At 46.0% G+C, this 72089-nt stretch overlaps 3 protein-coding genes across 3 annotated transcripts; 1 reads left to right on the top strand and 2 right to left on the bottom strand.

Annotated features, from left to right (window-relative positions):
• Positions 1-25431: 25431 nt before the first annotated feature.
• Positions 25432-27521, bottom strand: LOC125530539 (F-box protein KIB4-like). Its single transcript, XM_048694921.2, has 2 exons — positions 27211-27521; positions 25432-27128 (listed from the first exon to the last, which is right to left on the bottom strand). The coding sequence occupies exons 1-2, from the start codon at positions 27369-27371 to the stop codon at positions 25745-25747; spliced, it is 1545 nt and encodes a 514-aa protein (XP_048550878.2). The 5' UTR covers positions 27372-27521; the 3' UTR covers positions 25432-25744.
• Positions 27522-31909: 4388 nt separating this feature from the next.
• Positions 31910-35491, top strand: LOC147967675 (protein SINE1-like). Its single transcript, XM_087525340.1, has 3 exons — positions 31910-32114; positions 33092-34437; positions 34831-35491. Exons 2-3 carry the CDS (start codon positions 33100-33102, stop codon positions 35311-35313), a joined length of 1821 nt encoding a protein of 606 aa, XP_087381466.1. The 5' UTR covers positions 31910-32114; positions 33092-33099; the 3' UTR covers positions 35314-35491.
• An 822-nt stretch (positions 35492-36313) lies between these two features.
• Positions 36314-40840, bottom strand: LOC125555478 (uncharacterized). Its single transcript, XM_048718420.2, has 4 exons — positions 40705-40840; positions 40446-40604; positions 36822-39922; positions 36314-36697 (listed from the first exon to the last, which is right to left on the bottom strand). The coding sequence occupies exons 2-4, from the start codon at positions 40467-40469 to the stop codon at positions 36694-36696; spliced, it is 3129 nt and encodes a 1042-aa protein (XP_048574377.2). The 5' UTR covers positions 40470-40604; positions 40705-40840; the 3' UTR covers positions 36314-36693.
• Positions 40841-72089: the final 31249 nt, after the last annotated feature.

The following is a 72089-nucleotide window of genomic DNA, read 5'->3' on the forward strand; positions in this document are numbered from 1 at the left end:
AACGGAATGAAACCTTCGGGAGAGTTATTTTTCGAACGGAAGCAATCCAAGAGACTTGGAGTAGATGTCAGGGAAGCTTCGAGGAAGCCACGAGGCAGGGAGGCATGCCCTACCCCCCCTGGGCGCGCCCCCACCCTCGTGGGTCCCTCGTGGCTCCCCTGACCGACTTCTTTCGCCTATATATGTCCATATACCCTAAAAACATTAGACAACAGAATAGATTGGGAGTTCCGCCGCCAGAAGCCTCCGTAGCCACCGAAAACCAATCTAGACCCCTTCTGGCACCCTGCCGGAGGGGGGAATCCCTCTCCGGTGGCCATCTTCATCATCCCGACGCTCTCCATGACGAGGAGGGAGTAGTTCACCCTCGGGGTTGAGGGTATGTACCAGTAGCTATGTGTTTGATCTCTCTCCCTCTCTCTCTCTCTCTCTCTCTCTCTCGTGTTCTTGATTTGGCACAATCTTGATGTATCACGAGCTTTGCTATTATAGTTGGATATTATGATGTTTCTCCCCCTCTACTCTCTTGTAATGGATTGAGTTTTCCCTTTGAAGTTATCTTATCAGATTGAGTCTTTAAGGATTTGAGAACACTTGATGTATGTCTTGCATGTGCTTATCTGTGGTGACAATGGGATATCACGTGATCCACTTGATGTATGTTTTGGTGATCAACTTGCGAGTTCCGTGACCTCGTGAACTTATGCATAGGGGTTGGCACACATTTTCGTCTTGACTCTCCGGTAGAAACTTTGGGGCACTCTTTGAAGTTCTTTGTGTTGGTTGAATAGATGAATCTGAGATTGTGTGATGCATATCGTATAATCATACCCACGGATACTTGAGGTGACATTGGAGTATCTAGGTGACATTAGGGTTTTGGTTGATTTGTGTCTTAAGGTGTTATTCTAGTACGAACTCTATGATAGATTGAACGGAAAGAATAGCTTCGTGTTATTTTACTACAGACTCTTGAATAGATCGATCAGAAAGGATAACTTTGAGGTGGTTTCGTACCCTACAATAATCTCTTCGTTTGTTCTCCGCTATTAGTGACTTTGGAGTGACTCTTTGTTGCATGTTGAGGGATAGTTATATGATCCAATTATGTTATTATTGTTGGGAGAACTTGCACTAGTGAAAGTATGAATCATAGGCCTTGTTTCCTAGCATTGCAATACCGTTTACGCTCACTTTTACCACTTGCTACCTTGCTGTTTTTATATTTTCAGATTACAAAAACATATATCATCTACCATCCGTATTGCACTTGTATCACCATCTCTTCGCCGAACTAGTGCACCTATACAATTTACCATTGTATTGGGTGTGTTGGGGACACAAGAGACTCTTTGTTATTTGCTTGCAGGGTTGTTTGAGAGAGACCATCTTCATCCTACGCCTCCCACGGATTGATAAACCTTAGGTCATCCATTTGAGGGAAATTTTCTACTGTCCTACAAACCTCTGCACTTGGAGGCCCAACAACGTCTACAAGAAGAAGGTTGTGTAGTAGACATCAAGCTCTTTTCTGGCGCCGTTGCCGGGGAGGTGAGTGCTTGAAGGTATATCTTTAGATCTTGCAATCGAATCTTTTAGTTTCTTGTTTTATCACTAGTTTAGTTATAAAAGAAAATTACAAAAAAATGGAATTGAGTTTGCCTCATACGCTTCATCTTTTTAATATTTTTCGTGAGAATGATGGAAAGGAAAATTTTGCTCAAGTGCTAGAAGAAGAAGTCTATAAAATGTTTAGCACTAAATCTTTGAATGATGAGCATGATTGCAATGTTGTTAGTATGAACTCCTTGAATATCCATAGTACTAATGATGATTTCACTAGTCATGATGAAACTGTCTCTTATAAGCATGTCATTTTTTGTGGAGTGCATAGAGTTTGCAAGTACACACCAAATAGGGAAGATAGATTTTGCAAGAGGCATAAGTATTTGGAAACTAAGTGGTTGCAAGAAAGGCTAGATGTTTGTACTGAAAATTTAAACTTTCTTAGCCGTACTTGTGAACTTTGCAATGAACGTGGTCATTTAAGTCTCCAATGCAAATTGTTTCATGATCGAATCGTGTCCAAGAATTCTGATGACTCGATTTCCCTTTCATATCATAATGAACTTAGTTTGCTTTTGGGTTATGAAGAAATGAAACGTATAACTAAGGATCTTCCAGAATTTGTCCTTGATAAAGTTCTTCATTTTTATCTAGAAGAAATTTTTATGTATTGTGCGGTGAATTGCATTGAAAATCCTTATATTGCCAATTACATAAAGACAAGAAAACAAATAGAAGATGAAGAGAATACTAACGAAAGGGAAGAGACTTCCCAATATCCTCCTAATATTTCTTATGATGAATCAGGTAACGAGGAGGAGCCTTCTATTCAACCAATCTCATTAACAAGGAGCTCGAAAAAGAGGGTTAAACCCACACATGATGTGAAGAAGAAGAAAAAAAGACGGATAAGCAAAGGTAATAAGGTAATCCTCCCAAATGATGTTATTCCTATTACTCATTGTGATGATGATAATTGTTATATTATTGGTGCTATCCATACTATTAATGATGAGAGTGATTATGCTTATGATATGGAAAGGCCCAAGCTTGGGGATGCTATGTTTGATGAGAATGACATGTTTGAGAATGTATTTGCTGCAATTAATGTTTGTCCCAAGCTTGGGGATGCTATGATTAATGAAGATGATATTTTTAGTCTCCCAAGTTTTGATATGCAAATTTATTATGATGATAGCATGCCTCCTATTTATGATGGTTATATTGATGAAAGTGTGTTTGGAAGAGTGCCAACTTTAGGAAGTAATGATCCCACTATTTTGGAGGGTGTTGAATCTTATTGTGACAATTATAAAAGTGGATTTGGGGAGGTCATGACTTTATTTAGTAATGATTCCACTATCTTGGAAGAGGTTTCAATCGATTATGATGAGAACAAAGTTGGTACTTATGATAATTATTGTGATGATACGTATGCTATAAAAAGTAGTGATGATTATAATTATAAAACTTTTCATGATTATTATTACCCTTTTTCTGAACATTACTCTTTTAATGTGGAAACAATTTATAGTATTCGAGTCTCTTATGATACTCCCACTATTCTGAACGAGAAGAATTTTGCTTATGTGGAGGGTAATAAAATTTCTATACTTGTATATCATGAAAATAATGCTTTATGTGAGAGTTATATTGTTTAATTCAATCATGATGCTACTGAAAATTATTATGAGGGAGGAACATATGCTTGTAGTAATTGCAATAATATCAAGTTTCCTCTCTATGTGCTTAAAGTTTTAAAGTTATGCTTGTTTTGCCTTCCTATGCTAGTTGATTATTATTCCCATAAATTGTTTTCTCACAAAATCCCTATGCATAGGAAGTGGGTTAGACTTAAATGTGCTAGTCATATTCTTCATGATGCTCTCTTTATGTTTCAATTCTTATCTTTTATGTGAGCATCATTGAAATCATCATGCCTAGCTAGGGGTGTTAAACGATAGCGCTTGATTAGGAGGCAACCCAATTTTATTTTTGTTCTTTGCTTTTTGCTCCTGTTTAGTAATCAATAATTCATCTAGCCTCTGTTTAGATGTGTTTTTATGTTTTAATTAGTGTTTGTGCCAAGTAAAGCCTTTAGGATCTTCTTGGGTGATTGTTATTCGATCTTGCTGTAAAAACAGAAAGTATGCGCTCACGAAAATAATTTTCATTTTTTTACCAGAGAGCGATAAAATACCAATTACAACTGCAGTATATCAATATATAAATTTCCTAGGACTTCCTAATTTATCAGGATTTTTGGAGTTACAGGAGTATTCAAAACCTACAGATTACTACAGACTGTTCTGTTTTGACAGATTCTGTTTTCTATGTGTTGTTTGCTTACTTTGATGAACCTATGAGTAGTATCGGAGGGTATGAACCATAGAGAAGTTGGAATACAGTAGATATTACACAAATATGAATTTAGAATGAGTTCACAACAGTACCTAAGTGGTGATTTATTTTCTTATACTAACGGAGCTTACGAGTTTTCTGTTAAGTTTTGTGTTGTGAAGTTTTCAAGTTTTGGGTAAAGATTCGATGGACTATGGAATAAGGAGTGGCAAGAGCCTAAGCTTGGGGATGCCCAAGGCACCCCAAGGTAATATTCAAGGACAACCAAGAGCCTAAGCTTGGGGATGCCCCGGATGGCATCCCCTCTTTCGTCTTCGTTCATCGGTAACTTTACTTGGAGCTATATTTTTATTCACCACATGATATGTGTTTTGCTTGGAGCGTCATTTTATTTTCTTTTGTTTTGCTTGCTGTTTGAATAAAATACCAAGATCTTAAATTTTTAAATGTTAGAGAGTCTTCACATAGTTGCATAATTATTCAACTACTCATTGATCTTCACTTATATCTTTTGGTGTAGTTTGTCATTTTCTCTAGTGCTTCACTTATATCTTCTTAGAGCACGGCGGTGGTTTTATTTTGAATAAATAGATCAACTCTCATGCTTCACTTATATTATTTTGAGAGTCTTAAACAACATGGTAATTTGCTTAGGTTATGAAACTAGTCCTAATATGATAGGCATCCAGGATGGGTATAATAAAAACTTTCATATTAAGTGTATTGAATACTTTGAGAAGTTTGATACTTGATAATTGTTTTGAGATATGAAGATGGTGATATTAGAGTTATGCTAGTTGAGTAGTTGTGAATTTGAGAAATACTTGTGTTAAAGTTTGTGATTCCCGTAGCATGCACGTATGGTGAACCGTTATGTGATGAAGTCGGAGCATGACTTGTTTATTGATTGTCTTCCTTATGAGTGGCGGTCGGGGACGAGCGATGGTATTTTCCTACCAATCTATCCCCCTAGGAGCATGTGTGTAGTACTTTGTTGCGATGACTAATAGATTTTTGCAATAAGTATGTGAGTTCTTTATGACTAATGTTGAGTCCATGGATTATACGCACTCTCACCCTTCCACCATTGCTAGCCTCTCTAGTACCGTGCAACTTTCGCCGATACCATAAACCCACCATTTACCTTCCTAAAAATAGCCACCATACCTACCTATTATGGCATTTTCATAGCCATTCCGAGATATATTGCCATGCAACTTTCCACCATTCCGTTTATTATGGCACGCTCCATCATTGTCATATTGCTTTGCATGATCATGTAGTTGACATCGTATTTGTGGCAAAGCCACCGTTCATAATTCTTTCATACATGTCACTCATGAGTCATTACACATCCTGGTACACCGCCGGAGGCATTCATATAGAGTCATATTTTGTTCTAAGTATCGAGTTGTAATTCTTGAGTTGTAAGTAAATAAAAGTGTGATGGCCATCATTATTAGAGAATTGTCCCATGTGAGGAAAGGATGATGGAGACTATGATTCCCCCACAAGTCGGGATGAGACTCCGGACGAAAAATAAAATAAAAAGAAAAAAGAGGCCATAAAAAAGAGAGAAGGCCCAAAAAACAAAAAATGAGAGAAAAGGAGAGAAGGGGCAATGCTACTATCCTTTTACCACACTTGTGCTTCAAAGTAGCACCATGATCTTCATGATAGAGAGTCTCCTATGTTGTCACTTTCATATACTAGTGAGAATCTTTCATTATAGAACTTGGCTTGTATATTCCAATGATGGGCTTCCTCAAAATGCCCTAGGTCTTCGTGAGCAAGAGAGTTGGATGCACACCCACTTAGTTTCTTTTTGAGCTTTCATATACTTATAGCTCTAGTGCATCCGTTGCATGGCAATCCCTACTCACTCACATCGATATCTATTGATGGGCATCTCCATAGCCCGTTGATATGCCTAGTTGATGTGAGACTATCTTCTCCTTTTTGTCTTCTCCACAACCACCATTCTATTCCACCTATAGTGCTATGTCCATGGCTCACGCTCATGTATTGCGTGAAGATCGAAAAGTTTGAGAACATCAAAAGTATGAAACAATTGCTTGGCTTGTCATCGGGGTTGTGCATGATTTAAATATTTTGTGTGATGAAGATAGAGCATAGCCAGACTATATGATTTTGTAGGGATAGCTTTCTTTGGCCATGTTATTTTGAGAAGACATGATTGCTTTGTTAGTATGCTTGAAGTATTATTATTTTTATGTCAATATTAAACTTTTATCTTGGATCTTTAGGATCTGAATACACCAGCACGTACAAGCGGCCTCTCAAGCCTCGCCAGCTCTCCTTGTGTGTACAGGGCCCTAGCGAGTCAACCCGCGACTACCTCACGCGCTGGGCCGAGCTTCCCAACTCCTGCAAAGGCGTGCATGAGGTGCAGGCTATCGATTACTTCATCGCAGGATGCCGAGAGGGCACCCTCCTCAAGCACAAGCTTCTCTGTGACGAGCCGGAAACCCTCGACGAGCTGCTGATCATAGCGGACAAGTACGCCACGGCCGACTCCTCCATGAAGACGGAGATTCAAGTCAGCGCGGCCGGCAAAGTGGCTCCTCAGGCTCCCCGAACCCCGGCCGGAGATGCCAGTTGGCGTCAACCACAGAACGACCACAAGCGCAAAGCCCCACCGCCGACTTCCACCAGCCGGCAGGTGGCGACAGTCGAAGATCAGCCGCCAGAAGGGCAGCCCCTGCCCAAGCGCCAGAAGGGCGGCAAGTCCAACTGGCAGCTGGCTTTCTCATATGAGCAGACTCTGGATGGACCCTGCAAGTTCCACAGTGGCGCGAAGCCGTCCAACCACACCACTCGGAAATGCCACTGGCTCACCAGGATAGCCAAGGGAGACGGACTTTTGCCTCCCCCACCTGCGGTGCAGCCGCCTCCTCCGCCCCAGCAGCCGGGGGTCAGACCAGTCGGCGCAGTACAAGACGAGTACCCAGAAGAGCAGAGAGTTTATGTCGTGTTCACCAGTGTGGCCGACGATCGACGCAGCAGGCGACTGCAGCAGCAGAAGGTGAATGCAGTAACGACTGACACCCCAGAGTTCATGCATTGGTCTGAGAAGCCCATCAGCTGGAGTCGAGCTGACCACCCCGAAGCAATGCCCAGACCCGGCTCCTATGCTTTGGTTTTTGACGCCACCTTTGCCACGGACAAGCGAGCTGCCCGCTTCTCCAGAGTCCTGATAGACGGCGGCAGCAGCATCAACATTTTGTACAAAGACACCATGGAGAAGTTAGGAATCAGGCAGAGGCAACTGCAGTCCAGCCGGACGGTGTTCCACGACATAGTTCCTGGCATTTCCTGCTCGCCAATTGGCAAGATCTTGATCGATGTCCTCTTCGGAGACAAAGATCATTTCCCGCCGAGAGTTAATATGGTTCGAGGTGGTGGACCTAGAGAGCCCATACCATGCGCTGCTTGGCCGGCCAGCCCTGGCCAAGTTCATGGCCGTCCCCCACTATGCCTACCTCAAGATGAAGATGCCGAGTTCCAAGGGGATCCTGACCATAAATGGTGACTACAAGAAGTCGTCCGCCTGCACATCAGAGAGCAGTCGGCTGGCCGAGTCCCTCGTTATCGCAGCTGAGAAGCGGCTGCTAGATCGAGTTGTGGCAATGGCAAGCAAGCAGCCAGAGATGTCGCCTGACCCCAGAGAGTCGGAAGCTGAGGACTCGTTCAAGCCGGCCAAGGAAACAAAGAAGATACCTTTGGACCCAGAGCACCCAGAGAGATACGCTGTCGTAGGCGCCCACCTCGACAGCAAATAGGAAGGCGAGCTCGTCGATTTCCTCCGTGAAAATCGAGACATCTTCGCATGGTCCCCCAAGGACATGCCAGGTGTCCCGACAGAATTCGTCGAGCACAAATTACACGTCCGATCTGATGCCAAGCCAGTCAGACAGCCTTTGCGCCGCTGTCAGAAGAGAAGAGGAGAGTTGTTGGAGAAGAGATAGCACGGCTGCTTGCAGCCGGCTTCATCATGGAAGTATTCTTCCCAGAGTGGCTGGCCAACCCGGTCTTGGTACTGAAGAAGAACAAGCAATGGTGAATGTGTATTGACTACACTAGCCTCAACAAAGCATGCCCCAAGGACCCGTTCGCTTTGCCAAGGATCGACCAAGTGATAGACTCCACAGCCGGATGCGAGCTGTTGAGTTTCTTGGATGCATATTCAGGGTATCACCAGATCAAGTTGAACCCGGCCGACAGGCTGAAGACCGCCTTCATCACGCCGTTTGGAGCTTTCTGCTACCTAACCATGACGTTCGGCTTAAGGAACGCCGGCGCCACCTTCCAACGATGCATGCAGAAATGCCTCCTCGAGCAGCTCGGCAGAGATGCTCATGTTTACGTGGACGATGTGGTGGTAAAAACGGAGAAGCATGGAACACTGCTGGAAGACCTCAAAGAGACCTTCGAGAACTTGCGCCGATTTCAGATCAAGCTCAACCCGGAGAAGTGCGTCTTCGGAGTACCAGCCGGCCAGCTCCTTGGCTTCCTGGTCTCCGAACGCGGCATAGAATGCAACCCTATGAAGATCAAGGCAATTGAAAGGATGGAGGTACCCAGCCGACTGCTGGACATGCAAAAATTCACCGGCTGTTTGGCGTCCATCAGCCGATTCATCAGTCGGTTGGGCGAGAAGGCTCTTCCCCTCTACCAACTCATGAAGAAGACCACTTTTTTCGAGTGGAACCACAAGGCGGACGAAGCATTTGTCCAACTAAAGAAGATGCTGACTACTCCACCTGTCCTGGCGGCTCCGACTCCTAAGGAGTCCATGCTCCTCTACATCGCCGCCACCAGCCGAGTGGTCAACACAGTCATTGTAGTAGAACGCAAGGAGGAAGGCAAAGCACTACCAGTTCAGAGACCAGTATATTATTTGAGTGAAGTACTGTCGACCTCCAAGCAAAACTACCCCACTACTAGAAGATGTGCTATGGTGTGCGTTTTTCCGCCAGGAAATTGAAGCCTTACTTCCAAGAACATCCAATCACTATGGTGTGACGCCCGGATAATTAAGCTACAGTAACCCTCTGCTAAGGATGCCACGTCCCCTCGGTTACTGTTGATAAACTCGAGTTAGTTCAAAAACGATTCAAATTCAAATTTAAAATATAGGCAAACAGTAAAAGTTTCCAAACATTAAAACTAAAATGCTCTAGATGTGCCAAATAATGCATAGGTAATTATGGTTAAGAAACCCCATTTTTATAAAATGTTTAAATACCCTTAGGTGAATAAAACAGTAGCAAAAACCAATATACAAATGCTTTTATAATTAACAAAATACTAAACTAAATAGCTTTGGGGTAAAACCTTTTTGTTGTAGGGGATTTTAATGTATTACTAAATTAGGGATTATTTTAATATTAGTTAAAAACTAAATGAAAAAGAAACTAGAAATAAAACAGAAAAGGGAAAAACTAAACTAACAAAAAAAAGAGAAAGCCCCCCCCCCCCCGCTGGGCCAAGTGGCCCAGCTGGCCTCAGCCGCCCGAACGGGCCGCCCCCCCCCCCCCCGGCCCAGCCGGCCCCCCCACACACCCCCATAACCCCCACCCTGGTCAACCGAAACCCTAGCCGCCACCCACTCGTCCCCCACTCCCCTCGCTCCTTCCCCCCCCCCCCACGAACGGATCTGGATCGGGGGGGCAACCGACGCCCCCGACCCCTCCCGCTGCCGTTGCGCGCCATGGCCCCGCCGCCATCGCCGCCTAGACCCCGTCGCTCGCCTCCCCGTCCTCACCCCCTTCCCGATCCAGAACGGGATCGGGGCACGACCCCGCCGCCTCGTCAACACCCGCCCTCGCCTGACGCTCCCCGGATCCCGTCGCCGGAACCACGCCGCTCGCCTCTCCGTCGTCGACGCGACCCCGTCCTCCTCCCTGCCGGCCTGCCTCCCCATCGCGCGCGTCCACGTCTTCCTCCCCGAGCCCCCCACTGCCCGTGCCCTACTCCTCCCGATGTGAGCCCCGCCTTGCTCCCTCCCTCTCCCTCGCGCGCTCGTGCTCGTCGCCGCGGTCCCCGCCGAGCTCGCCCCCAGTTGACGCGCTCCGGCCGCGTCCGATGCGCGCTCACCGCGCCGTGCCCGCGCACCGCACCTGCCGTGGCCCCCAGCCCCCTGCCGCCTCCGATGCGACCACCGAATCCCCCCTGCGCCGGCGACGCCGCTACACCCGCGGCCAACTCCGAGCCCCCTCCACCCCGCGACCACCCCTGCCCGCTCGCGCCATGGCCGTCGCCCCCCGCGGCTGTGTCCGGTGCCCTCGCCCCTGGGTTCCCGCAGTCGCCGCGGCCCGACCTTGCCCCACGCCCCTTCCTGCCTCGCCGCCGGCGGCCGGGCTGGCCCCGTCGCGCCGCTGGTCTCGCCCGAGGCCAGCGCCCGGGTTGGCCCCTATCGGGCGCCCCTGCGCCCGTTACCAGTAGCGCCCGTTCCGGTTTGGCCCCCTGGGGCCTATGACAGATGGGCCCCATGCCCAAAATGTTTTAATAAAAAAAAGAGAGAAGAATTAAAAATAAAAATAAAAATAATTAAATAAATAATAATTATTAAGTTAATTAATTAATTAATTAAAGAATTAATTAAATTAAATTAATTAATCAGGATTAGATTAACCTAATTACTAGTTAACTTAATTAACCCCTGATTAGCCTAATCAGTCAATGACATGCGGGATCCACACATAGTTGACCCAGTCAACTGCACAGTTGACTGCTGACATCACTCTGATGTCATGCCTACGTCATCACACACACTGTTTTGGATAATGTTGGAATTAAATATATAATTAAAATCAGAAAATGATTTAAATCTTTAGAAAATCATATCTTTTAATCCGTAATTCAGATGAAAATACTTTGTACATGAAAGTTGCTCAGAACGACGAGACGAATTCGAATACGCAGCCCGTTCATCCGCCACGCATCCCTAGCATAGCAAACACGCAACTTTCCCCCTCCGGCTCCTCTGCCCGAAAACGCGGAACCCCGGGGATACTTTCCCGGATGTTTCCCCCCTTCGCCGGTATCACCTATCCCTGCGTTAGGTCACCCCTAGCACAAGTATTGCCGCGTCTTGCTTTGTGTTACATTTGATTGCTCTGTTATTTATTTTGTTCCCCCTCCGTTACTTCTTTTCGGTAGACTAAGAGACTGACGCTGCTGCTGGTACCCCGATCGACTACGGTGTTGACGACCCCTCCTTGTCTGAGCAACCAGGCAAGCCCCCCCTTTGATCACCAAATATCGCCTACTCTTCTCTATACTTCTTGCATTAGAGTAGCGTAGCATGTTACTGCTTCCCGTTAATCCTATACTGATGCATAGCCTGTCCTTGCTACTACTGTTGATACCTTTACCTGCAATCCTAACGCTTAGTATAGGATGCTAGTATTTCCATCTGTGGCCCTACATTCTTGTCCGTCTGTTGTGCTATACTATTGGGCCGTGATCACTCGGGAGTTGATCACGGGTATATACTATATACTTTATACATGATACATGTGGTGACTAAAGACGGGTCGGCTTGAGGAGCACCCGCGAGTGGAGTTTTGAGGTGGAGCGGCAGGGCAGGTTCCGACCACCTAGGAGAGAGGTGGGCCTGGCCCTGGTCGGCGTTCACGGATACTTAACACGCTTAACGAGATCTGGGTATTTGATCTAAGTCTGGCCATTTGGTCTATACGCACTAACCATCTACGCGGGAGTAGTTATGGGTATCCCGGCGTCGTGGTATCAGCCGAAGCCTTCGTGACGTCAGCGACTGAGTGGCGCGCGCCGGATTGGACTGGAAGGCCACTAGGCTAGGTCTGCTTTCGGCCGCGTTCGCAACGTGCAGGTGTGCTAAGGGCGATGGGCCCAGACCCCTGTGCGCTTAGGTTTAGACCGGCGTGCTGACTTCTCTGTTGGTCTAGGTGGGGCTGCGACGTGTTGATCTTCCGAGGCCGGGCATGACCCAGGAAAGTGTGTCCGGCCAAATGGGATTGAGCGTGTTGGGGTATGCGGTGCACCCCTGCAGGGAAGTTAATCTATTCGAATAGCCGTGATCTTCGGTAACAGGACGATTTGAAGTTGTACCTTGACCTTATGACAACTAGAACCGGATACTTAATAAAACACACCCTTCCAAGTGCCAGATACAACCGGTGATCGCTCTCTCACAGGGCGACGAGGGGAGGATCATCGGTTAGGATGATGCTATACGATGCTACTTGGATGACTTCAGTCTACTCTCTTCTACATGATGCAAGGCGGAGGCTGCCAGAAGCGTAGTCTTCGAAAGGACTAGCTATCCCCCTCTTATTCCGGCTTTCTGCAGTTCAGTCCACATATGATACCCTTACTCCATTTGATACCCATGCATATGTAGTGTAGCTCCTTGCTTGCGAGTACTTTGGATGAGTACTCACGGTTGCTTTCTCCCCCTTTTCCCCTTTTCCCTTTCATTCTGGTTGTCGCAACCAGATGCTGGAGTCCAGGAGCCAGATGCCACCGTCGACGACGATTCCTACTACACCGGAGGTGCCTACTACTACGTGATGCCCGCTGACGACGACCAGGAGTAGTTAGGAGGATCCCAGGCAGGAGGCCTGCGCCTCTTTCGATCTGTATCCCAGTTTGTGCTAGCCTTCTTAAGGCAAACTTGTTTAACTTATGTCTGTACGCAGATATTGTTGCTTCCGCTGACTCGTCTATGATCGAGCTCTTGTATTCGAGCCCTCGAGGCCCCTGGCTTGTAATATGATGCTTGTATGACTTATTTTATTTGTAGAGTTGTGTTGTGATATCTTCCCGTGATGTCCCTGATCTTGATCGTACACGTTTGCGTGTATGATTAGTGTACGATTAAATCGGGGGCGTCACATATGGTCTGCACGGCTCCTCTAGCCGAGATCATCGGCAACCGAGACGCTTCGGGACGAGTGGCCAAGTGGGCCATAGATTTGGCCCCCTACACCATCTACTACCAACCTCGCACTGTCATCAAGTCACAAGCGCTGGCCGACTTCCTCATCGACTGGGCTGAAATCCAGTATCTACCGCCAGCGCCCGACTCCATCCATTGGCGAATGCATTTCGACGGCTTCAAGATGCGCACCAGCTTGGGAGCCGGCATCATCCTCACCTCTCCCAAGGGCGACAAGCTCAAGTATGTGCTGCAAATCCATTTTGCCGCCTCCAACAATGTCACCGAGTACGAGGCACTCATTCACGGGCTCCGGCTAGCCAAAGAGCTCGGCATTCGCCGGATCCTGTACTATGGTGACTCCGACTTGGTGGTCCAGCAGTCGTCAGGCGATTGGGACGCCAAGGACGCAAACATGGCAAGCTACCGCTTCCTCGTACAATAACTCAGCGGATATTTTGAGGGTGCGAGTTTCTCCATGTACCAAGAAACGACAACGACCAAGCAGATGCCCTGGCGCGAATCGGCTCCACCCGTCAGGCGATACCGTCCGGCGTCGCCCTCCAGCGCCTCCTCAAGCCGTCCGTCAAGCCATCACCGGAGTCAGACTCCATTTTCGTGCCGGCTCTTCCTGAAATAGTCGGATCCGACTCAAGAGCCCCGCAGATGGCATGAGTATTCCGGCAGACGCCACGGGAATCATGGCAGCCGCACCCAACGAGAAAGACCAGCAGCCGCAACCTCAGTCCGCTCTAGTTTACGCCGCCCCAGACGAGGAGTACGAGCAGCATATGGGGTTGATGCTCTGTCGCTCCGTCCTCCACCTGAACGGTCCAGTGGCGGCACCAGGGATGCTCCTCCCTGTGAAGCCGGAGCCAGCACACCCTTTGAGCTCTCTGCCATGCAACCGTGGTGTCCAAATCAGACACCATGTGAAGGAGCAGCGGATCTTAATTACACCTAGTCAAAAGTCAAGATAAGGTAAGCTTTCAGGGAAGTTAATGGATATTTCCATGTGCGTGTATAAAAACTAACCGTGTCAACTCCAAACTTAAATTTCGATGGATCCAAAAAAGCTCGCGGACTAGAAACTACAGAAACATGATACAATTGGCAGCATGTACGCTCTAAACATAAGCCATGAAGTTGTAGATAACAACCTCATTGTACAAACCAAACAATATTGTCCATATCATCTACTCCCTCCAATCCACAATAAGTGCCGCGGTTTTAAACTAAGGTTGAGCTAACCTTAATTCAAAACTGTGATACGTATTTTGAATCGGAGGGAGTAATATTTATAAGGTGGAAGACCATTTTTCTAGAATTAGTATAATAGGCTAAAAAGTAATCAGTACTGTCCATATCAGCCTGACACATCAAAACTAGAAATATACTAAGATAAATAGAGACCTAATCAGCCAGTTTTGCTAGGGAGCGATGGCAGCACCCACATTTCACAAATAAATTGACAGGCTGAACATTGTTAACCAAAAGAAGCATGATCCAAATGGACAACAACTACCCCTTCCGAGAGACTATACGGCCCTGGCGGATTTGGTTTTTCTAGTTGGGCCTAGTGGGCAGTGACATGGTGTTGCCCAGTGAGCAGTAAACATAGTCAAAACTGGTCAGCCTAGTTAAAACTAGGCAAAACCGGGTAGAGGGATGATTTGTGAACCAAATAGCAAGTTAAGGGCGTAGAACAACCGGTTTTGAACTTGAGGGTTGAATCTTATAGTTTAGAGCTGTATTGGGGACCTTTCTCTTAAGCAATTAGGCCCCTACTTTGTGACAATTGAACATGTAGGAAAAAAACTAGTAATATATCTGGATATATTTAGGACAGTATAACCGAGTCTAAAAGGAGCTCTCTCAGTGATTTACGTTTCTGGCTGTCTGTTTCGATGATCTGGATGTTTCTAGCCGTCTGATCTTTTGTCTATATCCATCTTTTCCGCATGTGGCCCAGCTGTCCTAATGGGCTGCTGCTCTGAAGGCCGAAACCAAAAAATCTGATAAACTGGGCCTGTTCGGCCCATAGCAGATAAACCTAATGTTTCGAGCGGATTTTATATAACCACCCATCGCCAACTCGATCGGATTTTATGTAACGCACGTACGTACTTCGTACAGTATAACTATATTTCTACTCTTAATGTCTCAGTTGGTAGGTTGCGTTCCGGGTTTTATTTTTGTCCCACCTCACCCGGTCTTTTTTGGTACTTCTTTGGTACTTTCTCCCACCTCCCTCTCAGCCGCAAAAAACCAAGGAAAACCCCGCAATCGAGTCCCGCACACGCCCAACCTCCCGTCTCACGCTAAGCCGCATAGAACCAAAAAAAAACCTCAAGCCGAGTCCCCCGCCCGCCCCCACGCACTCCAGGCCCTAACATCCCGTCGCACCAAGACAGACGAACCAAAAAAATCTACGAATAGTCTGCCGGTTATTTTTCGCTGGTTTTTATTTCGCCTCACCACTTTCGTTGGTTTTATTTCGCTGGTTTTATTTCGTCTCCCTCCCACCTGTCTTTTCGCTTCACCACCCACATAAACCCATCAGATTAGTTACCATAAAAAAATCGCAATCAATCAAGTATTGATGATCAGATTAGTTACCATATAAAAAATAAATCGCAATCAATCAAGTATTGATGGGATATTTCCTTATATTGATTTGATTTCCCCTTTTTTATCATCAATAGTCTCTACTGCCTAAAAAATGCGTAGCTTTCCTTTTCGCTTCACCACCCACATAAACCCATCAGATTAGTTACCATATAAAAAATAAATCGTAATCAATCAAGTATTGATGATCGGATTAGTTACCGTATAAAAAATAAATCGCAATCAATCAAGTATTGATGGGATATTTCCTTATATTGATGTGATTTTCCTTTTCTTATCATCAATCATCTCTACTAACTAAAAAATGCGTAGCTTTCCTTTTCGCTTCACCACCCACATAAACCCATCAGATTAGTTACCATATAAAAAATAAATCACAATCAATCAAGCTTTGATGATCAGATTAGTTACCATATAAAAAATAAATCGCAATCAATCAAGTATTGATGGGATATTTTCTTATATTGATGTGATTTTGCGTAGCTTTCCTTTTCCTGCCAACCGACCGCGTCCCGTCTCCCTACATCCGCCCTCGTTGCTCTGCCTCCCGCACGAAAAAAACCCTCTCGTTTGACCTCCCCCAAACCCCGCATGATGGAAAAAACCCAGCCGCCTGCTTCCCCTCCTCTCGACCGCTCCATACGTCCAGATCGCGGCCCCATCCCCATCCTCCTCTCACATCACGGCGGCCGATGGACTGCCGCCACCACCCTTCTACTCTCTCGCCGCCGCCGTCCTCCCGCTCGCTCGCCGCCGCCGTCGCCACCAATCCCGGCGAAGGCGCCGTTGCTGCTATGTCGCCTCCTTTCCCCATCCAAGCCTGACCATGGCAACAGCGCCCTCTCATGTGTCCCGCGGTGAGGTTTGGGGAGGCGCGACCACAATCCAGTAGGGATCTCACCGCGGACCCGTCCGCTGGGATGGGTGTTGCCTCCGTTGCGAATGGGATCGAAGGGAGGGACTACTTCGTTGTCAAGGTCGGCGAGGCAGCGGCCGATTGGGAGCCCGGTTGTGAACATGGGAGTTCATCCCCATGGAGGCGGCGGCCGTGGAGGTTGGATGTGAAGCAACCCCACTTGCCGGTGGTGGAGGCTTGCCGTCCATGTGATCCTTTCTTCTCCCGGTATCCCCATTCCTTGCCTCCCATTACAAAAGCGAGCATAAATGAGAGCAGGGGCTGATTTTCATCACTTCATTTCTCATATTTTTAGTTGCTTTTTTGAGATTATACAAGATGCTCCCGATCTGTTTTGTCAAATTACTTGGATCGTCTTATGGAATTGACAGCCATCGCATTTTTCACCTCATGTTATTTCTTAATCCTTGTCCCACTAGGCATCCACTACATGTTTGGTAATGACGTGATGTTGAGGCGGCTAGGAGAAGCTCAGCAGCCAGATCAAGGGCTATCGAGATGGATCTGGGAGCCAAGCAATAGTTCTTCTGTTAAATTTTGGTTATTATCTTTTCTATTGTTACGATTGTGGGATGGTTGATTTTGACTCGGTGTAACATTTGCATTTGTTTCCCCAGCTTGTTGGCGTAGATGCGTGGCACTGTGGCAACTAATCAAGAGCGAGGGCAGTGCACATCAGAGCTACGCTGAATGTAGCGAGCCAACCACGAATTGGGTATGTTCACACGAGGGATGGGAGAGGAGAGGAACATTAACATTTTTCATGATTTGGATGAAAATTTCAGTTCATAGTTTCTCCGTACGTGGCAACACACTAACGGTACTCATGGTCTTAGGATGAAAGTAGCGCCAGCAGAATCAGTAGGTTGGATGGGAAGGCAGTTGTTGCCCTTGTCCCTTGGTGCTAGCCTACCGTGGTGGCCTCACTAACTTGCTCATTGCGAATACGAGTTCGTGGGGTCGCGAGTTGCTGCAGATTTGTTTTTATCATTTTTTACAATATTTATTGATGTATCCCTAACTCATCGAGTCATTTTTAGCTTTGATTTCCAATATACGCCAGCCTAAATATCCCATGGTCAGAATATTTGCATGGTTAGTGGACATTGTCCCTTTCTTTGTAATGTTTAATATTTTATATTGCCGATAGAAATAATTTTATCCGCTTGATTTAGGAAGTGCACATAGGTAGGTCAACATATTTTGTAGCTCTTTCGGATGTAAAAGCATATGTTGCATAAGAAATTATTATCTTCCAAGCATACTCACATTTCACTAACAAATAGGGGGGGTTCAGACTTCAGAGCAATGATAAAAAGGTTTATTCCTCACTCTTTTGTTGGAATTTTAGTTCCAAGTTAACATGATTTCTTATCCGCTTCATAAGTCATGCATCTGCTTAATTAGGTGATAAGTAGGGCTATTGTGGGGTTTGTTTAAACTCCAGCATAAGGAATTCTTGTTTAAGAAAAGACTTTTGGCTTCTTTAATTACAAATTGATTGCAACATCGTGTTAGTATGTGATTTCTCACATCTGGTTGTAATATTTGTGAAGACGTGCATTGCACGTGCACTTGGAAGCGGGCCCGTGACCTGCGCCGGACGGCGCCAACGCTGACCCGGGCCACCTCCTTCACGTATTCTTGGAGCTGTGGCTGGCCGATTTACATGAAATTAATTCCCTCAGTTTTGGTGGCAAATATAATACACATAATCTATATTGTTATGCACTAGCGTGTGTGTGTGAAATAGATGGATTATGGTCCCGTACCCAATAAGATGGATATGTGTGTGTGTTAGAGAGAGGGAGAGGGGGAGAGAGAGGGAGAGGGGGAGAGAGAGTGAGGAAGAGGGAGGGAGTGTGTGTGTGTGAGGATTTGATGGTAAAAAAGGTCGCCAATATCGTAATATTGAACTCTTTAAGTTAACGTGGCCCCGTTGCAACGCACGGGCGTTCTTCTAGTAAGATTAGGTTAGGGCTACCATTGCGCACACAAAACTAAACAGGAGACGAATACGGGAGAGGAACCTAGGGACATGCGGCGGCGCATGCCGGCAGCTGCATGGGCGTAGACACGGAACAACAGCCGACCAGCATCCCCGACGATCTTTCTGGAGCTCATCCTCATCCTCCTGCGCGTCCGCACGCCCGTCACCCTCATCCGCGCCGTGGCGCCGCGTGATCGCCGGCGCGCCGGCTTCCTCCGTCGCTTCCGCCGTCTCAACGGGCTGCACATACTCGGCGCCAGTTCGGTTGGTGCCTGCTCACCTCCTCCCGTCGCGCCGCCGCCCCTCGCCCCTGAGCAATCGCCACTCATCAGCCGCGCGTCGTCCGCTCGCGGCTGCAGATCGCTAAATAATTGAAGGAAATATAGTGTGCTCTCGGTAAGGTCGCCAATTTCTCTGAAACATATCTACATATCTCAATGTTCTCTAATTCTTTACCTAGATTGTATGGCTAGTGTTTTCAAATTCAAGGGTATTACAACCGAGATTTGGATTATGTGATTTGATAATTTTTCCTTAATGATTCGCATCTATTTGGAACTTTGGATTATTTGTCGTCCGCGCCATAACATTAAGACACAATGTCAAATAAGTCTAACTTCACAACCATAAAGTTCGATCAACATGTTTCATTTGTTGTTTCCGTCTACAAACTCAAATAATCCCCAGGCTCGTTGACCCACCCACCGGGCCGAGTCGCGACAGGCCACCGTTAGCCTGTGATATGTAAGTAAGTATATAGCTAGGATCTTGTGAGAATGTGAGGCGATCCGATCGATCATAATAAGAGCCTCCTACTCGATCGATAGGGTTAGGATCATTGTCAACACTATTATCACGTGCACTATCTTATCATCTGACTGATTATAGAGGGACGATTTTTTATAGCGAATTATCCATATCTCCTTTCTGAGACCTAAGTTAAATCCTCGATTTTTTTGTTTCTTCTTAAAATTTTGGTAACCAGATTCATATTTTCTATATGAAAACATGACTTGGATCTTGCAGTACTAGACGCCTAATAGATGAGAAGAATAAACTTAGTTTAAAGATTTTACTAAAACTAAATAGCATGTGGAAATCAGAAATCTCAGTGTCTCCTGTTATGGACGCGACAATACTTAAGAACTAGAAGATCAAGGGGTGGCTTGAACTTTTCTTGCTTTCATATCATGTCTGCCGGTTGTGGGTTACAATTCCTCATTGAGAGCTGATGCAAGTAATCCAGGCCGACGTGTCATACACCGGCGGCACGCACGACGACGTGGAGTTTCAGAAGGTAAGGTGTTGTTTTTGTAATTATTTATGCTATATTTTTCTAGCCACAGCCGTGTTTAAAATAGTACTCCCTCCGTTCCGAATTACTTGTTTTGGATTTGTCTAGATACGGATGTATCTAGACTCATTTTAGTGCTAGATACCTCCGTATCTAGACAAATCCAAGACAAGTAATTCGGAACGGAGGGAGTAACACTTTGTGTAAATATTTCGTTTAGTATGGGCGGGTATGTAGAAATTTATTGTTCTGCTGAGAAGTGGTGCACGTTGGTGAACAAATTGAACTCTAGAAAATGAAAACGGCTGGGTGGCACTAGCTTGCAGAAAATGTTATTAATTCCTAGTGTGCAAATGTGGAAGTGATTGCTAAAATTTGTTAGTAAAACATATGACTTAAGTAAAAAAAAGATTTGTTTTGCGTCTGACATAACATTGCGCACTGATGATGTCTTTCACATATTTGTACTAAAGAACAAGGTGAAATATTGATAGACTAGTTGATCGAAAACATTGTTAACAGTGGCATGTATGACGATGACTTTATGTGTAGAGCTGTATTGGTTCGCATTGGCATAGCTATAGCACCGCACTCCACCAAACATGTTTCTCATATCTTTTACAAGTTGGTGGAGGATGTGGATGTCATAAAGTCATTCAATTGGAACGCATTCACGTTACGCGTGCGCATTGATGGCGTCACAAAGACAGTTAGAGATGTCAAAAAAAATAAATGGCTGGTGGGAAATCCTGCGCTCATCTAGGTAAATCATAATTTATTAAATGAATTAGCAATCTTAAAACTACAAAAATGTAATTATAAAGACACAAATTAAAATTACGATTTACCTGAATGAGCGCAAGGTTTCCCACTGGTCATTTGAATTTTTTGACATCTTTAACCGTCTTTGTGATGCCTTCAATGCACACGTGTAACATGAACGCGTTTCAATTAATTGACTTTTTATGGTGTCCACATTCTCCACCAACTTGTAAGAGCTATGAGGAACATGTTTGGTGGAGCGCGGTGCTATAACTGTGTCAATGAGAACCATTACAGTTCTACGCACAAGATCACTGTTATATGTGCCACTGTTAACAATGTTTTCGATCAACTGGTGTCTATCACTATTTCACCATTTCTCGAATCCAGAAAACGAGAAGGCACCATTTCCTTTGCCTCCTCCCCTACTTTACCTAGTATTTTCATCACATCTTTACCCTTGTTCTCTAGGCCAAATATGTGAAAGACATCATCAGTGCGCAGTGTTATGTCACCATTTTCAGACGCAAAACGAACATTCTTTTACTCAAGTCATATGTTTTACTAGTAAATTTCAGAAAGCACTTTTGCATTTCCACACTAGAAATCAACAAAATTTTCTGCAATCTAGTGCCACAAAGTCGCTTTCGTTTCCTAGAGTTAAATTTGTTCACCAACATGCACCACTTCTCGACAGAACAATAAATTTCTCCATACTCATCCATACTAAACGAAAAAAATTACACTAAGTGTTAGCCATTTTAAACACGGCCGCGGCTATCAAAAAATAGCATAAAAAATTACAATACACCTTACCTTGTGAAACTCCATGCCGTTAAATCCGTATGTTATCAATGTGTATAACTGTATGCATGCATAAATTTTTCCCCTCCTGTTAGGGTTTATCTCCTATCGGCGGTGATTTGCCACCATTCAAATATTTTCCCTATTCCTCCATCCCCTGTGATTATGGCTCGAGCTGACTCAGAGTCGATCACACATGTTGCACGGTCTTGATTGATGAGTTGGGGGAGGCGGAAAGGGTTTAGGGTTGGTTGCCTGATGAATCATTCGTCAGGTGAGGAGAAAAGCAATGGATCAGCGGGAGTTTGGTTCAGAGAAGGTATATGCCAGCTAGACGGGAGCCATGATGAGAGAATTGGGGTTGCATGACGAGGATATAGATAAGGTGGATCTAGATCATATCAATTTCTTTTAGTTTACACGCATATCTCTACAAGGGAGTCTACGGTCGTGATGGTACGCCGTGATTTGCTTTGATTTAGTACGTTTTTTGGTTTCATGATAATTATGGTGAGTATCATTCTCTGAATGGGAGGACCATATTAATTATGAAAATTATCATCGAGCATTGGATGGGAGGATTACATTAATTATGAAGAGAATCATCAATTGGAAGGGAGGATCATGTTAATTATGAAGAATATCATATTTTGAACCGAAGTATCATGTTAATTATGAAAAGTATCACCGAGCATTATTTAAACTTCACAATGAGGCAGAAAACATCCCTACGTACATGTGTTCTTTTTTCAGATTTATTTAAACGTCAAAAACCTAGATCTTGAAATTTTCAAAATCAGAGCCAAGAGCATTTTGCGAAACAACACCTCTTTCTTTTTGAGCGGGCGAAACAACAACACCTAACGTGCTCTTATCACGGGCTGGGCCGAAACGAGGCCCACTTAACACTACCCACACCCACCCAGTCGGACCCAATAAATTTTGGTTCCAGCTCCCCCTCTTCGTCGGCCGGTCTGTTTCTCACAAAGTTACCGGAAAGAGAGAAAAAAATAAACATCTGCATTGCAAACACAAACCTTTTTTAAAAAATATTTTACTACGGGCTAACGGATGAGCATGTAAATACGTTTTGTGTGTGTGGATACTAGCAAATGATATACAATTGCATTAAGAACAGGGACACCACAAACACACACTCCACAATCGATCATGAACAATCCATACCTATCAATCGACTCACCCCAAGCCAAAACCTGCTTATCGAGCAAGCCAACCTACCTACTTTTCTTAAAGCACTAATGGAGAAATTATTTGCATAACGTCCCTCCATCTATCTAGCCGTGGTGTCCCTATACAAAATAGAAAAAAAACTATCTAGCCGTGGTGTCACTTGGCTTTTGGGTCGGCAACATGACAAAACACACCAGCTCCCTCGTCCGTCCGTCCCTGCATGCCTCCCGCGTAGGCATGACCCAACGACCAAAACCATATATATAACCTAAACAACACTGAAGAAACTAAGGGTCCAGGCACGACTGACGACCTATACAAAATACTAAAAATCCTAGCAAGTACTCCCTCCGTCCCAAAATAAGTGTCTCAAAACGGAGAGAGTACAAGTTAGGACAACAACGAAGCATGAAAGCGATGACCACACGCCGAAGGAGCTTGAAACATCCGAGAGCAGCGACCACGACAACAGAAGTCCTTCAGGTAGCATGGCCACAACCACCAGCCTGAAATGATCCAACTTGCACAAGTGAGATCATCGATTGGTAGTTCAGGGTGTTAAACACATATATAGGGCATGATGGATCAGCAATCTTTGATGGCACAACAGAATACCTCCTCACTGACACAACTCGCAATTTACACCATTCAATGATTGCAGCAAGCCGATGCACATCGCAGACCAACTCCTTGTGATCGTCCTTGCAACAAGCTAGCAAGAGCGCCGCAATCACTACAAGAGCAGGCCATGAGATCTATCTCAGTAGCCATTTCCTTTGCTCGATTTCACCATCTGTTCAATATCCCTTTCTGAACCGCTGCAGAAATTGCAAGACTGATATCTCAAATGAGTTCACGAAAAGGAAAAAATGTGTGAACCTATTTGTATCAGCGAAGGACAGGTCTGGAATTTCACTCTGTCCTTAAAGGCCAAAATCATGTACAAACTACAAACTAATACCATTTGAAACACAAATCTTTGTACAACAATGGAGCATCATAGGCATTCTGTTTTGCAGATGAAATTTCTCAGGATCAAATGTGATACAGTGCAAACCTAGAAAATAATAGTATGAGGGGAACTCACTCTCACCAATGAAGATTAAATACCTCACTCAATGGAGACGTCACTGACACAAGAAGGTCCTCTTGTCGAACCCATGGTCGGTGCCGTTCGATCGAGTGCTGGTCTTCATGTGGATTTGTGCATAGTTAGCATTCAAATTCTCGGTTTAGCTTAATTCTCCTCTTTGTCAATTTGCCCGTAGGCCTGCCTAGGCTCATCTTTTTAGGAAAAGGATGGGTTGGCACATGACCCCATGTTTACTGCAGATCACAGCCCAAGCCTGAGAATTAAAAAATAAATATTCTGTTCACACTCTTCATCGCATCTAGCAGCACTCGTAAGCTTATTGTTAAAAGAATAAAATTAAAATCCTCTGGATTATTAATGTAGTTCTTATCATGTCAGGGATATGATTCTTATAATGTCAGAACTACCAATTGTTTTTTTTAATTCGCAAAAGAAAGTACCAACTGTTTTACATGAGAATATTCTTCCACGAGCAGTTTATTGTTCAGTTTTAGAATCTAATGTATATAATCACAGAATTCTTTGAAGAATTCTTTCAATTAAATTGGAGACATAGCAAACAACAATACCAGACCTATAGCAATTGGTTGGACCTGTTTTTTCACGTTATTCAACAGAACAGCTCATGATAAAACTTTTGTTACACAGGGATGTCAATTAGGCAAATTTAGAAGAATAGCAAACAGCAATGCCGTTCCTTTCAAACAACAAATAGGCAACGTTAGAAGAAAAAACATAATTCATTTGACACAGGGATATGTTTCATTTCAAACAAATATTAGTACTGCTGGTGCAAAGGCAAGACGTGGGGCAGACCAGAGTTGAATAAACATTGTCAGGTGACCTAGGTTCATATTTTATAGCCTGTGCCATCAGCAAGTACTAGGCTTTGTTAGCAATTGTAGCATGGTAAACAGTAATTGATCTCTCCCGCCAAACTTATTGATGGGCGCCATGCACATATCTCCATAAATGGTGTCAGATGATGTACAGCTTTGAGCGTGGGTTCGGCTGAACCATGGCTCCATACAATATTTTCGGTACCTACACACAAAATAACAGAAGGAAACATAATCACTTCTCAAGCAAGAAACGGAGAAGGAAGAGGATGGGGAGCACCACCTCCCAGTCATGACATCTCACCTGTGGTCACCTCTTTGCGCGGCAGCACGCGAATTTGCTTTGCCTCAAGCCGGATTTTCTTCATCTCTACCTGATTGGTCCATCCCAACCTCGCTATGACACCATCTGCAAGAGCCGCGCCATCTCCCCATGTGGCCAGACACGAGATCAGACATGACAACATTTCTTTCTATGAATAAGCTAGGACTCAAGGACACACTAATGTGTTTACTGTAGTGCAGACCATTAGAAAGCTGGTATATGTTTAGCATATATCAAAAAAAGTAAAATGAACCAACAAGTATGCCTTTCAACAAAACAATATAATTATCAAGCCACGGATTAATGAATTCCCAAATTAGTCGATTTACCACATATGCAACTATGTTTTCTAATAGCTTGCAAGTGGAGCTATCAGAAGAAATTGATGTGAGCATGGCTTATAAAATACAAAGAAGAATATATCAGCTAAGTATCCATCGACGGAACTAAAAAGAGCAGCAGATTAGACTCATACCTGCTCTAAAATACTGACTTCTTTTCATTGGCTTCTTGATGTCTTGCATACAGCAGCGCCGTCACATACATCAGAGATGGTGACTAACAGAATAAATGAACAACAGTAAGAGAAGACTAGACTCGTAAGAACAGCTGCACATCAGCTCCAAACAGCAACACGGCTGGTCAAAACAGCAGCTTGACAACGTTTCAGTAATCATCAGAAGTTCACAAATGACAAATCGCAACAAAGCAAACATAACAATTAACAAAGTTCTTATTTCTCCGGCCGCTCTCACAAGTCATAAAAGAAACACAAGCACGCACACATCACACATAAGACATAATAAAGTTTCAGAGTCCCACACATAACAAAGAGACAAGTTCATGAAACTTAAAATACTTGATACAGATCATAACTTGACAGCCTGATGCCATCATGCGGGCCTCCTGAATCATCAGCCCTTCGATGCCACCATTTCATATTCTGCTGCACATGGTCTTCTACAGCTTAATTAGAGCCTAGGCAACGAGCTCGCCCTCCAGCACGTGTAGGTGAGCGCCTAGGTGACCTACTTCTTCAAACACTGGAGCATCCCAGTTGGACCAATGCTGATTGGGATCCCAAGGTTGGCAAAGAGACCCCTCAAGGTGCCCTCTTCTATCTTTGGGAGTCCACACAATGGTCCACTGAGCCAACGGTCATTTGGCAGCAGTTTCATCAGAGTAAGACTGGGTGTAATCCACACGGGAGAAGGCCAGTTGGACCAAAGCTGAGGAGACACAAGGTCCTCCTTGCTATTATAATTGCCAAAGCCAACTACTCCAATGTCACGACGACTACTCTTACGAGCCTGATTGTACTGTTGATCGTCAGTAAAGTAGGCATGATTCCCCTTGAGAGCAGGGTAATCTTTGGCACTGAGACAAAGTGAATCATTAAGCCCAAGAAACAGCACATGCTCAGGCAAGCAATCAACTTCCACAAGCCTCTCAGCAGCATCATCAACTTTGTGTAATTTAATTTCCCTGGTATTCGGAACTGGTATTTTAGGGTCGACGTCTTCATCAGGATCATCAAACTCCTTTAATCTTGAAACAAGCAGCAGACCACCCCATGGAGCCTGAACAATGTGTACAGCATCGGGATCAAAGCCCTCGTCTCCCCCCTTGATAATCTTCATTGTAACATCAGGACCACTAAGATCGAAGGCATGAATTTCTCCCGTCGTACTCGCTGCATACAGCAACCCATCCTTGTAGGTGCAGTCCTGGTAGTCACAGTGTGGTTCCAGCAAGGTCCACTTGTCATCCCCAACCCTTGCAAAGGATAGGTGAGTGTATGGCCTGTGGATGAGCACCGCGATGTAGCTTCCTGCCGATGTGTCATGGAACACAAACGCCTTGAACTGGAAGCATTCCCGCAGCTCACAACGAGGCATGATCGACGGCGTGAAGAAAGCCCGTCTTGCAGAGTGACTTGGGTATTCATACTCGTGGACCGAACCCGTGTCATCAAAGATGGGCTTCACGTACTCAATGGTGGTCACTGAAGGGAGAGCAATCTGCTGGCCAGTAATAGGATTGACGAGGTGCATTTCTGATCTATCGTCGACGGTGACCAGGAAGCCCAACGAGGACCCGATGATGAACCGGTGGCGGAGAGGCGGCTCCGGGAGGGTCAGCCTGTAGACCCTCTTCTCCACGAGGCTGTAGAGGCACGCAACATGCTCACCAGCAGATTCAGAGGTGTAGAGCAGGCACGGCGTCTGGGCCTGCTTGTGCTTGTCGAGGCTGCGCAGTGCGGTGTACGCAGAGCGCCACGAGGCGCAGACGCAGCCGGCGCGCATGAGGTCGGGGATCTCGAGTGTGGCGAGGACCATCATCAGGATGTCCTCCGGAAGCTCCGGCGATGCCGCCGGCGTAGCCTCAGACGCCGGTGGAGAGACAGGTCCTCTGTAGAAATTTTTTCAGTAAAACTCTGAATAAATTGAAAAACTCTAAAACCAGAGATCGACGAGAAGGCAAAAGCACTCACCGGCGGCGGTCGACTCGAGCGGACTGGCTGGGGATTGCGGAGGAGGATCCCGCCCGCCGAACGCCGCCGGCGCATCCCGCGAGCAGAGGGTCCCGCGGCGGCAGGTCGATTTGGCTATGGCCCGGGCGGCGGAAGGGGGGCGACGGAGCCGCTGGCGCCATCTGGACACTTCGAGATGCGGCGGTGGAGGTGGCGGCGGCGGAGGGCTGGATGAGGCGGCAGCAGCGGACGGAGGTCAGGGATCTCGAGTGTGGCGGCGGCGGCTGCGGCGACGGTGGGGAGTTGGAGAACTTTTTTTCCTCGGTTTTACTTTTTTTAGGAAGATTTCCTCGGTTTTACTCATAGTTTTAAATAGTCGGCTATAGCCCCGCTATAGTTTCGCTATAGCTGTTTGAGGGTGCTGCCGCTAAATGATTTCATGTACAATTTGCCGCTATAGCTCCGCTATAGCCCAGCTATAGCTGTTTTTAAGGGTCGCCACTAAATGCCATAGCCCGCTATTTAAAACATTGTTTTACTTGACGTTCGGTACGACACATAGGCCGCTTCAATGGGCCTCCAACGGTTCACACGAAAATTGTCATTACTTAAACCTTTTTTTTGCCTACACTACAGAAAAAAATCACAAAAAATTGACATGTACCATAGGTAGTACCGTGAATTGTACAAAAAGAATCAATTGCCAAACTTATATACAAAACATTTGCCAAGGTTTACTACATTTCAAAAAGAAAACATGCATATTTAAAATTGCCATGTAGGAAAAATGTACCCCCTCCGTTCCTAAATATAAGTCTTTTTAGAGATTCCAATATGCACTACATACGAAGCAAAATGAGTGAATATACACTCTAAAGTATGTCTATATACATCCGTATGTAGTCCTAATTGAAATGTCTAAAAAGACTTATAATTAGGAAGAGAGGGAATACATAGACAAAAACTTGTTGAAAAATTGCCATCACGAATATCAAAACAACAAAAAAGGACAAAATTGCAATAATAGTGGGGGCTTATGAAAGCAAAAAAAAACCGTGTACAATAGTAGATTTGCCATATTATAACTAAATTTGTATTTGACATGTTATATATCAACCTGTTCTTAAACAAATTGAGGCATGATACATATTTGTCATCATAAAGTTTCCACTTACCACATGGAAAAATAATTTATTTTTTTTGCGAACCATGGAAACTTGTACAAAAAATGTGAGGATAAGATCACAAAACTAAGCATGTTGTTATATAAAAATCATGGCAAACATTGTGGATAAAAAAAATCATCACAAGGGAAAATGTAGGTAAACTTGGGATTCTAGTGACATATGGAAATGTTAAAAATTGCCGTGGCAAAATATAGGAATTTTTACAATGACAAATAAATGGAAAAATTGCCATGGCAAATTAAGAAGTAAAAAAATGTAGGAAAAAAGGGTGAAAAGAATTTGCAATGCGTTATAGGTAAATTTTCTATGTAAAAGAAGGTATAATTGCCATGGCAAATATAGAAGTGAAATTTTTCATTGCCAAAAAAGGTTAAAAAAAAGAATTTGACGGGGCGTTTTAGGTAAAATTGCCATGGAAAACAGAAAGTAAATTTGGCATCTTTTTTCTTGTGTTTTTTATAATTTTAGAAAGGAAAAAAATTCCATGGCAAATTATTCTAAAAAGTATAATTTTCCATGGCAACTTATTCTTAAAAAGAATAATTTGTCATGGCAATTCTGACGGCGTTCTTCATTATAATTTGACACTTTGTCATCATAATTTGCCATGGCAAAACATGGCAACAAATAATTTGCCAATAGCCATCTGGTGATACTTTTTAGAACATTAATAAAATGAAAAAATGGACAAAATTGCCATGATATGTTAAAAGCATGGCAGAAGTAGCTCCATAGATCATGGCATCGGTGCATATACAAAAGTGCCATGTTATATGAAGTATGATTCTGCCATGGGTTGCTAAACAATTTTGCCATGATTCATGTGATATATTTTGTCATGGTCCATGTGATATATTTGCCATTGGCTATGGCAAACAACACAAATTGAAAAAAAGGTATAAAAAAATCTTTGTAGATCATGGCAACTAAATAGAAAAGAAGTCATGGGTACTAAAAAAATACCTAATTAACCCATGGCAAATGAAGAAAAAACTATTTAAAAACAGTAAATTCATGGGGAAAATGGCTCTGTATATCATGGAAACTGTCGCATATGTGAAGTTGCCAAGCTAGATGAGTAAAAAGAATTTGGCATGGGATGTTTAAACAAAAAAGTTGCCATGATCTATGTAATAGATTTGCCATGGACACACGAAAGGAAAAAGAGTTGCCCGCTAGTTTGGTCATTTATGTTTGTGTCTATAACCAACAAAACTTTACCATGCCAAAACAAAACTATAGAAAAGCTATTATGTGTAAAAACAAAAGATGGCTTCCTATGATGTACACATGTTTAAACTTGGATTAAACTTTGCCATTGTTAAAAACAGTAAATTTGCCATGGCAACTTTGGCCATGGAGTATGAATTTGCCATGGGCAAGCAATAAAAAATGCCATGGTCAGAAAGTAAACATTGTCGTGGTTAAAATAGTAAATTTTGCCATGCCCAAATAAAATTCATATTAAAAAAACTCATGTAGAAGATGGAAATCTAAAAGTTGCCATGGTAAAACCACTTGAGATGTTAAAAAGTTGTCATGGTAGATGCATGTTAAAAATTATCATGGCAGTTATGATTCTCATGTTTTGTATAATTTTTGTTGCCATGAATGCAAATAAAGTTGCCATGGTCGCACAAAAGAAAGTAATTTGTTGCCATTTTTTAAGATGATGACTATAAAGGATTGTAAATTTGCCAGGTCAATTAATGATAATCTGCCATGGCGAAATGGTATCTAAATTCATAGTGGTTTCCCATGGTATATGAAACAAAATGACGCTAATTCATGAGAAATGTATGAAAAAGTTGGTATGAACTATACATAATTTGTCATGGCAAATTTACATATCTCTAAAAAACATGGCAAAAATAGACAAGATAGTGGATTGACAAAGGCCAAAGGTGATCTGTCAAACACTGAATACAATTTGTCGTGGCAAAAAAAAGTAGTAGACTATCATGGCAGCTTTGTCAAACAAATCGCCAGGGTATATCAAAAATCATAGCAAAAAGTCATACCAATTCTGTTCATGGCAACTACTCCACAAATATGCCATGGCAACTACTCCCAAATTTTGCCATGGAAACTACTCATAACAATTATGTCAATTGCAACTACTCATAGCGATTCTACCGTGGCAAGTACCTACAAAATTTTGCCATGAAAACTACTCATAGCAATTATCTGTTGTGCATTCTCCTGGGACTGGTACATCACATGGCAATCTTCAGATAAATGAAACAAAAATGCCATGTCAAACACATGATTCCAAAAACATATCAGATGTAAAACGAAAAATGTAGGATTTGGACAGAGTCCTGCACATAGAAAAGGAGTGTATGCCATGGGGATCTGGGTAGAGTCAAGACGCAGCAAAAATGAGGAGCGACTCCACTGAACGGATTCAACAAGTATAGTTGAGGAACCGAACGAACTAAAAAAAGCACCAGATCGATGGACGAACTCAGTGGCAACAACGGGGAGGAGGGGCTGCTTCGACTGCAGGAACAACGCATCCCCGTACTCTCCCCCGCCGCACAGTTCCAGCGAGAAGGGTTGCGGCGGCGGCATAAGAAAAGCCTGGCCCCGATGCCCTTCCATCGTGGAAGGAGCCGGCGCGCTGGCCCTCCTATTCGTACCACCTATCAGGAGCATAGATGAGAGTACCAAGGTGGTCTAGAATCGCTAGCCCCATCTCGCATGCTCATTCAGTTCCGAGAACAAGGCATCGATGTTCATCTTTAGCACACGACATCGCCGATGTAGTGTAGTCAATCGTCCTGGTGAGATGGTGTCGGTGAAGACGTTGTGGTGGTCGGCACTGAGCCTCCGTCATCTTCGTTGTTGTGTATCGTATCTCAATAGTATTTTCGTGATGACGTGTTTTTTTTATAGATCCTGATATTGATAAGCCGGTTCTTTCGTTATTGTTTAGACCTCAGGAATTATTTTTGCTGGAGAGATCTCTAAGAGATTACATGTGTATAATTATGTAGCCATTACATGTGCAATAATCCTACACCCACACACGAGTTACACATGTTCTACTCCCCTCCTCCCCCTGGTTTTCATTTGGGTGGGCCTCTCCATCCCTGTTTCCCAATTATACATCTCACATTTGCCCATCCGTTAAATCCATAGGTTATCTTCCATAGGTCTAGCATTACTCTTAGATGTGTATAATTGTATGCATGTATACATTTTCCCCTTCTGTTAGCGTGTATCTCCTATCGATGAAGATTTTGAAAACTTTTCCCTATTCCTCGATCCCCGTGATTATGGTCCAGACTAACTCAAAGGTGATCACACATTGTTGCACGGTCTTGATTGAGGAGTTGGGAAAGGCAGAAGGGTTTAGGGTTGCTTACTTTTTTTGAGACAATTTTTTTTGAGACAATCATAGGTTCTATCTATCAACGTGCCCTTGGCACGGGCTGGGCCGAAACGAGGCCCACTTACCACTACCCACACCCAACCGTCGGACCCAATAAAATTTGGTTCCCGCTCCCCCTCTTCGTCCGCCGGTCCGTTTCGGTTTCCCCACAAAGTCAGCGGAAAGAGAAAAAAAGGAAAGAAACAAGAAACCCCCACCGCCGCCGCCGCCCCCGCCCGCAACTGCTCCCCGTCCCCCGCCGGAGCAAGCCTGCCACGTCGAGCGGAGGGAGCCCTCCCTCGTCGGCGTTCCCCTCCTCCTCCTCCACGCCTCCACCGGACTCGGGAGGATTCCCCTCGCTGGTGAGCAAGCCCTAGCTTTCTTGGATTGCTCCCCAATCTCTGCCGCGCCGCGGACAGCCGCGTGTTCCTTCCGCGATTTCGAACCTAGTTTCCGCCGGTAGGGCTCGGCTCTCCCCGTAATCCCCTAGTCAACTGTTAGCGCGGATTGCGGTATGTTTTGGGGGGAAGATTTGGTCGCTCCGTGTGATTAAAATTTCCCCTGTTCTCGAACCGTAGGTGCGGGAAATCCGGGCATCCGGTGGAGAGTAGTAAGAAGACCACGGGGTCTTTTGACCCAAGACCTCCGGCTTGCATCGGGTGGTTTGATTGAAAACTAGGGATTTTCTTTTTTAGGAAGTATGTACATACTGAAAAAAATGGGGGATTTGCTGGGCAGCATGTTCAAAACTGGGGATTCTCTATTTTGGGAAGTAGTACCTACTACTAACGAATCGGGGATTTTACAAGAAGGTACCACACAAGGGTATCAGTAGTTGCTGCAAATTTGCTGCTATAATCTACAGTAGCACTCACACAGGTGTTCTCTGAATTTTGTGGGGTGTTAATAATATGATGGAGATTTATTTTTCATGTATAGGATGCCTCTCATGATCTACTTGAACATTATCTCGGAAGTTTGTTTAGAAATAAAAGAGCGCATCTTGTCGGTTTATCGCTCTACATTTCTGCGCTATGTCAGGAACATTTAACAAGGACATGTAGGGATCCTGTTTTCAGTTTGGTAGTTAGTTGTGCATTTCCTTTTATGGACTGTGGAGTCTGTACTCTCTTTTGCGTTGTATATGCTTTTTGGTAGAATGTGGGTGGTGGCAAATCAAGTGAACAATTTTCAATAAATGGTGCTGTATTTGGTACTTTCAGATTGGATAGACCATCCTTTGTTGATCAGCTAAGGTTATTTACCTACTTCCACAACTGGCTCTGGTTTTTTAATTTTGTATTCATGGATTTTTCTTCTATTTCTTGAACATATCCAGTGTATGCAATGGGGAGGAGTTTAAGAGAGGGACGCCATGCAGAATTGGAAGACTCTGTGGCAGATCCTGTCAGCGAAAAGCAAGCCTTCAGAGGGTGGAAGCAGTATGTGAAAGAACTCAACTCGAACACACGTCCACCATTTCTCACCCGCCTTTGTGACCCTGACAAGCCATGCTCATACTCTGAGGAGGAGCTCTTATGCGTGTTTGAGACTGCTGCGGAAGTCCATGGCTGCAACATTGTGCCACATATCAGCCAGATCGTTTCAGCCATCATTAGAATCATGTCTTCAGCCACAGGGTCCTTGCATGGTGTTGGATGCTCCAAGGTGATACGCACATTATCACGCTATGTCATTGATCCCCTGGGAACAGAAGAAGAGAAAAGTGGGATCATTAGCTCTCTCTGCAGTCCCTTTTCTGGTTGCTTGATGAGCACGAAGGAGTGTGTATCTTCTGGTTCTGCTCTCTGCGTCACTGCACTTATCCAGTCCAACAATTGGCAATTTGCATCTCACGAGTTAGTTAACGACATCTGCTTAAAAGTCTCAGGGGCCTTAGGGGAGGTACGCTGCCAGACCATTTCACACTTAGGCTTAGTGGTTGCTCTATTAGAACAGAATTGGTTGACACTTGAGCCTTACGGGCGGTCTTTGATAAGATCAGGCTTAAGTATATTGGACAAGAGTACTAAAGCAAGCAATTCTCAGATGATCATATCATCCATTCAAATGATACACTCCATCATGAAGACTTTGGAATTGAGCATCATATTTTCTGAGATCAGTAGCATTATCCAAGCTATGGAGCAACTGAGGGATCATTGCATGCCAGAGATCAGCACTCCAGCTTTTCAGGCAGCTGAGACTGCTAATACACTGTACAAGCAGGAAGAGTGTGGACATGGCAAAAGAATTAGTCCATTGGCAAAAATTCATGATGGAAGACATAGGAGGCGGGGATCATATTCACATTCTGTTATGGATGATGCGGAAATAAGAAACTGCGGTTCAAATGAATCTCTGTATGATGATACACAATCTGTTAATCGGTTCAGAGACCATGATTCCCAGCCTTCAGTGGGTCAATACTCAGGTGTACCTGTAAGTGCACGGGTAAGGAGGCGACTGTTGAGTAATGGTTCTGACAGACAACATCAAATGTCCAGTGATGAGTTTCCTCGCACTATTGTATCTGATTATCGTGATGGTGTCGGTGTGATAGCACAATGTGGTTCTGCTGGTCTGCTAGATAAGTCAATGAGGAGGTATTCAGATGTATCAACAAGGATTGCTGATCCATGCCCTATGTGTTTAACACCGCGAACTACTAAACGATGCTCTCAGGTATACAGTACATCTTAATTGATTGATGACTTGATTGCCTTATCATATGTACGAGCAATTATAGTAACTTTGGGGCTTCTCATGTCAAGATATGGTGTCTGAGTTAGCGTTTGTACTCTGTTCTGGAATGGTATCTTTCAAATGATAGGAATAACAAACTTTTTGATGTATGGTAGGAAAGGAACTTACTAACTTCATGCGCAAAACAGATATCCTCCACGTATGCAAAACAGATCCTCCACATATATGTTTGTAGATTGCTTATGGTATTTCCATTGATGCATTGAAGAACTGTTTCTTAGTGGTTTGAAGAACGAAATTGCAGAAGCCTGACCTTTTTTGGTACAAATAAATTTACAGCTCTTTCTCTTTTCTTTCATGGACTTGTTTCAGATATCAAGGCGAGGAACTTTCTCAGAAGACGTTTGGATGCAGTCAACCCCAAGGAAGCAGCTCCAGTTTCATAGCTCTAGCAGTGAATCAAAAAGAGATACTCACAGATTACCCGACAGCCCATCTCTGAGACGGATACGGCACTGTTCAGGACAATGTACAAATGGTGAAGTTGAGGAAAGGAACGGCTACTGTGATTCTGTTCAGCATGACAGCCAGTGTCATGTACAGAGCAATGATACCTCGATAGAAGATCTGAAGCTACCACCAACCAACAGTGAGCGTTCTGATAGTGCAGGCGAATCTCGAAGCGGAGAATGTCGAGCTGAGAATGAGAAGATGACAAGAGTCAGGAAAGGGAGCAGAAACTGCTCTGGCACCCTACTTTTTCTCCTTGTATGTGCTCTAGTGATACTGGTCATTGCGCTCTTGCTAGCTTGGTGGAAGGAGGATCAGAGGGAGCCGTATGTTGTACCCACATAGTAGCGTCTTTCTGCCTGTATGCAGGTTGTTCTGCGATGTGCGTTGGCTTTGGTGTAGATTGCGAGTTAAAGTGGGGTAAAGGTTGAGAAGTTGTGTTGATTTAGTCGAACGATAGTGATAGTTTGCTGGATTGTACATTCTGATTGTTGGCATGAATACCATGATAGTTTTGTGTTCAGTGGGAAGCTGAAGCGTAGCACATAATTCCTTGCTGCATTTCCGAATTTCTCTACTTTATAGCATTTGTTTTACAGAGTATATGCAGCTAGTGTAGCAGATACATGAGTGGCATGTAGTATACTACTGGTCTTGATGGTATTGTTCACCGAATTTCATTATCATCTGGATAGAAGTATCCAATGTAGTAGAAGCTAGATTGACAAGGCAATACCAATGTTTCCGCAAACTAGTTTTGTTACAACTGCTTCGGGATAAATTTTGGTCCAAACTTCTCACTGTTTTGTTCATACTCCGCGTGTTCATTGGTTTGTTGTTGCTCCATGAATGAGAGGATAAATATTTTTGTTCTGTGCGGTTATTTTTCCCAGTAACTCGTAGTTGCTGCAAAAAGGTTCATAAAACCACCATTTTTGTTTCACCAGTAATCCATATGTGTACATATATATAGGATCAAGTATTTTGTTCAGGTGGTTATTTTTTTATTTGCTTTTGGTATTTTGACAAGGAATGATTTCAATTTTAAAGGAATTTAACCGAAGTTATATAGCTGCAGAAGGAAGTTTTAAGAAGAAATCAAGCTGCTAGCCCATAGAGCAAAAAAGAAGAAATTCTGTGGTTTTCCAAGTTGGGTAGATGCATTTCACTAGCTCAGTGGTTTTGTTGCACACCATTCTTTCTTTTCTTTTCTTTTCTTGCTAGATCTTTGGTTAGCTTGTACTTCCTCTGTACGGAATTAGTTAACGCTCAAACGGATGTATCTAGACGTATTATTATTATTCCAAAAAAATATTATGCAACAGGAGAAATCCTGCTGTTTTTGAGGAAAAAAATAACCAAATATAACATTTCTTTGTTTTTATTACAAACCAAGACAAGCCGTCCAGCTTGATCGTGAACAAAACACCAAGCTAGAGGAACCAAGCAAGCAATCCAGTGCTACTTGCTTCACACACCAATCCAAACCAATCCAATCCAATCCAATTCAGTCAAGCATACTCACACCATGCATAGCTTGGTGAAGAAAGCACACCATTTATTCCTCCATCAAAAGTACGTAGCAACACCCTCACCATGCCGCAGATGGAGCATGTAAACCACACTTAAAAGCCAAACACCGACAAACTAGGGGAAACAATCCAGAGAGTTGTGAGTGAGATCACAACTCAATTGTAAGCCGCTTGACCTCTTTTTGCATCAAGATTACCTAGGAAATGAAGAATGTGAATAGAAAACATTGATTAATCTGATAGTAAATAAAAAAAACAATGACACCTGCTTGCTCAATCTATCAATGCACGGAACAAAATCCATGTCCGAGCAAACTGTACCTCAGAACGGAGACCCTCGGGAGGGTCTTCTTGTAGTAAGCCGAGTGGCGCGTCTCAAAAAGCGATGGTTCATGGTCGGCCTCGGGGCCGTCCCACTCGAGCCTATCCCACCAATCCTTCTCGCAGTCCACCACCAGCTTGGGGCCTTGGCGCGACACGGTTGGTACCCGTCTCAGGCCCCAACAGTCCTTGAGGGTGATTGTCTCCAGCACCGGCGCGACCAGTGATTTGACCCCGCATATCTGCTCTAGCCTGTGGAGATGATATAGCCTGATGTGCTTTAGCTTCTCTAATGTGACACCAGATGCTATCTCTTGAGCGCGCTCATTGGTGGCCAGTGGGAAAACATGTTGGAGATTTTGGCAGTATGCGATCTGAATGGTCTCTAAGTTTGGCATTGGGTAGGAAATAGGGAGGACAAACACCAGCCTAGGACAGTTGTGCAAGTATATGTGTTGTAGGTATCGAAAGCTGTAGAAGTCTAATGTAATATCTCTACCCCAGATGCAATAGGCCATCAGGAGATCAGATGCAGAAAATACCCTTATTCTACTAAAGCTTTCATTTCCAGCCCAACTTGGGAAGAGAGTGTGAAGGTTGGGGCACCTCTCAACATGACACCATTCTAAATGCAGCCATGATGTTCTTGACTCTGGAAGGTTAGCTGTGATTGAAATATTGTCATGCACATGCAATGATTTCACTCTATACTCTATGAAATTTCTGAAATTTGCATCGACATTCATACTCTCTAAATGGTGGCTTCCTTCACCAATCTCTATATGGACACTCAAAGGATAAAGTCGTCGGTGGTCCCACACCAAGGAAGAAGGTGTGACAGTGTCCTTGTTAATGACAATATCTACGTAAGGTAAGAAGGGCCCTACGGGAACCAAACCCTCTAGGGTAGTGCCAATATCCTCAATACTTTTGGTGATGTTGACTTGGCTCTGGATCATAGTAGAAATATGGAGGTGCACCTTGGGGTCATACCGATCGAGTCCCTTTATGACAGACCAAATGAACCTTCCATCTGTAAAAGCCATGTGTGCCTCAAGGACAGAGGGCCTCTGTTCTCCACAGTGGATCATTGGTCTCGTCTTCCCACGAGTGTCTACATGTAGAACTTCCAGTGAAGGGTTTCTTCCATCCCAAAGTAGGCTACGGAGTTGCTCACAACCCAACATGAATAGCTTCTTGAGCCGTGCAACATCCATTGCACCGAGGTCAAGTGTTTTAATGGCTGTGCTAGAAAGGTCCAGCTCCTCAAGATTGGGCAATGCATGCAAGAACATGTTGCACAATCGAGCACAACCCTCTAGGGAGATCCTTCTCACCTTGGCTTCTGGGACGTTGCGGGACTTGGGACGCAATTCTTTTTCTGGCAATTGTATGGGATGTATCCACTTCTCTGCTGGGCCATAACCATCGAAGCTAAAACTCTCGAGCAGTGGAGGGGCTCTTCCGAATACAACCTGCTGCAAGCTGGAACAACCATCAAGAACTAGCATCTTCAAGTACCGTGCCGTTGTCATTTCTGGCAATGATGCCAAATGAACGTTACCAGACAAGTCAAGGAGCTCCATATTCATCATATCTACTGAAGAGCATGTGTCCATCATGATCACATCTGAGGATTCGGTTACCCGGAGCTTGTGAATGTTCTGTAGCTTTTCCCATGCTTGACTTACATACCTCCACGAGACACCCTTGGTATTTACCTCCCTAAGATTGGTCATCAAATCTATCATCTTTGACAGCAAGACAAACTCCGTGAAGCGTATGTCAAGCACCAACAGATCTGGGAAACATGGCCCTCCACCTTGATCCTCCCTTGTATTTGTGCAATGGTGAAGACAAAGGAATCTTAGGTTGTGACAAGATCGGAAAGGAGGGGATACAAAATCAAAGCTGCACTTGCAGAGTTTTAGCACGTGGAGGTTGCTGGCTAATACAAAAAGGTCATTTGGTAGTTGTAGTTGAGAATCTCCCCCCGATGTTAGGGAACATGATGATGTAATGACAGGAATAGTTGAGATATCTTGTGCCCCTAGTTGGTTGGAGGAGATTAAAATCCAGCGGTTAAATCTTTGTTGATCAAAACAACGTGTCAATAGTTGTGTTCTGTTAGATGGATAACACAACATCCGAAGTATCACTTCATACAATGCACTGCCAATCTCGTAGGCTCTGTCCCCTTGAAGGACCCCATCACATATCCAGTAGTTGCAAACATGCGTATCCCAAGCAAAGTCAAGACTGAAAGGTTTTCCGAGTATTGGCTTTCTTATTTTCAGATTCTGGAATCTTTTCTTAAGCTCGGCCTGTGCATCGATATCATAGATGCTTCTAGGCATTCCGCGTAGTTGCTCTGTCAGGAACAGTGAGTACGAGAAGCAATCCAAAACTATTGTTGGGTTGATGTCATCCAAGCCGGTGAAACCAATCACTTCAGCGGCTTCTTCCCGCAATGAATGAAGCAATATACCATCCACGTTTAGGTTGCCCACATGAGATAAACGAATTACTTTGAAATATGCAGAACTTAACTTTAACTTGTCTTTTCTCTCTGAGAGTTGAAATCTTCCATAACCACTCCATAACAGTTGCCCTAAAGCATATGTCCCAAATTCAGGATTAGGAATGCCACACTCTGCTAGATCAATGACTTCTTCTCCCCCATAATGAAAAATCATCAGAAATCTTTCATTTCTTAGAGAAGCGTTGATCTCACTTCCGATGCGTGGTATCTCTAGTCTAGAGCCGATCTTTATCCCTCTAAAATCATCATCCTCATCCTCCTTATCAAACATGGGCAGTAAATGGCCAAGATTTAACTCCTCCACGATTGCCCTCTGCAAGGATCTTCTACTTTTCCATAGAGAGCAGTCTACATGGATAATTTTGCCAAAATGCTTTCTTGTGTCAGGGTCACTTCTTCTCGATTTCAGGAGTTTGGCTGTGGCCTTAAGAACAGCAGAGGCTCCTACACCTTCGCCGCACCAGCCAGCCAAGAAGAATGATTTAGCTGCCTGATTATCATATGACTCTGAGAGATGATCAATCAGCTTTCTGGGGGCGTCCTCAAAACCGTGTATCAGCTGTAGTAATGAGAAGTTGTTAGATATGACTTTGTGGTACATATATGGGTAAGATAGTTTCAATAGCTACAACTTTTGACTTGACTAAACGCGGGCGATGAATGATGCAATATTAATGTATAAGGCCAGTCAAGTAAAGCATCCGATCCGGAAGTTTAAATATAGGACCAACGAAAATAACCTATATAGGTACACAAGATAACTTTTTCATTAGATAATAAGCACTAAATGACTAGTTTGTGGATCCTTGTTTCGCATCCGTTGAAGTATAAGTGCATTGCCTGTGTTCTCCCCGTGAGCTTGAGCTTTTGGGTGATCTGGCAGGTGCACACAATCCAATAATATATCGTGGGTCGCTAGAGTGTGTGTTCTGTGTAGCTTGGAAAGAAAAAAAAAGAAACAAATATGTAGGAGGTAGCAGATTATAAATCAGTTCTATTCAGTTTTGAACAACAAGCACTAGTATGTTGTAAAACAACAACTCCTGTGTTGAGACGAGGTTAGGATGAAGAGAGGTACTAACCAGATGTATTGGGTAATCGTCCATTTTGACCACGTGTAGTAACTTGTATCACCAGCAGCAGCAGCAGCAGCATCCGCATCAAAAGAAGAAGGAGGAAACCGTGAGGGTTGGGCATATATATCTAACCCATCGCTCCCCTCCCTCCACACAGAAGTTTGTCTGATCTCACAACACAAAACCAAAACAGAAACATCTTCATATATATGTATGCCTATATGTGCATTTGCATAGAGATATGTCGGATGAAGAGATGTGTCACCTGACCCCCCTGCTCGAAATCGAAAATAATTTCACTCACGCCGGGGCCGGTAGCAAAGCAGAGAATGCCAAGGCAGATAGAAAGATAGATGGGTGTAATGGGCAATGGTGCTCTCTGCTGCTGAGAGCTATCGCACGTACATTGCTTTGCTTTCTCTCTCCCCAAAGCATGGCCCATGCTGGTTCCTTGCTTGCACATTGCCGATGCACTTTGTCAGCTTTTTCTTTATCCTTCTTCTTTGATTCTTCTTTTGCTTTGCGTGGTATAGATAGATGCAAAGGGACTGGTGGTAGTAACTTGTAACATACTATTGTTCTGCTTCCTTCTAGACGGTGGCAAATCCGTTCTCAGTGGATCTTTTTGCTAGGAAAATGCCGTGCATGTTAGCTAAACTTGCCATCCTCGACACGGGCGGAGCCAGGATGAAATACTAGAGGGGGCAAAGATGTAAACCTTTTTTTTCGAGACATCTATATGTACTAATGACTAGATCATTTAGAAAACCAACCACACAAGTATACATATAGTGGGAAAGTCACGTATCGTTCTTTTCTTCCTATCGAAGAAAGAGGCGATCTCGCTTGTGCCGCCAGGGAGTTCCTCCGCCGCTGTCCTCCGGCGGCTCCCCTCCGCCAACGCCCGGTCGTCGGTGGTGAGGGGGGGGGGGGGGGTCGCCGGATCCACGTAGTTTTAAACCAAAGTTGTTTAGTTTTTAGGCTATTCATCGCCTTTGCTTCGACGGCGGCAATGGCGGCATTGAATTTTTTTTTTTCAGATCCTACTCCGATGAGGCGATTAGTATTATGGTTGGGGATGGATTTGGAACCCAGTCTATTCAAGTAAGGATGATGTGACGGCGGCAGGATCCTCGTCGGATCCACGCGTGTGGATAGTTTTAAACCAAAGTTGCTTAGTTTTTAGGCTATTCATCGCCTTTGCTTCGACGGCGGCAGTGGCGGCATTGAATAAAATTTCTTCAGATCCTACTCCAATGAGACGATTAGTATTATGGTTGGGGATGGATTTGGAATCCAGTCTGTTAAAGCAAGGATAATGTGACGGCGGCAGGATCCTCGTGGTGGACCTGTGTCCTCAAACTCCACCATAATGACGATGTTTGCTCCAGCGTCGGCGCGAAGCTTGGGAGGTAGTCCAGGAGCGGATGCAGATTGTGGTCTGCATCAGTGGCATCTAAAAGATGGTGGATCGTGTGCTGGATTTGTGGTACGTGGATGACATGTATGGTTTCCTCCTCCGACGTCTTGGTCATGTGGGGGTGCCAGATCTGGAGTTTGATGGCGTGTCCGGGGTGTTGCCCCGGTCTGATTCGTTCAACGGTAATGGTTTCGCCTTTGGCAAGCCAACTTGGAGGTCCGCAAAGCTGCATATCAGCGATGGAGCCGCGTCGAGCTCGGGATGGAGGTGATCCGTCATTTTTTCCTTTGGTGACTGTTGTGGTGGTGCCAGAGGCAAGTGACGAACGTTGGTGTCAAGTTCAGAGGTTTCTTCGGTCTTGTTTGTAATTTTACTTTTTGACCGTTGTTTCTTTGTGTAAAGGCTAGTGTTCTGCTATTTGTTCAGTTTTACCAAGTCGGTGTATGTGTGGCTTATATTATGATCTTTTGATATAAACGAGCCACGTATTATCATGCCAAAAAAAGTATACATATAGTGTGTACGAAGCAAAGTCGTATATTTCCTCATAAGATACTATCATCACACTTATAATTATGAAAAGTTCATTGTCAAAGTAAAAGTAAAGTAACCACTTAAGGCAGTATCAATATATTTTCCTTTTTTTGGCACGTCCCTGGTTTCTAGCCTTCAAGCCGCAGGAAAAAAAAACATGCTTAAATATAGAGACAATGTAACCATTGACAGATAAAAAAAAAGCTTGATCACATTGCCTCCGCAAATTACCTCCTTCCATTTCATCCCACGTCAATACTTCACAGGAAGCTTAACTATCACCTCATTAGGAGTATTATCTAAAATTTCATTTTCTACCAAGCAAATAAGGACTCGTGTCAGTTGAGTAAAATGCGCAGAACCACCACTTTCATGTTACAACTCGTGGAAAACCAACATTTTACAAAACATGACACTTTGAATCAAACTGAAAATTTGACATTGACAAAAATCACTGAGCAAAATTTTGATTGTGTTTTAACGCGGCAAATCGCCCACGTGCGAAAATAGAAGACAACAACGCTGAAAACGTCCGTTAACTGCACTGTATGAGGGTAATGTGGACGTCATGTCGTTAGAAACCAACTTCGGTTGCTGCGCCGCATTGAAGCGGGTTGACCGTCTCTCCGCCTGACCTGGGTGCACCTATCTATGCCACGCTCCGGCGCCGACCAGAACCGCATCATGCCGAGCGTCCTCCTCCCCCTCGCCGAGCCCTTCCTCCTCTCTAAGCCCTTCCGCCTCTCCAAGCCTAGCGGGGATGCCGAAGGCCTGGTTCTCGGCGTCGACTAGCGGCCACAGTGGTAGATCGTCGCCAGGAGAATCATGGCGTCGCCGCCCTCGCTCACTTGGACCATCCACATCAACGGCTTCAGGCTCCTCCGGTGACGAGGAGGACCAGCCGCAGCAGCGGCCCGGTCTCCTATTAGAGGCTGCTCTAGCGGATCCGTCTATTAGATGAAGATCACCGGCTCGCCCTTAACCTGCTAGAGTGGGGAGACCGGGTCCGGCTCCACCATCGCCGGCGCGCGTGAAGGACGAGCCACCGTCCCCTCCGCGGGTCCGCGTTAAATGGGAGCCTACATCCCCACTCTAGCAGGTGAAGGGCGAGTCGGTGTCCCCGCCGCGCAACCGTGGCCTCCACATCGGGGGCCGCGTGAAGCTGGAGCCGGCATCCCCCGAGCGCATCCGCTGCGTGAATGTAACGCCGTTGATGCGGCTATATCTCCCACGTGTTGAAGCACGACTTAGAGGCATGACCGCATGGAAAGCAATGTCGCAAGTGAGGTAATCTTCACAACAACTCATGTAATACATAAAGGAAAGAGATACATAGTTGGCTTACACTCGCCACTTCACACAATACATGAATAAAACATTACATTGATCCAGATACAATCAAGGTCCGACTACGGAACAAAAATAAAAGAAGACTACCCCAAAAGCTACACAGATCCCCGATCGTCCCAACTGGGCTCCACTGCTGATCAACTGGAAACGGAACAACAAAACGAAACACGAACTCCATCGAGCTCCTCCTTGAGCTTGGTTGCGTCACCTGCACGGTTCAACGACACCTGCAAGCTGGTTTTGGAAGTATCTATGAGTCACGGGGACTCAGCAATCTCACACCCTCGCGATCAAGACTATTTAAGCTTATAGGAATGGTAAAAGGTATGAGGTGGAGCTGCAGCAAGCGACTAGCATATTTGGTGGCTAACATACGCAAAAGAGAGCGAGAAGAGAAAGCAAAGGCACGGTCGATAAACTATGATCAAGAAGTGATCCTAGGACAACCTACGTCAAACATAACTCCAACACCGTGTTCACTTTCCGGACTCCACCGAGAAGAGACCATCACGATTACACACGCGGTTGGCGCATTTTAAGTAAGTTAGGGTTTAAATTTTCTACAACCGGACATTAACAAATTCCCATCTGCCCATAACCGCGGGCACGGCTTTCAAAAGTTCAAATCCCTGTAGGGGTGTCCCAACTTAGCCCATCACAAGCTCTCACGGTCAACGAAGGATATTCCTTCTCCCAAGACAATCCGATCAGACTCGGCATCCCGGTTACAAGACATCCTCGACAATGGTAAAACAAGTCCAGCAAAGCCGCCCGAATGTGCCGCCAAATCCCGATAGGAGCTGCACATATCTCGTTCTCAAGGCACACTCAGATGAGACATCCTACGAGTAAAAGCAACCCTCAAGTTGCCCCGAGGTCGCCCCGCAGTCTACTCGGTTCGGACCAACACTCAGAGGAGCACCGACCTGGGGGGGATTAAAATAAGATGACCCTCGGGAGCGTGACTCCCAAGGGAAAAGTAGGTGGTGGTGAGGCAAAAGGTAAAACCAAGGTTGGGCCTTGCTGGAGGAGTTTTATTCAAAGCGAACTGTCAAGGGGTTCCCATTATAACCCAACCGTGTAAGGAACGCAAAATCCGGGAACATAACACCGATATGACGGAAACTAGGGCGGCAAGAGTGGAACAAAACACCAGGCATAAGGCCGAGCCTTCCACCCTTTACCAAGTATATAGATGCATTAGTTAAATAAAAGATATTGTGATATCCCAACAAAAAATCCATGTTCCAAACAAGGAACAAACTCCAATCTTCACCTGCAACTAACAACGCTATAAGAGGGGCTGAGCAAAGCGGTAACATAGTCAAACAACGGTTTGCTAGGACAAGGTGGGTTAGAGGCTTGGCTTAACAATATGGGAGGCATGATAAGCAAGTGATAGGTATCGCAACATAGGCATAGCAAAAGAGCGAGCAACTAGCAAGCAAAGATAGAAGTGATTTCGAGGGTATGATCATCTTGCCTGAAATCCCGCAAGGAAGAAGAACGAGTCCATGAAGAAGACAAATGGACGTAGTTGAATGGGTCCTCACAAACGCGATGTTATTGGAACCAACCCGAAGAAGCAACACCGGAAAGAAGCACACAACATAGTAAACAACCATCACCTAAACATGGCATGATGCACAACCAAGTATGATGCATGTCCGGTTTAATGAAGCATGGCATGGCAACGTGCAACAAACAACACTACAAATTAAGTGGAGCTCAATATGCCACGGAGTTGCATATTGAAGAAAACACCACATGACTTATTTAGTTCTCTCTCGTTAGGTACTCAACAATATTAAATGTTGGTTAGCATGGCAAGGGGTGAAGCAAATGATAACTACCTATCTAGGCAAGTTTAAATGAGGCCGGAACAACAAAACAACATTTCCAGAAAAACCTCATATGCATATATTAGGTTTGGTACTGTTCTGCCCTAAACCATATTTTAGAGTTGTTAAACATGAAAAGCAAGTACACCATGTTAAACTAGGCAAAATTCCCATTTACATATAAAGGTTATTTAAAACCGAGCTACGGTTATTAAGTTATGAATTAAATCATTTTTACAAGTTATTTAAGCAAATTTAAACAAACAGCAGTTTAAACATTTTAAACATGATTGAAAGTTAGATATTACTAAACTAGATGAAATTCTAAGCATTTTACATATATAATGTTTTAACAAAAGATGCATAGTTGTTGAGTTATTATATGCATGAAGTTTAGGGGCTACACTGTAAAACTGGCGCTCTCTGGAATAATAGACAAATCACAGACGCTAGAAAAAACATACGCGGGCAGAATTGGCTGGCCCAACAGGAGGAAAAAGAAAAAAAACAAGAGCAGGGGGCGCTTGGGGGCTGCTCACCCTGGGCCTGGCCCAGTCGGTGGGAGGCAGGGCTAGCAGGCCTCCTGGACTGGCTGGATCGATGAGGAGGTGGAAGGGGGCGCAGTAAACGCGAGCGGTGGCTGCGTGCGTTCGTCGTCCTGCTTGAACGAAACAGATAAGCGGCGCAGGCGGGGCAGTAGTGGGTCGGCGAGGAAGTGGCTTCGGCAAGCGTGGGTTTGGAGGCCGGGGCGGGCTCCTTCGGTGGCCATCCATGGCGCTGCTGGTTCAAGGAAAAAGAGAGGGAGATGTGAGACATGGAAAGATGCAGGGGGAAGACTCAGGAACGGTGCAGGTCGTGCGGTGACCGAGAGAGGAACTGGGGGAAGGAGAGGTGCAGCAGTCGAGGACAGACGGTGGCAAGGTTCAGCGAGGCAAGGCTGGTCAACGCGAGCGCTTCCCTCGCTCGCTCAATGCAAACGAAACAGAGGCCGCGACAGGGGACTTGGCGAAGCAGGGAGGTTCAGGCGGCGATGGACTTGGCGCATGGCGAGGCTGACGGAGGAGGTCGAGCTCTAGCAGATCAGAGCGCGGTCAACGGAAGCGGGAGCAGCGAGCGGGTCTTGGCCTCAGAGCAGCGGGGCGGCGCATCTTATGCGGGGCGAGGGAGGTCGAGGCCATGGATGCTCCTGTCGAAGGAAAAAAAAGAAAGGTTCAGAGAGAGCAGAGAGAGACACGGGAGAGATAGAGAATGAGAGAGGATGAGTGACGAGGCTCACCGGAGATGGTGGTGAGGGCGTCGAGGATGGAGGTTCCGGCGGCGAGGTTCGATGAAGGCGGCGGAGGCAAGATGCAGGAGCTCCTTGTCTCCATGGAGGTGCTCTAGCACGAGCAGATTGAGCGCTCCTCGCTCGGGGATGCACTGCTCGAGGAGGAGAACTGCAGATGCGGCTCGGGGCAGGGGAGGAGCTTGGGCGCATTGGGGGGAGGTCCTGCTGGAGGTGGTCGACAATGACGTTTGGGTGCCCGGCGAGCTGCGGCTCGTAGCCGGCAGTAACGGGAACAGAGAGAGGTGATGCTCGGGCAGAGGAGGCCTTGGGCACGGGCGCGCTGGACTGCAGGCGCAAGGAAGCTTCAGAACGGGAGCTCCTCTCCCGATCAGATTTGGAGGAGGAGGCACCGGCTAGGTGGATCGAGTGGGGTGCTGGCTCTGGTTGGCTGGGTTTGCAATTCGAGGAGGGAATTTTGGATCGGGGATGAACCCGAGGAGGATTTGGAATGTGGCGGCGGCGATGGGACAGACTGCCTAAAATCTAGGGTTGGACTAGATTAGGTGAGGTTGGGCTATAAATATAAGGGAAAGAGGGAGTTTGGATCATCCGATCAAAATCGGATGGTTCAGAAAGAATAGGCTAGGGAGTCCAAATAATAAAACGGTGATATTTTGTAGATGTTTGGGGATGATCCGGACCCAACGGTGACAACTGTCCGGGTCGGGTCCGGGGAAGTTTCGGACACACACGCGAGGGGTCAGTTGGAACTTGTGGGCTGTGCAGAAGGGCTCGAGCTGAGAGAGAGGCCTGGCGACTGTTTCCGAAGACCGAAAACGTCCGACGTTAGACCGGCTATAATGCCGCTATAGTCATCCGTTGGGGCATCAAACGGACTCCGAATGCAATGAAATTTGGCAGGCGGCCTACTGACAACCTAACAACACCGCATGCCAACTTTCAACCCATCCCGAGAACATTTTCCGGCCACATATAAAATAATATTTCGGAGGTGCCGCGGGCGCATGCAAGTGTGTCTGGGCTCAGAACGGACAACGGAAAGAACGAGGAGACCGGGACGGATGCAAGTTTTGAAAACATGATGACGCAATGCACATGATGACATGACAAGATGCAACACGCAAGTGAATGACATGGCAACAATAGCGGATAACTGGAAGACACCTGACACATCGGTCTCGGGGCATCACAACACTCCACCACTACGAGAGGATCTCGTCCCGAGATCTAGAATGGCACCAGAGGGAAAACGGAAGAGAAAGAGAAGAGGTAAAACTAAGTTGCTTCTTTGACCAGTGAGTGAAACCAAAGAGCCTTGAAAAGGTTAAGCCATTTCGAGAAAAGAATACAATGGAGATGACGAAGTTGAAAGCACTCCGTTAGAAAAGAGGAACAAGGAAGAACAACTTCGGGCAACACTCCGATTGAAAAGAAAAGGAATTGAATAAGAACTTGATAAGATGAGATGATACTTGAATGAAAACATGACACTCCGGTTGGAAAATGGTTAGCAAAGGAAAGAATATGGTCTTGACAAACCAAGATGAGGAGTGAAAAGAGCAACATCACTAGACCTCAGGGAGAAAGAATAGAATATAGATAATTGAGATAAAAGAATGTAGAAGAAAATGCCAACTTCTGCCACCAAAAGAGCTTGGAAAGCACCCTTCCAAGAAGGTTATCACGGAGTTGCTGGAAAACCACAACGAAAAGAATAAGCTTGTAGTGGGCTTATGGAAAACATCTCAAAACTTAAGGTAAAATTCTGCCACTAACGAAAACAAGATTGGATTGATATCAACAAGGAGACGAGAAACTTATTTCACCGGGAGGATAAATGAAGAACTTGGGTCATTTATAAGCACCATAAATAGCAACAATCCTTAGGGAAGACTTTAGGTGAAATATAACCCAAGATAACTCCAACGAAGAGGTTGATGGATTTAAAATATCTCATTCTTAACAACATGTGAATCATGAAACCCGAACTCAAATTATCAAGAATGACATAATACCACCTCCAATGATACGGACGAAAGAATTGCAATTCATAATGCGAGATGAAGAACGTTTGAGCTTCTCTGAAAAGAATCTTGATGAACACTTCGAGAAGGAATTAAATCCTTTATGAACCATCATGTAGCGCCTCCATGAAGAACTCTGGTAAACAAAAGGATAACGAAATTTTTTTTGAAAACACAAGGTGAAACCTTGTAATGATTTAGATGGATCTCCGTGATGATGAGAGCTTGGAACTCCGGGAAGATGAACAATTGACAACGAGAATTAGTCATTGCGCACAAACTCTGGAGGAACGAATCCATCATTTGGATAAAGCAAGAATAAGAATTATGTTATGCGTATCCTTCACCAATTTAGGTTGATGACAGGCAACAGATTTAGCATACTACTTATTCTTGTTGAAAAAGGATTAAGATAGATATAACGCCAACTTGAGAAAAGGTCTTCAACGAACCACCGGTAGGATTGAAGCAACGGATGAATTGATATGATAACCAAGGAAGAGATCTTGAACGAACCACCATAAGAATTGAAAATGAACGAAGTAAAGGGATGAATCACCCGTAAGAATTAGAGAACGAATGGTGATACTTGAGGGGATTTAGATACAACTGAAATGAAGAGATCACGAGCAGATTAGAGAATATTTGAATGATGCACCGGTAAGATTTAGAGAATGAGAGCTGAAAGTTGAGAATGAATAAACCTGAATTGATGGACTCCGGATAACAACCTGAGAAGACTCTTGAATTGCTTCAGATGGGTGAAACGAATTCCCACAATCAAAAATAATTATGAGAGGATGGCAACAAGCTAGAATCACAAATCTTCGAGAAAATGGAGTAAGATATGGAGGAAAAACTCTTCTTCGGTCTACAAAATCTGAGAATGACGACGAGAAACACCACCAATAATTGTAGAGGCACTCCGGAAGAATCTAAAGCAAAGAGATTGAGCCAACGATGAAAAGAATTTAACCGATCTTGGAGAAAGGCATTTGACTGATGATAAATCATTCTTACGTCAAACTTCGAAAAGAAATTTGAGGATAGCTCCGGGAAAATAAGAAGAGTCAGGTAAGATCCTAGGGAAAGACCTATGGGTTAGGGCCCACTCAAAAGAAACACCGTAGAACGATTTAAAAGAGAGAATGCACCGGTTGAATTAAAAGGCTTGAATGAGAGAACATCCTCGAAAAACCTTGAACGAATGCAAAGTGGAAACATGAATCTTCTGAGATATCTCCAGCACTCCGGAACACTTGAATAGTGAGAAGTGACCTATTATGAGGTGCACCGGTATGAGAGTCGCATTTGAAACGAGGAAAAAGGATATGATCAACAAAGCTTGACTTGAAACCACCGAAGAAGAAAAGAGTGGAGAATGATGAACTAGAAGCTCCGTTAGAATCTTCATGAGCAACACCGGGTAACAACATTGACGGAAAAGAATGGAGAGACTTCTCATCAGTAAGATGATTCTTGATTGAGAAATCTGAGTCCTTGAAGAAAAAGGGTGGGTGGGCGGGAAAAACAAAGACAGCTTGGGACAAATGAAACAAACACTGTTGAGAAGACTTGGAGTTGATCTTACAGATGAGACAAATGATAGGATCAACTCGAAGAGAATCACACCAGTTGAGAAGGATTGACATGACAAACTCGATGATCGAGAAGGATTAGTATCCGCATAAGAGTATGAGAACACCATTTAGGAAAGGTATGGAATCAACATTTGACTTCGAAGCAACTCGAATACCACAACTGAAACAAAACAAATATTAGCTTGCAGAAGAAGCCGGAACAAACATATGATAGAGATTTCGTCCGAAGTTTTCGTGGTGGGGCCTACACGGGCTCGATCGTACAACACCATCATGTATAAGGCAGTGCACATGACATACGAAGCGTCCCCGAGTCAGCATAGCCAAGGACTCTTTAAGACACAACGAGACCACTGTAAAACCAACCGTGGATAGGCGGACCACTAGACGTCGAACCCCAATTTCATATCATACATCTGTCAGAAAGATATCCTAAGAGCTACTTGAATTCGCACTTATAAACTCCCGAAACTTTCCAGTTATGCAATCAGGTGTTGGGGATACAGGGGAAGCATAATATCTCGCCCAAAACTAGCAAATCCTACATCGAGTTGTATCCATTCTTCAACACATAACCAAGAAACCTTCGGAAATTGTTTACCTCAACCTTCGAAAAGCATCCGTTATACAAGTTATGGCAATACTCCCGAACTCCTGCCCCAGTACTGGGTGTCGTCGAGGTTATCTCACCAACAACTACATAAGAGAGATTTTCGATGTCGGCGAAACTCAGGTATTCCAAAACTGCAACGATAAAATTGTGACGACAACACCTCGGAGCTCAACTCCCCGGGACACTGCCACAACCCCTAAATGCCAGGAGGCACCAAGAACAATGTTCTCGTCACAAAACCATCGGAACGATTCCAAAATACCCGCGTGATCCTAAATTTTTTTTAGTGAAATTTGAGAAGAGCAGAGTCAAAACTCTACGTCAGGATGCTTCACCAGAGCGACGAAGGGACTGAGGAGTAAAAAGAATCCTACTCTCCGATATATATAATCCTAAAAGACTCAAAAACATTTTTCTAGACTCAACAACGCCAATGATTCGATCAAGCAGGGGGCTCCTAAGGTTGGGGAAGGCTCTGATTACCAACTTGTAACGCCCTCGATGCGGCTATATCTCCCGCGTGTCGAAGCACGACTTAGAGGCATAACCACATTTAAAGCAATGTCGCAAGTGAGGTAATCTTCACAACAACCCATGTAATACATAAAGGAAAGAGATACATAGTTGGCTTACACTCGCCACTTCACACAATACATGAATAAAACATTACATTGATCCAGATACAATCAAGGTCCGACTAAGGAACCAAAATAAAAGAAGACTACCCCAAAAGCTACACAGATCCCCGATCGTCCCAACTGGGCTCCACTGCTGATCAACTGGAAACGGAACAACAAAATGAAACACGAACTCCATCGAGCTCCTCCTTGAGCTTGGTTGCGTCACCTGCACGGTTCAACGGCACCTGCAAGCTGGTTTTGGAAGTATCTGTGAGTCACGGGGACTCAGCAATCTCACACCCTCGCGATCAAGACTATTTAAGCTTATAGGAATGGTAAAAGGTATGAGGTGGAGCTGCAGCAAGCGACTAGCATATTTGGTGGCTAACATACGCAAAAGAGAGCGAGAAGAGAAAGCAAAGGCACAATCGATAAACTATGATCAAGAAGTGATCCTAGGACAGCCTACATCAAACATAACTCCAACACCATGTTCACTTCCCGGACTCCGCTGAGAAGAGACCATCACGGTTACACACGCGGTTGGTGCATTTTAAGTAAGTTAGGGTTTAAGTTTTCTACAACCGGACATTAACAAATTCCCATCTGCCCATAACCGCGGGCACGACTTTCGAAAGTTCAAATCCCTGTAGGGGTGTCCCAACTTAGCCCATCACAAGCTCTCACGGTCAACGAAGGATATTCCTTCTCCCAAGACAATCCGATCAGACTCGGCATCCCGGTTACAAGACATCCTCGACAATGGTAAAACAAGTCCAGCAAAGCCGCCCGAATGTGCCGACAAATCCCGATAGGAGCTACACATATCTCGTTCTCAGGGCACACTCAGATGAGACATCCTACGAGTAAAACCAACCCTCAAGTTGCCCCGAGGTGGCCCCGCAGTCTACTCGGTTCTGACCAACACTCAGAGGAGCACTGGCCCGGGGGGGGGGGGGTTTAAAATAAAATGACCCTCGGGAGTGCGACTCCCAAGGGAAAAGTAGGTGGTGGTGAGGCAAAAGGTAAAACCAAGGTTGGGCCTTGCTGGAGGAGTTTTATTCAAAGTGAACTGTCAAGGGGTTCCCATTATAACCCAACCGTGTAAGGAACGCAAAATCCGGGAACATAACACCGATATGACGGAAACTAGGGCGGCAAGAGTGGAACAAAACACCAGGCATAAGGCCGAGCCTTCCACCCTTTACCAAGTATATAGATGCATTAGTTAAATAAAAGGGGCTGAGCAAAAACTCCAATCCATGTTCCAAACAAGGAACAAACTCCAATCTTCACCTGCAACTAACAATGCTATAAGAGGGGCTGAGCAAAGCAGTAACATAGCCAAACAATGGTTTGCTAGGACAAGGTGGGTTAGAGGCTTGGCTTAACAATATGGGAGGCATGATAAGCAAGTGGTAGGTATCACAACATAGGCATAGCAAAAGAGCGAGCAACTAGCAAGCAAAGATAGAAGTGATTTCGAGGGTATGGTCATCTTGCCTGAAATCCCGCAAGGAAGAAGAACGAGTCCATGAAGAAGACAAACAGACGTAGTCGAACGGGTTCTCACAAACGCGATGTTATCGGAACCAACCCGAAGAAGCAACACCGGAAAGAAGCACACAACATAGTAAACAACCATCACCTAAACATGGCATGATGCACAACCAAGTATGATGCATGTCCGGTTTAATGAAGCATGGCATGGCAACGTGCAACAAACAACACTACAAATTAAGTGGAGCTCAATATGCCACGGAGTTGCATATTGAAGAAAACACCACATGACTTATTTAGTTCTCTCTCATTAGGTACTCAACAATATTAAATGTTGGTTAGCATGGCAAGGGGTGAAGCAAATGATAACTACCTATCTAGGCAAGTTTAAATGATGCCGGAACAACAAAATAACATTTCCGGAAAAACCTCATATGCATATATTAGGTTTGGTACTGTTCTGCCCTAAACCATATTTTAGAGTTGTTAAACATGCAAAGCAAGTACATCATGCTAAACTAGGCAAAATTCTACCCCATTTACATATAAAGGTTACTTAAAACCGAGCTACGGTTATTAAGTTATGAATTAAATCATTTTAACAAGTTATTTAAGCAAATTTAAACAAACAGCAGTTTAAAAATTTTAAACATGATTGAAAGTTGGATATTACTAAAAAGATGAAATTCTAAGCATTTTACATATATAATGTTTTAACAAAAGATGCATAGTTGTTGAGTTATTATATGCATGAAGTTTAAGGGCTACACTGTAAAACTGGCGCTCTCTGGAATAATAGACAAATCACAGACGCTAGAAAAACATACGCGGGCCGAATTGGCTGGCCCAACAATAGGAAAAATAAAAAACAAGAGGAGGGGGCGCTTGGGGGCTGCTCACCCTGGGCCTGGCCCAGTCGGTGGGAGACAGGGCGAGCAGGCCTCCTGGACTGGCTGGATCGACGACGAGGTGGAAGGGGGCGCAGTCAATGCGAGCGGTGGCTGCGTGCGTTCGTCGTCCTGCTCGAACGAAACAGATAAGCGGCGCAGGCGGGGCAGTAGCGGGTCGGCGAGGAAGTGGCTTCGGCAAGCGTGGGTTTGGAGGCCGGGGCGGGCTCCGTCGGTGGCCATCCATGGCGCTGCTGGTTCAAGGAAAAAGAGAGGGAGATGTGAGACAGGGAAAGATGCAGGGGGAAGACTCAGGAACGGTGCAGGTCGCGCGGTGACCGAGAGAGGAACTGGGGGAAGGAGAGGTGCAGCAGTCGAGGACAGACGGCGGCGAGGTTCAGCAAGGCAAGGCTGATCAACGCGAGCGCTTCCCTCGCTCGCTCGATGCAAACGAAACAGGGGCCACGACAGGGGACTTGGCGAAGCAGGGAGGTTCAGGCGGCGATGGACTTGGCGCATGGCGAGGCTAACGAAGGAGGTCGAGCTCTAGCAGATCAGAGCGCGGTCGACGGAAGCGGAAGCAGCGAGCGGGTCTTGGCCTCAGAGCAGCGGGGCGGCACATCTTATGCGGGACGACGGAGGTCGAGGCCATGGATGCTCCTGTCGAAGGAAAAAAAAGAAAGGTTCAGAGAGAGCAGAGAGAGACACGGGAGAGATAGAGAATGAGAGAGGATGAGTGACGAGGCTCACCGGAGATGGTGGTGAGGGCGTCGAGGATGGAGGTTCCGGCGGCGAGGTTCGATGAAGGTGTCACACCCTAGCTAGTTCAAGCATTAGAGTGTGCATCATATTTAAATTCCCTTAAATTTGAAATGGGGAAGACAGAAACCCCAGCACCCCCCCTGGAAACAACTAGGGTTTACTAAAATTATTTTCAATGAACCCAAAATGCCCTTCACAAAATGTTCATCATTTCTGGTTTGGGCTAAAACCCCTGGCAAAAATGGTGCACTATTTTCTAGGACATTCTGGATTCTCTGAATTAAATCATAAGTATTTGAATTTGGGCATTTAAATGCTATAAAATAATTTAAATGCTCAAATAATTCTGGAAATAAGTGTGGGCTATTGGGAATAATCTAAACAGAGCCCCTGATTATTTTCAGGATTTTTAAAGATGTCTAGGTATTTTTAATAAAGCCCAACAGTTGCAGAAAAATAGATAAAAGAAAACAAACAAGAAAAAGGAGAGAGAGAACTTACTTGGCCACAGCCCATCAGCCGGCCCACCTGGCGGCCCAGCGCTGTGCTGGCCCATGCCAGCCAGCTGCTTTGTCCCCGCCAGGCAGGCAGAGAGCTGACGCCGGCGGGCGCGAGCTCGCCACGGCGCCAGCAGCTTGCGGCGTCACGCGCCTGGACGCTGGATAGGCTCCACGTCGCCGCCCCGACCCCGCGGACACCTCACTCGCCCCCTGCCTCTCTCCCTCGCTCTCCCGCACCATGGCCGACGCACCTGCCGCCGTCTCACCGCCGTAGTCGCGCCCTCCGTCGTCCCCGTGCCGAGCCACCGTGTCCAGAAGCTCCGCCGCCCTCCACTCCTTCGAGCAAGCCGAGCCCCGAGCGCTCGCTTGCCCCGCAGCCTCTGCAACAACCTCGCCCAACTCCGCCATCACCGGAGATCCTCTTCGTCGTCGCCACCGCATCAGCTCGTCCCCGACGGCGCCGTCCATTTCTACGTGACCGTCGTCAGCCCAGCTCCGTCCTCCCCCTCTCCATTAACCCCCTCCTGCACCGTGTGCACCGTACCACGCTCACCCGAGCACCCGCCGCCGCCGAGCTCGTCGCCGACGTGTCTCCGGCCACCCACCGGCCACACCATTGCGATCAACGCACTCATCGCACCCGCAGGAGCCCGTAGCACCATTCCACGCGCCTCGTCGTGCCCCGCAGCCTCGGTTTCGGCCTCGCCCGAACTCCGGCGGCCGCCAAGGTCGTCGTCGGTGATGTTTCCGGCCACCCTAGCTCCACCCACTGCCACCACCCGATGCGGCTTGCTCCCAGCTATGCGTAGATGCTCTCTGCCGTCGTTTTGGTTGCCGGAGCACGAAACCCGCAGCCCTCCGCCGCGTCTGGCCTCGCCGGCGGCTAAACGCCGGCGAGTTTGACTTTGTTTGACCCCTGGGTGGGCCCAGGTTGGCTCCCCTGTGTCTATGACAAGTGGGGCCCCCTCTGCTAATTAACCCAGATTAATTTTAACTAAATTTAGTTAGTTTAAATAACTGCTGACACGCGGCACCCACTGGTCAGGTTGACCTGGACGTCCCCGTTGACCACTGACGTCACCCTGACGCACTGCTGACGCAATAACTAATTTCTGGATTTATTTTTATATAGAGAATTCCAGAAAGTATCCAAAACTTCTAAAAATCATAGAAAATCAACCATAGCTCCAAATGCAAAGATTTATATATGAAAAATGATCAGAAAAATTCAATCTATCCATCTGTAATGGTTTCATGCATGACAAAACAAGTTAACCTTGTTGTTTAAGCAGAATAAGGTAATGCACTAATAAGGCCATGTTTAATGAGCTAATATTTGAATCTTTGATTCAAATGAGTTCATCCCCTTCTGTTTTAGCTTGCATTAGGCCAAGACACTTTCATCTTGCCATGTCATAGCATGCATCATATTGTTGCATATTGCCATGTGTTGATTATGTTCGGTGTGTCTTTTGTGGTAGGTTCTGCCTCCGAGGATAACCCCGAGTATCCGTCTGAAGGGCAGTACCCTACTACCTCTACAACAGGCAAGCAACCCATTGATCATTTCGATACAAACCCATGTTCTCGCTTCTGCTCTTGTTTACTGCATTAAGACAACGCGATTCAAACTGCTGTGTGCTACGGTAGTTGAACCCTTATCCTCTGCATGACCTGTCATTGCCACAGTAACTATATGAAACCCACTAGCATGTGTAGGAGTTGATTGAGATATGTATGTGATTCCTACCTTGCTATGCCTGCTATGCTTAGAGTTGTGTCAGGTCTGGTTCATCTGGGTGATGGGCTAGAGTGATATGATTATGTCGGTAATGTGAGGGATTTGTTGAACATGTTTTGGTAAAGGTAACGATGAGAGGCCATGTAGGATTACATGTGGGTTGTTTCATTGAGACCGTCCATAAGAACTGAGATCTGTATGCGTGATTTAAGATTCAGCTACTACCACACATTGGGCCCTGAAATATGACCCCTCTCGCCCTCTGTCCAGGAGTTGCAACTAGTTTCTGGTGTTTGTAGGTTATGTGTTGGCGGCCATGCGTAGCGCTGACCCTAGGGGTGGGCTATGATGCGGTAGATACACTGTGGCCGGGTATGCCGGGCGCCCGTTTGGCGTCTCGGGACTCTGTACACATCGTTTGGGGCCGTTGAGGACACCCCGGCCGGATTTCCTTGCGGATGGAACCTGAATAGGCGATAAACCTGGACTAGAGACTTGTGAGGTTAGTCAGGTCGTGGTCTACACCCACGTCGGTTTTCGCTTGAAGTCTGTCGAGCACATGTCGTGTGCAGACGCTAAGTGGTGGAAACATGTGTGACGAAGTACACCCCTGCAGGGTATAAAACTTTTCGAATAGCCGCGTCCGCGGTAAAGGACTACTTGGTTGCCTATACAGTTCATAGACAAGTTAATGGTTACTACTAAAAGACTCAAGATAAGTGTGAGTACCGAGGATGGCCCTCTCGTAGGATGACGAGAGAGGATCCCCGGTGGAGTATTGTGTTGGTGAGTAGTGGACTCGTGTGCGAAAATTATTTTACTAGTGGAGTTACGTAGGATAGCTTAGTCAAGAGTCAAAGCTGGCTTGCTACAATAACCCCACCACCTTCTTGAGAATGAGCATGTATAGTAGGTTCTGTTGTAAGACTTGCTGAGTACCTTTGTACTCATGTTTGCTTAATTACTGTTTTCAGACGACAACACCGCCCCCTCCGATGGGTTCTACGTAGACCTTGACGTCGACGAGTGACTAGCCACCCAGGTGGTGATCCTGGCCATGGAGGGCCCTATGTAGATAGACAGGCTTCGATAAGCCTTCTTTCTTTGTAGTGTCTGTACTCAGACTAGTTGCTTCCGCATATGCTTGTATGATTGTATGACTTGAGTGTCAGGTCATGTGACCCCTATCTGTATGAACATGTTATGTATGGCTCTCTGGAGCCTTTAAATAAAGTACTTGAGTTGTAGAGTTTTGTTGTGATGCCATGTTGTATGTACTCATATCGGGCATATTGTATGTATGATTGAAATGCTTGGTATGAGTGGGATCCGACAATCTAGTTGTTTATCCTTGGCAGCCTTTCTTATGGGGAAATGTAGTCTAGTGTTCCTCGAGCCATAGTAGTCCGCTACAGCCCGGTTCACCGGAGTCCTGCTAGCCCAGCACTACTGCTCAGGACACTTGACTAGCCGGCATGTGTTTCACATCGTTCCTATGTCTATCCCTTCGGGGAAATGTCACGCAGTGACATCCGGAGTCCTGCCTAGCCTGCTACAGCCCGGGTTCCTCGGAGTCCTGTTAGCCCAGTGCTACAGCCCGGAACCACTCGCTGATGACCGACATGCTCGATGTGATTCGTGTATGCCTGTCTCCATAGGTCTGTGCCGCGTTGGGTTCACGACTAGCCATGTCGGCCCGGGTTCTCTGTCATATGGATGCTAGCGACACTATCATATACGTGAGCCAAAAGGCGCAAATGGTCCCGGGCCATGGTAAGGCGACACCCGTGGGATACCGTGCGTGAGGCCGCAAAGTGATATGAGGTGTTACCGACTAGATCGATGTGACTTGGAATGGGGGTCCTGACAGCGTTGGCATCAGAGCCGGACTTCCTGTAGGTTCGTTGAGCCAAACTGGTCGATATCGAGTCTAGAAATGCTTTAGTTATATGTAGGGGAATTGATTGTGGAAGGGAACGTAAGGCTCTTTTACTCCTTTACCTTATGTCCTCTGATCTGAGTCATTCTCTTCTCATTCAACGTGGGTTAAGGACTAGGCTCTCTTCTTCTATCAGGTTCACGTGTTACTAATCTGTAGTAGCTTATAGGATTGTTGTTACAAGCCCCAGTTCAGTTTCTACTATTTTAGTATGTTCCTAATTGAATCAGAACCTTGATATGATGTTGTTGAGTGGTATTGCAAACTGTTGTGGATGTCTCAAATCTTTTTCTGAGCATTTACAGCTGTTATGCTGTCCAATTTTCCCTAGAAATTCTAATGTCTTTACATTGTGGTTGTGCTTTAAGATGGCCAACGTGTTCAAAACCAAGTGGTTCGCCTGACCCGGTGCCTCGACATGCCCGGTCATACTGCTATGTTAGTCCGGGTAATGATCGAGATGGGTTACCGTTGGTATCCCGAATACACCGTCGAAGAGCAATTCCGAGACTTTAATCAAAGCCAATATTTCTGCATCGTCAGGATATTTCCTTCTTATCCTGGATCTACCGAGCCCCTTCACTGTTCCTATGGACTCGGGGTTACTATTGAGATGGCTGTGCAGGATGCTGCCTATTCCATGATGACCATCATGCGAGTCCAGACTGGCCTGCTTCGGAACACCAACTTCCGTTACATGCCAGCTTCACTTCCGAGAACGTAAGGGTATCGTCAGGCTATCTATGCTGACTCCACTCAGGAGGACTCATTAACTCGTACCACTGCCGAGATGCTCGAAGATAAGGACCGAGAGAATCGGGCCTTGAGGCTGGAGCTTTTCAATACCCGTGCTGATCATTGGGCCACATTGACTCGGTTTGCACCTGTGGTGCAAGCTGGATGTATGGATACAAGGGATCTGTATCCTGTGAGATCTGCTCTGCCAGACATGGTGGATTGGCGTGATGTGGGAGGCATCACCCCACCCCGTGGTCCCCGCAGGCCACCGTTTGTTGGTCCAAGACCTCATCCTAGCCCCTATGGTCCACAAGCTCCTCAGGACCGTCTGTTTCCGGATGATCACGTTGAACTTCCAGGCTATGGAGGTGACTTCTATGAGGACTACTATGGAGCTGTCTGAGTTAGTAGTAGTATCACCAGTATTGTAATAGTTGTATCTCCACTGTCCTGCGTGACTTGTGGGATATGACTTTGTGTGTAATCAATTCCGGAGGTGTAGACAAATAATGTATAGGAGCTTGGAATGCCTCCGATGAGATGTAACGTCTTTCATCATAGTTGTACTGTAGCCTAGGCTTGTACTAAACTATGTATGATGTGTATGACCGTTGGTATATATATGGCAGTTTTATATTACCATGACATACGGATGAACATCTCTGCATTCCGTGTTATCCATTATATTCCGCACTTCCTTGCTAAGTTTGAGCCATCCTTATCTAAACCGTTGTCTTGTTTTCTCCTAGGATGGTCAACACCCGCAGCAACCCTGCTGCCCTGGAGCAGGGGGAAGCTAGTGCAGCTAGGGGTGAAAATCTGCCTCACCCGCCCTCTCTGGCCGAAGTGATGCTGGAGGCGGAAAGAAACAAGCGTGAGACTAACTGCCTGCTAGAGCGGATTGAGCAGAACACTGCACGCCACCCGCGAAATGACTTGGTGTCAATCAATGATTTTATCAAGCTGTACCCACCAAAGTTTAACCATTCCGTCGAACCCCTCGACGCGGATGACTGGCTTCGCAGCATTACCCACAAGCTACGTTCTGCCAACGTAGCTGAAGCCGACAATGTTACTTATGCTGTCTATCACCTCGAAGGCCCTGCTAGCCTCTGGTGGGAAAACTTCGAAGCTATGCGCCCGGTCGGCCAAATTACTACTTGGGCTGAATTCAGTGAGGCTTTCCATGAGCATCACATTCCGGAAGGTCTCATGGATCGCAAGAGGGAGGAGTTCTGCAATTTCACCCAAGGAAGACTGACTGTGGATGCATATAGTCGTGAATTTGGGAATCTGGCACGTTATGCTCCCGAAGAGGTATCTAACGACGCTAAGAAGCAGGCAAGGCTCCGCAAGGGACTCAGCCCTGAGCTTCGCCGCGATCTTCATCTGCACGAGTGCACCTCCTTTCAGAAGTTGGTCAATAAAGCCATCAGTGCTGAGACAGGCCAGACTGATTATGACGCTTCACGCAAGCACTCCCGTGATTTTGGCTCTTCATCCGGCTCTGGAGCTCAGAAGCGCCGGGTGTGGATCCCAAGCACGGCACTGCCACCCAGGTTCATCCCGAGGCCATCCTTTGAGGCGCCTTGTCCCAACCAGCAATTGCACCGCCCAAGCCCTATGGTGGCCCCGCTGCTAATGCTGCTCCACGCCCCAATGTGGTGACATGTTTCAAGTGTGGAGAGCCGGGTCACTATAGCCGAGAGTGTCCCCAGAACAACAACCCCAATCAAACTGGAAAGTCCGTTGGCCGTGGTAAGCCCGCGGGAAAGACATTCTATGCCAAGCCGGTCACCACTGCCCGTGGCCATGTCAACTATGTTTTAGCCGAGGAGGCTCATGAGGATCCTAACATCGTCCTTGGTACGCTTCTTGTTAATTGCCATCCGGCATCTGTTCTTTTCGATACTGGAGCATCTCATTCATTCATATCCGAGAACTATGCTCGATTGCATAACACGACATTCTGTGACATGCCCTCTACCATGGAAATTCAAACCCCTGGCTCTAGATGGCAAACTTCTAGAGTAAGCCATGGGAACGAAATTCTTGTCAATAGACTTGTCTTCCTTGCATCCTTAATAGCTCTCAAGTCCTCGGACATAAACATCATCTTGGGTATGGACTGGATGTCAGCTCATTATGCTAAGATTGATTGTGCCACTAGAACCATTCAACTTACTCACCCATCGGGCAAGACAGTCAATGTCTTAACTCGAGTGGCCAAGCGCCAGCTTTAATCCCTAAATGCCAACCCCCTTCCAGACCTTGAAGATGTTCCGATAGTCCGAGACTTTCCGGATGTCTTTCCAGAAGAACTGCCAGGTGTTCCACCTGACAGGGATGTCGAGTTTGTGATAGACCTTGTTCCAGGAGCTGTTCCAATTTCTAGAAGACTCTACAAGATGGCACCCTTAGAACTAGCCGAGCTTAAGAACCAACTCGATGAGTCCTTGGAAAAGGGTTTCAACCGTCCTAGTTCCTCTCCTTGGGCTTGCCTCATCCTCTTCGTCAAGAAGAAGGATGGAATGGATCGAATGGTTGTAGATTACCGACCTGTCAACTTGGTCACCATCAAGAACAAGTATCCGCTTCCCAGGATCAACGATCTGTATGATCAGCTCGCTGGATCCTCAGTCTTTTCCAAGATGGATTTGAGGTTAGGCTACCATCAGATCAAAATCAGAAACGGGGACATTCCCAAAACGGCCTTTGTTACTCGTTATGGCCAATACGAGTACACCGTTATGTCCTTTGGTTTAACCAATGCCCCAGCTACCTTCTCCCGGTTAATGAACTCGGTCTTCATGGAGTATTTGGATAAATTCGTCGTAGTATACCTCGATGACATACTCATCTACTCCAAGAATGAAGAGGAACATACCGAACATCTAACGTTGGTATTGATGAAACTTCGAGAGCATCGCCTTTATGCCAAATTCTCCAAGTGTGAATTCTGGTTGGCAGAAGTGACCTATCTAGGCCATGTAATCTCTGGTAAGGGTATTGCTGTCAATCCCGAGCGAGTTCAAGCCGTCCTTGATTGGACTCCACCTGAGACGGTCAAGCAAGTTTGGAGCTTCCTTGGCTTAGCGAGCTATTACCGCCGCTTCGTCGAGAATTTCTCCAAGGTTGCTAAACCTCTAACTAAACTCCTCAAGAAAGATAAAAAGTTCGAGTGGACTCCACAGTGCGAGTTCAGCTTTCAGGAACTGAAAAGACGCCTGACATCTGCTCCCGTACTGGTACCACCAGATTTCTCCAAGGACTTTATTATCTATTGCGACGCCTCGCGACAAGGACTAGGTTACGTACTCATGCAAGATCGTCAGGTAATTGCCTATGCTTCACGGCAATTACACCCACATGAGGAAAATTATCCCACACATGATCTAGAGCTTGCAGCTGTAGTCCATGCACTTAAAACTTGGCGACATTACCTTCTCGGTAATTGTTGCGAGATCTTCACTGATCACCAAAGTTTGAAATATATCTTCACCCAACCAGATTTGAATCTCAGGCAAAGACGTTGGGTCGAGTTGATCTCGGATTACGACCTAAGAATAACTTACACCCCGGGCAAAGCCAATGTCATGGCTGATGCACTAAGTCGTAAGTCCTATTCTAACAACCTGATGTTACAACAAAGTCAACCACTTCTCCATGAGGAATTTCGTAAGCTTAATCTTCACATTGTTCCTCGAGGATTTCTATCCACCCTGGTGGCGAAGCCTAACCTTACGGATCAAATCATAGCTGCCCAGAAGCGTGATAAGGGCATTTTCCGAATTAAGGAAAACATTGCTAGCGGAGTTGCTAAATGTTTTTCCATGGATGAGCAAGGTGTTGTCTTCTTCGAGAACCGTTTGGTGGTTCCCAAGAAACAACATCTACGCCAGTTGATCCTTAAGGAAGCTCATGAAACCCCTCTCACCATTCATCCCAGTAGTACTAAAATGTATCAAGACCTACGCCAGAGGTTTTGGTGGACTAGGATGAAAAGAGAAATCGCTCAATACATTGCTAGCTGCGACGTCTGTCGTCGTAATAAAGCAGAGCATCAACGACCTGCTGGCACCCTTCAACCTTTGGCTATTCCCGAGTGGAAATGGGATAAAATCAGTATGGATTTCATCACTGGGTTTCCCAGGACCAAAAGAGGGAATAATGCCATCTTCATCATGATCGACCGTCTTTCCAAAGTAGCCCACTTTCTACCTGTTCGTGAGAGTATCACCGCTAGCCAGCTAGACGATTTATACATCTCCCGAATAGTGTCTCTTCATGGTGTCCCATTGGAAATTAACTCAGACCGTGGGAGTCTCTTCACCTCTTGATTTTGGGAAAGTTTCCAAAATGCTATGGGAACTCGTCTCTCTTTTAGCACCGCCTTCCACCCTCAATCAAGTGGTCAAGTAGAACGAGTTAATCAAATTCTGGAAGATATGCTCCGAGCTTCTGTCATCTTGTTCGGAATGGGTTGGGAGAAATGCCTTCCATTCACGGAGTTTGCTTACAACAATAGTTATCAAGCTAGCTTGGGCAAGGCTCCTTTCGAAGTTCTCTATGGACGAAAATGTCAAACGCCTCTTAACTGGTCAGAAACTGGGGAAAGACAACTCTTTGGCCCGAATATGATTCAGGAAGGAGAAGACCAGGTTCGCGTTATTCGTGAGAAATTGGAAACAGCCCAATCTCGTCAAAAGAGTCAATATGATCGTAAACATAAGCTCATGACTTATGAAGTCGGCGAGAAGGCTTACCTTCGGGTTACTCCGTTAAGGGGAAACCATCGTTTCGGTATCAAAGGCAAATTGGCTCCTCGTTACATCGGACCTTTTCGCATTCTTGCCAAACGAGGAGAAGTTGCCTACCAATTGGAACTACCTTCGCATCTTTCCAGAGTTCACGATGTCTTCCACGTTTCTCAACTCAGGCGTTGCTTCGCGGATCCTATCCGTGGAGTGGACCACGAAACGCTTGATCTACAAGATAACCTCTCATATCGGGAATATCCCGTTCGTATCCTTGATCAAGCCGAGCGTACCACTCGATGCCATAACATCAAGTTTCTCAAGGTTCAATGGTCACACCATTCCGAGAAAGAAGCCACTTGGGAAAGGGAGGATCGTCTTCGACTCGAGTACCCCACCTTCTTTCCGGAGGATCCTAAATCTCGGGACGAGATTCTTTTGAGTGGGGGTGAGTTGTCACACCCTAGCTAGTTCAAGCATTAGAATGTGCATCATATTTAAATTCCCTTAAATTTGAAATGGGGAAGACAGAAACCCCAGCACCCCCCTGGAAACAACTAGGGTTTACTAAAATTATTTTCAATGAACCCAAAATGCCCTTCACAAAATGTTCATCATTTCTGGTTTGGGCTAAAACCCTGGCAAAAATGGTGCACTCTTTTCTAGGACATTCTGGATTCTCTGAATTAAATCATAAGTATTTGAATTTGGGCATTTAAATGCTATAAAATAATTTAAATGCTCAAATAATTCTGGAAATAAGTGTGGGCTGTTGGTAATAATCTAAACAGAGCCCCTGATTATTTTCAGGATTTTTAAAGATGTCTAGGTATTTTTAATAAAGCCCAACAGTTGCAGAAAAATAGATAAAAGAAAACAAACAAGAAAAAGGAGAGAGAGAGAACTTACCTGGCCGCAGCCCATCAGTCGGCCCACCTGGCGGCCCAGCGCTATGCTGGCCCATGCCAGCCAGCTGCTTCGTCCCCGCCAGGCAGGCAGAGAGCTGACGCCGGCGGGCGCGAGCTCGCCATGGCGCCAGCAGCTTGCCGCGTCACGCGCCTGGACGCTGGATAGGCTCCACGTCGCCGCCCCGACCCCGCAGACACCTCACTCGCCCCCTGCCTCTCTCCCTCGCTCTCCACCATGGCCGACGCACCTGCTGCCGTCTCACCGCCGTAGTCGCGCCCTCCGTCGTCCCCGCGCCGAGCCACCGTGTCCAGAAGCTCCGCCGCCCTCCACTCCTTCGAGCAAGCCGAGCCCCGAGCGCTCGCTTGCCCCGCAGCCTCTGCAACAACCTCGCCCGACTCCGCCATCGCCGGAGATCCTCTTCATCGTCGCCACCGCATCAGCTCGTCCCCGACGGCGCCGTCCATTTCTACGTGACCGCCGTGAGCCCAGCTGCGTCCCCCCTCTTAATTAACCCCCTCCTGCACCGTGTGCACCGTACCACGCTCACTCGAGCACCCGCCACCGCCGAGCTCGTCGCCGACGTGTCTCCGGCCACCCACCGGCCACACCATTGCGACCAACGCACTCACCGCACCCGCAGGAGCCCGTAGCACCATTCCACGCGCCTCGTCGTGCCCCGCAGCCTCGGATTCGGCCTCGCCCGAACTCCTGGAGCCGCCAAGGTCGTCGCCGGCGACGTTTTCGGCCACCCTAGCTCCACCCATTGCCACCACCCGATGCGGCTTGCTCCCAGCTATGCGTAGATGCTCTCTGTCGTCGTTTTGGTTGCCAGAGCACGAAACCCGCAGCCCTCCGCCGCGTCTGGCCTCGCCGGCGGCTAAACACCGGCGAGTTTGACTTTGTTTGACCCCTGGGTGGGCCCAGGTTGACTCCCCTGCGTCTATGACAAGTGGGCCCCCCTCTGCTAATTAACCCAGATTAATTTTAACTAAATTTAGTTAGTTTAAATAACTGCTGACATGCGGCACCCACTGGTCAGGTTAACCTGGACGTCCCCATTGACCACTGACGTCACCCTGACGCACTGCTGACGCAATAACTAATTTCTGGATTTATTTTTATATAGAGAATTCCAGAAAATATCCAAAACTTCTAAAAATCATAGAAAATCAACCATAGCTCCAAATGCAAAGATTTATATATGAAAAATGATCAAAAAAATTCAATCTATCCATCTGTAATGGTTTCATGCATGACAAAACAAGTTAACCTTGCTGTTTAAGCAGAATAAGGTAATGCACTAATAAGGCCATGTTTAATGAGCTAATATTTGAATCTTTGATTCAAATGAGTTCATCCCCTTCTGTTTTAGCTTGCATTAGGCCAAGACACTTTCATCTTGCCATGTCATAGCATGCATCATATTGTTGCATATTGCCATGTGTTGATTATGTTCGGTGTGTCTTTCGTGGTAGGTTCTACCTCCGAGGATAACCCCGAGTATCCGTCTGAAGGGCAGTACCCTACTACCTCTACAAGAGGCAAGCAACCCATTGATCATTCCGATACAAACCCATGTTCTCGCTTCTGCTCTTGTTTACTGCATTAAGACAACGCGATTCAAACTGCTGTGTGCTACGGTAGTTGAACCCTTATCCTCTGCATGACCTGTCATTGCCACAGTAACTATATGAAACCCACTAGCATGTGTAGGAGTTGATTGAGATATGTATGTGATTCCTACCTTGCTATGCCTGCTATGCTTAGAGTTGTGTCAGGTCTGGTTCATCTGGGTGATGGGCTAGAGTGATATGATTATGTCGGTAATGTGAGGGATTTGTTGAACATGTTTTGGTAAAGGTAACGATGAGAGGCCATGTAGGATTACATGTGGGTTGTTTCATTGAGACCGTCCATAAGAACTGAGATCTGTATGCGTGATTTAAGATTCAGCTACTACCACACATTGGGCCCTGAAATATGACCCCTCTCGCCCTCTGTCCAGGAGTTGCAACTAGTTTCTGGTGTTTGTAGGTTATGTGTTGGCGGCCATGCGTAGCGCTGACCCTAGGGGTGGGCTATGATGCGGTAGATACACTGTGGCCGGGTATGCCGGGCGCCCGTTTGGCGTCTCGGGACTCTGTACACATCGTTTGGGGCCGTTGAGGACACCCCGGCCGGATTTCCTTGCGGATGGAACCTGAATAGGCGATAAACCTGGACTAGAGACTTGTGAGGTTAGTCAGGTCGTGGTCTACACCCACGTCGGTTTTCGCTTGAAGTCTGTCGAGCACATGTCGTGTGCAGACGCTAAGTGGTGGAAACATGTGTGACGAAGTACACCCCTGCAGGGTATAAAACTTTTCGAATAGCCGCGTCCGCGGTAAAGGACTACTTGGTTGCCTATACAGTTCATAGACAAGTTAATGGTTACTACTAAAAGACTCAAGATAAGTGTGAGTACCGAGGATGGCCCTCTCGTAGGATGACGAGAGAGGATCCCCGGTGGAGTATTGTGTTGGTGAGTAGTGGACTCGTGTGCGAAAATTATTTTACTAGTGGAGTTACGTAGGATAGCTTAGTCAAGAGTCAAAGCTGGCTTGCTACAATAACCCCACCACCTTCTTGAGAATGAGCATGTATAGTAGGTTCTGTTGTAAGACTTGCTGAGTACCTTTGTACTCATGTTTGCTTAATTACTGTTTTCAGACGACAACACCGCCCCCTCCGATGGGTTCTACGTAGACCTTGACGTCGACGAGTGACTAGCCACCCAGGTGGTGATCCTGGCCATGGAGGGCCCTATGTAGATAGACAGGCTTCGATAAGCCTTCTTTCTTTGTAGTGTCTGTACTCAGACTAGTTGCTTCCGCATATGCTTGTATGATTGTATGACTTGAGTGTCAGGTCATGTGACCCCTATCTGTATGAACATGTTATGTATGGCTCTCTGGAGCCTTTAAATAAAGTACTTGAGTTGTAGAGTTTTGTTGTGATGCCATGTTGTATGTACTCATATCGGGCATATTGTATGTATGATTGAAATGCTTGGTATGAGTGGGATCCGACAATCTAGTTGTTTATCCTTGGCAGCCTTTCTTATGGGGAAATGTAGTCTAGTGTTCCTCGAGCCATAGTAGTCCGCTACAGCCCGGTTCACCGGAGTCCTGCTAGCCCAGCACTACTGCTCAGGACACTTGACTAGCCGGCATGTGTTTCACATCGTTCCTATGTCTATCCCTTCGGGGAAATGTCACGCAGTGACATCCGGAGTCCTGCCTAGCCTGCTACAGCCCGGGTTCCTCGGAGTCCTGTTAGCCCAGTGCTACAGCCCGGAACCACTCGCTGATGACCGACATGCTCGATGTGATTCGTGTATGCCTGTCTCCATAGGTCTGTGCCGCGTTGGGTTCACGACTAGCCATGTCGGCCCGGGTTCTCTGTCATATGGATGCTAGCGACACTATCATATACGTGAGCCAAAAGGCGCAAATGGTCCCGGGCCATGGTAAGGCGACACCCGTGGGATACCGTGCGTGAGGCCGCAAAGTGATATGAGGTGTTACCGACTAGATCGATGTGACTTGGAATGGGGGTCCTGACAGCGTTGGCATCAGAGCCGGACTTCCTGTAGGTTCGTTGAGCCAAACTGGTCGATATCGAGTCTAGAAATGCTTTAGTTATATGTAGGGGAATTGATTGTGGAAGGGAACGTAAGGCTCTTTTACTCCTTTACCTTATGTCCTCTGATCTGAGTCATTCTCTTCTCATTCAACGTGGGTTAAGGACTAGGCTCTCTTCTTCTATCAGGTTCACGTGTTACTAATCTGTAGTAGCTTATAGGATTGTTGTTACAAGCCCCAGTTCAGTTTCTACTATTTTAGTATGTTCCTAATTGAATCAGAACCTTGATATGATGTTGTTGAGTGGTATTGCAAACTGTTGTGGATGTCTCAAATCTTTTTCTGAGCATTTACAGCTGTTATGCTGTCCAATTTTCCCTAGAAATTCTAATGTCTTTACATTGTGGTTGTGCTTTAAGATGGCCAACGTGTTCAAAACCAAGTGGTTCGCCTGACCCGGTGCCTCGACATGCCCGGTCATACTGCTATGTTAGTCCGGGTAATGATCGAGATGGGTTACCGTTGGTATCCCGAATACACCGTCGAAGAGCAATTCCGAGACTTTAATCAAAGCCAATATTTCTGCATCGTCAGGATATTTCCTTCTTATCCTGGATCTACCGAGCCCCTTCACTGTTCCTATGGACTCGGGGTTACTATTGAGATGGCTGTGCAGGATGCTGCCTATTCCATGATGACCATCATGCGAGTCCAGACTGGCCTGCTTCGGAACACCAACTTCCGTTACATGCCAGCTTCACTTCCGAGAACGTAAGGGTATCGTCAGGCTATCTATGCTGACTCCACTCAGGAGGACTCATTAACTCGTACCACTGCCGAGATGCTCGAAGATAAGGACCGAGAGAATCGGGCCTTGAGGCTGGAGCTTTTCAATACCCGTGCTGATCATTGGGCCACATTGACTCGGTTTGCACCTGTGGTGCAAGCTGGATGTATGGATACAAGGGATCTGTATCCTGTGAGATCTGCTCTGCCAGACATGGTGGATTGGCGTGATGTGGGAGGCATCACCCCACCCCGTGGTCCCCGCAGGCCACCGTTTGTTGGTCCAAGACCTCATCCTAGCCCCTATGGTCCACAAGCTCCTCAGGACCGTCTGTTTCCGGATGATCACGTTGAACTTCCAGGCTATGGAGGTGACTTCTATGAGGACTACTATGGAGCTGTCTGAGTTAGTAGTAGTATCACCAGTATTGTAATAGTTGTATCTCCACTGTCCTGCGTGACTTGTGGGATATGACTTTGTGTGTAATCAATTCCGGAGGTGTAGACAAATAATGTATAGGAGCTTGGAATGCCTCCGATGAGATGTAACGTCTTTCATCATAGTTGTACTGTAGCCTAGGCTTGTACTAAACTATGTATGATGTGTATGACCGTTGGTATATATATGGCAGTTTTATATTACCATGACATACGGATGAACATCTCTGCATTCCGTGTTATCCATTATATTCCGCACTTCCTTGCTAAGTTTGAGCCATCCTTATCTAAACCGTTGTCTTGTTTTCTCCTAGGATGGTCAACACCCGCAGCAACCCTGCTGCCCTGGAGCAGGGGGAAGCTAGTGCAGCTAGGGGTGAAAATCTGCCTCACCCGCCCTCTCTGGCCGAAGTGATGCTGGAGGCGGAAAGAAACAAGCGTGAGACTAACTGCCTGCTAGAGCGGATTGAGCAGAACACTGCACGCCACCCGCGAAATGACTTGGTGTCAATCAATGATTTTATCAAGCTGTACCCACCAAAGTTTAACCATTCCGTCGAACCCCTCGACGCGGATGACTGGCTTCGCAGCATTACCCACAAGCTACGTTCTGCCAACGTAGCTGAAGCCGACAATGTTACTTATGCTGTCTATCACCTCGAAGGCCCTGCTAGCCTCTGGTGGGAAAACTTCGAAGCTATGCGCCCGGTCGGCCAAATTACTACTTGGGCTGAATTCAGTGAGGCTTTCCATGAGCATCACATTCCGGAAGGTCTCATGGATCGCAAGAGGGAGGAGTTCTGCAATTTCACCCAAGGAAGACTGACTGTGGATGCATATAGTCGTGAATTTGGGAATCTGGCACGTTATGCTCCCGAAGAGGTATCTAACGACGCTAAGAAGCAGGCAAGGCTCCGCAAGGGACTCAGCCCTGAGCTTCGCCGCGATCTTCATCTGCACGAGTGCACCTCCTTTCAGAAGTTGGTCAATAAAGCCATCAGTGCTGAGACAGGCCAGACTGATTATGACGCTTCACGCAAGCACTCCCGTGATTTTGGCTCTTCATCCGGCTCTGGAGCTCAGAAGCGCCGGGTGTGGATCCCAAGCACGGCACTGCCACCCAGGTTCATCCCGAGGCCATCCTTTGAGGCGCCTTGTCCCAACCAGCAATTGCACCGCCCAAGCCCTATGGTGGCCCCGCTGCTAATGCTGCTCCACGCCCCAATGTGGTGACATGTTTCAAGTGTGGAGAGCCGGGTCACTATAGCCGAGAGTGTCCCCAGAACAACAACCCCAATCAAACTGGAAAGTCCGTTGGCCGTGGTAAGCCCGCGGGAAAGACATTCTATGCCAAGCCGGTCACCACTGCCCGTGGCCATGTCAACTATGTTTTAGCCGAGGAGGCTCATGAGGATCCTAACATCGTCCTTGGTACGCTTCTTGTTAATTGCCATCCGGCATCTGTTCTTTTCGATACTGGAGCATCTCATTCATTCATATCCGAGAACTATGCTCGATTGCATAACACGACATTCTGTGACATGCCCTCTACCATGGAAATTCAAACCCCTGGCTCTAGATGGCAAACTTCTAGAGTAAGCCATGGGAACGAAATTCTTGTCAATAGACTTGTCTTCCTTGCATCCTTAATAGCTCTCAAGTCCTCGGACATAAACATCATCTTGGGTATGGACTGGATGTCAGCTCATTATGCTAAGATTGATTGTGCCACTAGAACCATTCAACTTACTCACCCATCGGGCAAGACAGTCAATGTCT

This window comes from Triticum urartu, chromosome 5A, assembly GCF_056163025.1.
Source record: "Triticum urartu cultivar PI428250 chromosome 5A, HENAU_Tu73, whole genome shotgun sequence".
Lineage (NCBI taxonomy): Eukaryota > Viridiplantae > Streptophyta > Magnoliopsida > Poales > Poaceae > Triticum > Triticum urartu.

What these genes read in the sequence shown, in the direction of transcription:
- LOC125555478 (XM_048718420.2), bottom strand. Translation starts at nt 40,469, where the DNA reads ATGGACGATTACCCAATACATCTG. An exon ending in ACGATTACCCAATACATCTG is followed by an intron (nt 39,923 to 40,445) that starts GTTAGTACCTCT and finishes TCATTACTACAG; the next exon opens with CTGATACACGGTTTTGAGGA.
- LOC147967675 (XM_087525340.1), top strand. Translation starts at nt 33,100, where the DNA reads ATGGGGAGGAGTTTAAGAGAGGGACGCCATGCAGAATTGGAAGACTCT. An exon ending in CTACTAAACGATGCTCTCAG is followed by an intron (nt 34,438 to 34,830) that starts GTATACAGTACA and finishes GACTTGTTTCAG; the next exon opens with ATATCAAGGCGAGGAACTTT.
- LOC125530539 (XM_048694921.2), bottom strand. Translation starts at nt 27,371, where the DNA reads ATGGCGCCAGCGGCTCCGTCGCCCCCCTTCCGCCGCCCGGGCCATAGC. An exon ending in GCTCGAGTCGACCGCCGCCG is followed by an intron (nt 27,129 to 27,210) that starts GTGAGTGCTTTT and finishes AAATTTCTACAG; the next exon opens with AGGACCTGTCTCTCCACCGG.